The sequence below is a fragment of the Actinia tenebrosa genome, unplaced genomic scaffold (genome assembly GCF_029948245.1).
Source record: "Actinia tenebrosa isolate PJP-AT-01 unplaced genomic scaffold, QUT_ActTen_1.0 PGA_scaffold7__59_contigs__length_16204524, whole genome shotgun sequence".
In the NCBI taxonomy this organism is placed as follows: domain Eukaryota; kingdom Metazoa; phylum Cnidaria; class Anthozoa; order Actiniaria; family Actiniidae; genus Actinia; species Actinia tenebrosa.
In genome coordinates, this window is record NW_028292584.1 from 15,580,437 (window position 1) to 15,641,384 (window position 60,948).

General features: G+C 37.9%; 5 protein-coding genes and 1 pseudogene across 6 annotated transcripts; 2 read left to right on the top strand and 4 right to left on the bottom strand.

Moving 5' to 3' along the window:
- Window positions 1-5,956: 5,956 nt before the first annotated feature.
- LOC116307763 (neuralized-like protein 4) lies at window positions 5,957-18,366 on the bottom strand. The gene is made up of 15 exons (XM_031718069.2): window positions 18,171-18,366; window positions 15,983-16,250; window positions 15,382-15,664; window positions 14,748-14,881; window positions 14,263-14,497; window positions 13,762-14,032; window positions 12,950-13,103; window positions 12,379-12,821; window positions 11,531-11,743; window positions 10,594-10,981; window positions 10,115-10,198; window positions 9,574-9,712; window positions 9,080-9,195; window positions 8,317-8,464; window positions 5,957-7,335 (listed from the first exon to the last, which is right to left on the bottom strand). The coding sequence occupies exons 2-15, from the start codon at window positions 16,224-16,226 to the stop codon at window positions 7,128-7,130; spliced, it is 3,060 nt and encodes a 1,019-aa protein (XP_031573929.2). The 5' UTR covers window positions 16,227-16,250; window positions 18,171-18,366; the 3' UTR covers window positions 5,957-7,127.
- A 1,250-nt stretch (window positions 18,367-19,616) lies between these two features.
- Window positions 19,617-22,186, top strand: LOC116307766 (AN1-type zinc finger protein 2B-like; annotated as a pseudogene). Its single transcript, XR_016121677.1, has 5 exons — window positions 19,617-19,860; window positions 20,006-20,060; window positions 20,404-20,475; window positions 21,077-21,219; window positions 21,796-22,186. The product of XR_016121677.1 is annotated as an AN1-type zinc finger protein 2B-like (transcript).
- Window positions 22,187-24,975: 2,789 nt separating this feature from the next.
- On the top strand, window positions 24,976-35,187 carry LOC116307767 (isocitrate dehydrogenase [NADP] cytoplasmic). Its single transcript, XM_031718071.2, has 13 exons — window positions 24,976-25,080; window positions 25,302-25,341; window positions 26,308-26,414; window positions 26,777-26,863; window positions 27,302-27,415; window positions 27,777-27,823; window positions 28,340-28,486; window positions 28,943-29,010; window positions 29,321-29,389; window positions 30,106-30,257; window positions 30,752-30,892; window positions 31,669-31,719; window positions 32,245-35,187. The coding sequence occupies exons 1-13, from the start codon at window positions 25,065-25,067 to the stop codon at window positions 32,442-32,444; spliced, it is 1,239 nt and encodes a 412-aa protein (XP_031573931.1). The 5' UTR covers window positions 24,976-25,064; the 3' UTR covers window positions 32,445-35,187.
- On the bottom strand, window positions 35,178-37,925 carry LOC116307769 (uncharacterized). Its single transcript, XM_031718074.2, has 3 exons — window positions 37,606-37,925; window positions 37,129-37,415; window positions 35,178-36,489 (listed from the first exon to the last, which is right to left on the bottom strand). Exons 1-3 carry the CDS (start codon window positions 37,735-37,737, stop codon window positions 36,393-36,395), a joined length of 516 nt encoding a protein of 171 aa, XP_031573934.2. The 5' UTR covers window positions 37,738-37,925; the 3' UTR covers window positions 35,178-36,392.
- Window positions 37,926-39,460: 1,535 nt separating this feature from the next.
- Window positions 39,461-42,459, bottom strand: LOC116307761 (uncharacterized). Its single transcript, XM_031718067.2, has 3 exons — window positions 42,243-42,459; window positions 41,038-41,346; window positions 39,461-40,169 (listed from the first exon to the last, which is right to left on the bottom strand). Exons 2-3 carry the CDS (start codon window positions 41,336-41,338, stop codon window positions 39,748-39,750), a joined length of 723 nt encoding a protein of 240 aa, XP_031573927.1. The 5' UTR covers window positions 41,339-41,346; window positions 42,243-42,459; the 3' UTR covers window positions 39,461-39,747.
- A 366-nt stretch (window positions 42,460-42,825) lies between these two features.
- On the bottom strand, window positions 42,826-59,631 carry LOC116307765 (dihydropyrimidinase). The gene is made up of 18 exons (XM_031718070.2): window positions 59,492-59,631; window positions 56,910-57,004; window positions 56,372-56,445; window positions 55,396-55,506; window positions 54,195-54,272; window positions 53,339-53,425; window positions 52,509-52,570; window positions 51,823-51,903; window positions 50,924-51,200; window positions 49,625-49,694; window positions 48,878-48,978; window positions 47,490-47,530; window positions 47,325-47,408; window positions 46,456-46,542; window positions 45,456-45,548; window positions 44,954-45,040; window positions 44,330-44,504; window positions 42,826-43,463 (listed from the first exon to the last, which is right to left on the bottom strand). The coding sequence occupies exons 1-18, from the start codon at window positions 59,504-59,506 to the stop codon at window positions 43,375-43,377; spliced, it is 1,707 nt and encodes a 568-aa protein (XP_031573930.2). The 5' UTR covers window positions 59,507-59,631; the 3' UTR covers window positions 42,826-43,374.
- Window positions 59,632-60,948: the final 1,317 nt, after the last annotated feature.

The following is a 60,948-nucleotide window of genomic DNA, read 5'->3' on the forward strand; positions in this document are numbered from 1 at the left end:
CCCAAGCTGCTGCAAATGGATGCGGGGACAGAGTTCATGGGCGTGGTTACTAAGACCCTGAAAGGCCACGACACTAAGATTAGGAGAGCCGAAGCTGAGTACCACAGGGGTCAGAGCATCGTCGAAAGATTCAATAAGACCTTGGCCGAGCGTCTCTTTGGGTACCAGTATTGGAAAGAGCTGGAAGATCTCTCCAAACGCAACAGGGAATGGACTCAGAGGCTCCCCCAGGTCGTCGCGGCCTTGAACAACGAGGAGGCCAGGGCTACGGGAATGAAACCCAAGGATGCTATAAAAAAGAAACACGTGGAACACAAGTCCTACGTCAGAAGTTCGAGGGCGGTCGGACTGAAGGAAAAAAAGCTCCCCCTCGACATAGTGCTCAGATACCTCTATCAGCAGGGGGAACTCGAAGGTGGCAGTAAGAGAGCCACGGATCCTAACTGGTCTCTGGAAACGTATGAGATTTCGAAGTCCGTCACCAAGGAAGGGCAACCCGTGTTGTATTACCTAAATGGCCCAAGTCGTGGATTTGTCAAGGAAATAGAGAGAGTAGAGTAGTGCTGCTCCACGCGCACGATTACACTCTAGGCATGTCAGTCTTACATTGCTTCTACAATGCCCGCGTTTATTATATATGCGATCCACGGAGAACTGCTGATCGTCATTCGGGTCTAACCTCCATAGTAGCGGTATGTTACACTTGGCACACCGCGCCCCTTTCTTATAGACGTCGTCCACGCATAGGTCGAATTTGACCCCTCTTTCTTCGTCGTGCCGCTTGTAGCGAAGGAGTTTCTTAGCAATGTTCTCTTTGGCTACGTCTTCGGGGGTGCGATCATAACGCAGTTGCGGACCCCAGGCTCTTTTTAGTTGCTTGGCATATTCTACACGGCTTACGGCGGTGTAGATAAGGTTGCTCCAACACAGCCGCTGGTCTATGATCCATAAGGTTTCCTTTATGGTAAGTCCTTGCGCGCTGTGGACTGTCATGCAATAGCCCAAGCGCCAGTCTGGATGGGAGGTAATTCTTTCTACTTTTTCTATTGGCACCCAGGCTTTATCGTGTGTTACTGCGTTCTGCAGTTGGATGTCGGTACCGGGTACGTAGACGTCTCTCCTTTGCATGCGGGTGTCGTGGGGTTTATAACAAACGGGTACGGGATGTGTAGGGAAGCGCTCTTGGTGTATTTTGAGTAAGTCTTTTTGTATGCGAGACTGTGCTGCGCGCTTACTACTTAGCACCAGATCTTTAGGATGCCAGGCGTATAGAAAGTCCTCGTATTTCTTCGCTCGTATGCGTTTGCGCAGTGTCTTGCATTGCTCGGCGTCACTGAGGCCCCTTAATTCCGCTTTCAGGTTTCTTACTTGATCCTTGCTGCGGTAATCTGTGTTAATTTCCTCCGCATGGTCTACAAGATCTTTTAACCATTCGTGAGGCATTTCTCCGGCTATTGGAGGAGGCTGGCAGGGATCTCCGGCGAATATTACTTGACATTTCCCTCTTAGGAATTCTACGAACTCCTGCAGGATTTCTAAAGGAACGGTGCAAATCTCATCCCAAAGTATCACCGGAGGTATGTCGTGAATAGCTTCCGGTACCCACTTTTGACCATTCCAGCGAAAGAAGCTGTGGTAGGTTTGTGCGTCGTGGCCCATTTCGCAGAGTTCTCTTTCCAAACGATGCGTTGGCGTTAGCACCTTTATCTTAGGAAAGAGTTCTAACACACGCGTCGTCTTACCGCTGCCTCCCGTACCGTAAAGGTAAGAGAAGCGTTGGTAAGAGATTTGGTCCGCAACTGAAGGTAGGGGGGCCGCAGTGGGGGTTACGGAACCACGGGTGTGTTCTCCGTGATATTCTAAGCGTTCCCTCCAGGCTTTGATTTCTTCATCTTTGACGCGCCATTGTCCACTTTCCGCTAACTCGTCTTCTGTGTAGAATTCTTTCATCTTCTCTAAGACGTGCGGTTTCACGTACAAGGAATCCGTAGCTACGCGCGGAACGTCCTCTTTGTCAAACCGTAGGAGCATTGCTAACAGGTTGATATGCGCATATGCGAGCATACTGGCACGCAGATGGTAATACTGTGGTCGATGGTCCTGGTAGTAACACAAAGCATTCCACTTACGTTCTCTCTGCTCGGCTTCTATGAAATAATCCCATTTCTCCACGGACACCATCGTTCCTTGTTCATGGGCGCGCTTGATGAGGAAGCTTAGTTCGCCGTCGTCCGTTATTAGGCGTCCTTAGCACCTTGCGTGAACTTTCCTATGACGATTCTTGCGGTTGGGTTGTGCTCCGGCAACCACCTCGTGAAGCTACTGTGGCAAAGTATGGCTTCATGCGCGGTGTATTTTAGCAATTGGCGCTCTTCGAGGAACTTTAACAATGGTACGGGTATCCATTCCTTCTCCTGCAAATGCTTACCATACCAAGCGTAAATTATGGGGGGTAAGCCCTTTGCTAACTTCCAACTGGTCAGCCTTACGAATCCCGTAGCTGGCGCGTCGTAGTGGCCGTCTAACGAAACACGAAAGAACTGAGAGTCTGGGTGTCCGTAGCGGTCGTAATATTCCTTACAATCTCCCAGGCCTTTGAATGACGCAGGGTAACAATGTTTCATATCTAAAGATACGTATTCTTCCTCGTCGTATTCCATGTTCCATAAACCGCCGTGTCCATGTTCTACGCATGCTTTGGCTATGTCTTTGAACTCTTTGAACCTTCTTTTCGCGGCTAAGAAGTCCAAACTACGACTACTTAATACTTCATCTGAGAAATCTTCGCCTAAAGTCTCGCAGGCACTTTGAATGCGTTGATGTTCTATTTCTGGGCGATACAGAGTACCATCTTGGGTCATAAACTGACTTCCTTCCGGATCCATCAACCAAATGGAGTTCTCATGGATCAACTCCACCAATGGGGAGGCTTGGTAGTCTCTTTCTTTTTAGGAAATCTTAGTTCTTTCCAAGCATGCGCATTGTGTTGATAAATGACAATAGGAGCACCTCTACCTCCGTACTTATGCGTCCCAGGATAAATGTACCCATCCGTGATATCCTTTACGTGTATGCGCCTCTCTAAGGCAATTTCTAATTTCTTGATGTTGTCTATGGTAGCTCCAGCCCTGCGAGTAGCATCTTCCCATTTCGTGATGGCTTCTCTTCTCTTTGGGGTAAGCTTACCGCCCCGGGAGGAATCTTCAAAGAATTCCCTGACTAACTTTCCTACGCAGTTGCCAGGATGTCGCATTGGTTTGAGTTTCCTAACGTCTGGCTCCTTAATCTCATACGCACCGTAGATTACTACTGTAACAGGGTAAGCAACTTCGTATAACAACATGTCGATGCCTACCAGCGCTCCGGGCCTGGTATTCTTGTTTAGGACGAACAAGCTTTGCTTACCAGACGCCCGGATAGGGTTACGGCCTCTTTCTATTATCCATTCACCGTCGTAATACTTTATGAACGTTAACTGTAAACGGTAATTACCTTCAGGCATCAAGTTTATTATCTTTTCGGCTCTTTCTTCGTCCATGATTTCTTCTGTGTCTCCTTCTGTGAATGTCGTGAAGGCAAAGTCGGCGTCCAAACGATCCAATACCTGGGTTTGCAGCTTGCGTACAGTTTTGTTTTGAATGCTTTTGATGGCGTCCATCTATATCTAGGAAATATCTTAACCTTCGTTTGCGAGACAAATATTTTAACTCAGTAATGCGAACAGACACATAGGGACCTTACGGGTAATACCCACGGCGGACGCACGTACGTGAGCGCGGGTAATACCCATGTAATTCCGGGGGGTGGCCGCGGGTCCCCCTTACTGCTGCTAAAGATGGATCAAGAAGTGTTCTTCAAGAATTCAGGTGTGTTTTTTAGCAAACAATCGTATGTATATATTTTTTTGACAAGCATTTTTCTCGATGAATCGACAAATTAAAGACTTTCTCTCAAATCTTTTTATATGTCTATAGATAAGCTTAATTTATTTTAATGCTGGTGGAAATATAACACGGATAGCATATTACGCCAACAAATATTCGTCCTCATTTAGGTTTGTAAATCTTTAACAATAGACCAGTTTCGAATTCCAAATTACCACTGTGTGCCTTGATTACAGACTCATTTGCACAGGGTTAGCCTCGGTAATTTGGAATTCGAAAAGGTCTATTGTTGTTTTTATTCCTATTTTTTAAATCCTATTTGTATGTTTTTCGTTCAAGACTGAAAAATGCAGCTTTGTTCGCCTCCTATCGCGGGGGAACCCATCGGCAAAACAAAGAAATCTTTCATTCAATAATTTTAGTATCTTTCTACAGATAATTTATTTATTTATTGAATGAAATATAAATTTACACCATTTTGCATTGCCTTTTGCATTATTTTCTATTTTGTCTCAGTTGTTTTTGTCAAGTTTAACTGAATGTAAACTTCGTCTCGTTCTGTAAAAGACGTAAGCAAGTTTATTTTCTGCTCACCTTAACCAGAGTTTTCAAGTCTGTTTCTTGGTCTTGATTTCTCTCCAGATTTTCGATTTCAATGAAAGACAACCGAGGTATTGGATTATCTGTAGTTATCTTTCGTTTTTTTAAGTAAAAGAGATTCAAAGCCTAAAACTGTCGGCCTTGGAAAACTTTGTCGAACAATCTTCCAAGAACAAAACTACCTACTGGGGGTGGTGGTGAGTTGTGTACAAAATTGCTAAGTGGGAGAGTATACTCGCGCAAAAAAAACAACAAACAAACAAAAAAAAAAAAAACAACAACAACAACAACAACAATGTAGTGCATTTCGATTCGATTTCACTGCATGGTTTTTATTATGGGTGATATTATCTTCATCTCGATAAAAAAAATAATTGAAGATTTTTCCCCCGATCTTATTTTCACCTTTCAGTTTTATTCAAATTGTTCTCTCTGTGACCGTATCGGGAGCTCCACTTTTAGGCAGTGCCTAAAAATATTAGAATTTCAAAAATTTCAAAGAAATGTATGTTCACTGGGGAAGCTTGTCCCTAGTAAATGTTATTTTCTTTGTAATTAGCGGGTTACCTGTGGTAAACCGCTCATAAAATACCTTCTTTTTTTCTTTTAGCGGGTTACCTGTGATAAACCGCTCATACAATACCTTCATTTTTCCGGCCCGACAAAATGGAAAAATTGCTCAATAGTATACAGAGGTCTTCAGGGCCCTTACCCAAGAGACCTTTGTGGGCATCTGCTATAGTGTTTCCGTCTATAGTCCAATCAATAAGCAAGTACCACATGTCAATCACTTGTCACTATGTTGTCAAATGATTATGAAAGGGCGGAGCTAACAGATCACGCGACAGAAATCTATGTCTACGCATTCTCTATTTCGTTGACTGCTGTAATTCGAGACAGCCGAACTAGAAATACTAATTTACCATCGTAATTGTAAACAAGGATTTCAAAGCAAGATGTTAAGGAATTCTAAGCTAGGATTTTTGAGAATCTTCAAACTTCATAGGCAAAATGAAGAGCTGTTAAAATTGATCTTGGCCTTCCTCGAAATGAAATTTATGAATCTAAAGAAATATGATTTGATGCAAAATGAGACAATTTCCAAATACCTCAGCAAGGAACTGTGCGTAATATAAAATCATCCGGTCTCTGCTGAAGAGCCAGTTGGATCAAAGGTAATTTACGCAATACTTTCTAAGTATACGACAAGCAAAAACTATAGAAGTCGAAATTCAATACTAGGTATGAACAATAATCATGCAATTTGACTTTTAGTTTGGATCTATCGGTGTTTTTTTAGCCTGAGTAGAGGCTTTTGGGGAGGGGGTTGGGACGAGGAGGCGGGGCGCTCTAGCTATCTATCTTTGTGTTTGATATAATAAAACAGTCACTACATTATTACTTAGTATTATACTTATTCAAAATTTAGCTACCCATCTCAAACACGGAAGGTCCCAATTGCAATTGCTATGTAAGGCATAAAGCTGGTTTTGTATTTTATTTTACTAGCAAGCTATAGTCTTGATACTAAGGGCACATCTAGAAATTGGAGATGGGGACTCTTCCTCGAAACAACATTTTCTAGGGGCCATATTTCCCCATGATAATTCGAGATTTAAAATGTTACGCCCTTGGCCGGAATGGTATCATCTTATGCATTTTCGAGACATTCCTGGGAAGAAAGGGGTTGACAGGCATCCATTGAATCTTCACTAGATTCACCATTGGTACGGTCTTAGCGATTTACAATTCCCTATTTGTGACTGAACCAATCACAATGCCTTCAGGTTCTAACTAACGACGATTAGTAGTTTTCTCTGCTATTTCCCTGTAGAGGTTGTAACGCTAGCTACCATGTAATGTAGGATATATTATCATATGACCCGTACGGCCCTGCTCGCGCGCTCTAATAAAACCATTGGAAAAAGTCACGTGATGGGGGCCGGACGGGTTGACGTAAGCGGGCCGGAAAAACCCGTCCGGCCCTGCTCGAATCCGCGCGTTTTCTTTTTCTTATTTATTTTTATTTTCGTGAGGGTCATATGATAAAATGCTTATTGACTGAGTTAGGTCGGGCCGTACGGGAAAATATTTGGCTCTCGGTCATTTGTACGGACCTCGCTGCGCTCGGTCCGTACGACATGACCTCGAGCCAAATATTTTCCCGTACGGCCCTCCCACTCAGTCAATAAGTACATATTACGTTTCATTATAGTTATAGGTGTGCGTAACTATTTTATTGACGGATTCATTAATGTTCTACCTGGTGAAGTTGAATAATCTCTGCTATTTCCCTGTAGAGGTTGTAACGCTAGCTACCATGTAATGTAGAATATGCTACGTTTTATTATAGCTTTAGGTGTGCGTAAACTATTTTACTGACGGATTCATTAATGTTCTACCTGGTGAAGTTGAATAATCTCTGCTATTTCCCTGTAGAGGTTGTAACGCTAGCTACCATGTAATGTAGAAAATATTACGTTTCATTATAGTTATAGGTGTGCGTAAACTATTTTACTGACGGATTCATTAATGTTCTACCTGGTGAAATTGAAAAGTTTTTTTCCTCATGCAATAATCATCTGCAGAGAGATTAACGATACCAATCCCGCGTGATCTACAGTTGAAGACAAATGTTTCTATTTATTCTTCGAGGTGTACAAGAACCCCATAAAGATGAATGGCACTCCTTCGTGCTGTTGCCCATTCGATTTCCTGGTTGCTGAATTTCGGATCAATCTCGTTTTCGGCACCGACGGTCTGTTGACCAACCTTGTAGCTGTCAGGTTTGATCCACAACTGAAAAACAACCTTGGCTTTATAGGTCTTCTTCGTTTGTGGATCCTCGAACCTGGTAAAATAACAAAATTGTCCGCAAAAGCCTTTAGATTCATTTATGTAACACGTGAATCCTTTGTAAAACAATAGAAAGTAGGGATCATATGAAGTCAATATTCGTCCCCAAGAGTGCAGTCTATCTCATTATGAATTTTATTCACTGTTTGGTGATATATCGTTTCTCATAAGCAAAGGCTTTGTATTATTTTATTGATATAACTATATTGTATCGTGCATGTGCTGAAATCTTCTTATATCATTCTAACTTCTACTTATAACATCGAAGCTCGTTACTTAATATTTTAAGATAAATCATGCGGGTGAATTATTGACGATCTGCTTAGGTGCTTGATTGATGCTTTTATTTATACTATCATAATATATCTTAATAGCATATGGTTAATTGATGACCCCTTGCGCCGAATGTTATTTTTACTTTAATGCATTGATACATACTATATTGTGAAACGTATTAAGAAAGTGCCAGTGATACATGCACACTGATCATGATTCTCCCATGTGAGTGATCCTAGACTGCATCTATATAATAGTCAGGCGGATATGGACGCGGATATTGTGCAAAATCTTTCACGTCAAGACTGAAAATGGGTATTGGAAATTTAGGGATATTATTCTGTGAATTGACCAACATTAAATTTGGTATTGGTGAATCCATGCATCCCTCACGTAAAGTAATAAACAGTATTTTTATTGCAAGTCCATGACATTTGGCATCCTAATAAACCGAAAAGATTTTTCGGAATCCAAAAGTATGTCACTCACACGAGCAAAGTGTTCTCGATAATAAGAAAGAAAAAGTGGCGAACGACAGAGAAAGACAGTCTTGAAGAAAATGGAGGATGGGAAATGTATGATAGATAACAAAAAAATTATCCTTCCAAGTTCAATGCCTCCATAATCAAAGGTTTCCATTTAATAAAAAGAAAAAACAATTGATGACTGTATCTTCATGACCTACTTGTAAAGGACTTACCTCTTGGACTTAGCGTAGACTTCTAGCCCAGAGTATCGAATACTTGGTGATACGAAGATCTGCTTGGTGTTGAATCCTTCAGGCTTGTTGTCATCGGTAAAGTGTCCATCTACCTCACACAATCTTTTTCCTTCCAGAGTCTCGTCACCTGATAATGTTATTATTTAAAAGTTAATATTCCAGTTTCGAATTCCCTGTTGGTTAGGGTTAGCCTTGATTTTGTGTAGAATATTCACGTGTTCCAGTGAAAGTCCGGGGAATTTCAAAGTGTTACCTTTTGTATTTGTGAATATTCTGACGGTAAAATGACCCTTAGTTAACATTCTGTAATCAAGGAATACACCGCTATTGTACGAATTTGAAAATGGTATAGAAAATGGTTTAACTTCAGGTAATTAACTTTAAGATGATGGCCATGGTAACAGATAGAGAAAAAAAAAAAAAAAAAAAAAAAAAAAAAGGAAGAAAGAATGAACAAACAAATGAAAATAGATTAATTAATTAATTCATTAATTATACACTATTAGACAAAAGAGAGTAAGAAAATGCATACGGAATAATGTATACAGTGTACTGAATATAGTGGTTTTACGCCAGCCATGTGGTGAAATGAAATCTTTTGTAATGCACAAACATTGTACTGAGTATTCCCACTGTTCAACATTAATGGAGTATGGAGTATGGGTTAATGGAGCATGGATTTGTTATCGGAGCTTTCCCGAGTGGACGCGATGATTGCATAACTGAGATATAGTGATCCTACCTGGCATAAGAAGTTTTCCATCTTCGAGTATTGACTTCACACTGTCTGGAGAAGTACCATGGTAAGCGACGTGCCAATCTGTGTCACAATTGTGTATTACAGCCGTTCTTTCCATCCTGTATACGAGTTAACCAATAAACAAATAAATATTTAATGAATGTAATTTTTTTTCTTTCTCTCTTATACTTTGTCTTTGTCTTTGACTTTGTTTTTGTCTATTTTTTTTGTTTCTATTTGTGTATTCAATTGTTAAACGAGTGTAAGCTATGTATATCATTATTCTAGCATACGAATGTCAATAAAATACAACAAAATAAATAAATAAATGAATAATAGTAATAATAATAATAATAATAATAATATTTTCCTTTTAAATTTAAAAAAAGTTTAAAAGACCACATGAGTGCAGCGGCGTATAGAACGGGCCTAAAATTCATATTTCAGGTGTTACAGCAAAAAATAATAATATTCAACAGAAAGACAATTCTATTCACTTGAGTGCAAATCGAGCCCATCCAATAGGTATGGCATAGTCCTTGGCGGGTTTGCCTTGTGTGTAGTAGAGTTTCTCATTGCGTGATGCGTGACATTCTGTGCAGTAGCATTTGTCGTACTTGTGGTCAAATAAAACATCTGTAAAACAAATGATATCAAAAATGATGGCACAACAGTGTATAGATCGCATATTTTTCATCATTGACTATGACTGTCTCCTAACAATCTATGAAGATGGAAAGTCCAAGCGTTCTTTTTTCGTCGCACAACCAAATACCTCTTTGGCCTACTTTACCGTGGGTGTAATGTTATCCCATTTCAGAACACGTGTCATTCTCTTGAGAATACGTTTCTTTAAAAGCTTCATGGTACTGAGTTTATAAGCATGTTCAATTCCTTGAGCTTGGCGCTCTTAACCCTTACACCTAACACCACACCACACCACAACATAACCAAACCATCTTGTCCCCGGGATAATTAAAACAAAAGGCTGGCCATATCAACAAGGTCTCAACCTACCTTCATCTAATAGTGCCTTACCGTTAAGATCGAGTGCTGCAATGAATAATCTGCATGTTTCTTTGTAAGAACAATTCTTCCTTGGCATCCCTCTTAACGGTACTCCTTTGGGGGAAAAAACGATAAAACGAAACAGGCATTAACTTTTAGCAACTGTCTTTGTAGTTATACATTGTTGGAAGGATTTCAATGTGAAGAGCTTATAGTTGTCATATATTTCTAACTTTCTTGATAATCTTGCCATGTATGCAGAGCAATGACTTGGCTTATAGAGGAGTTTCACGCCAGCAATGTTGTAGGACAAGACAATTTTTTTAAGGTTTTTTTTTAGATTAAGGAAATAGATTTTAGGGCAAGACAAATTATTTCTCCTTTTAGGAAATAAAATTTATCTTCACGCAAAAGGATTGCGGCATTCCTCTTGTCGTATTAGATAACTGCTGCGAAAACTCTTTATACGTGAGCTACAGAAAGCTCGTACTAGGAGTCAATAGCCTTACCTTGTTGCATAGGTTGTTGCTTTATTCTCAATAGAACTCTTTCAGCCGCGGCTGCGATACTTTTGTTTGAGTTCTTACTCAATCCATTCAGCGTTGCCATGGCACCAGGATAATCACGTATCTTCTTTTTGCCCGGTTCAGAATTTGCTAGGACCCACAATGCATTAGCTGAGCATTCTTTGTCCATTGGTTCACCTTTCTTGATCACATCGAAAAGCGGAGGAATGACACCTGCTTCAATCAAGTTCGCGCGGTTCTTCTCGTTGACTGCGATGTTAGCAATCCCAGAGACGATCTCAAAGGCTGACCAAGAAGAGCTATCTACACTTCCTCTCAGACCCGGGCTATTTGCTGCGTTGACTAACATCCCCCGCAACTTGGCAATTGTCTGCAAGTATAATATTGATTCCATTTATGGCTGTTAAATTATTTGATTACGTTAGTCAAATCGAGCGAGTTCATCTAATATCAGAATGTTTTAAATTAATCAACTTATTGTATGTCTGAAACTTTGTTTTTGCTTGAGTTGTTCATTTCGTACACTCATTTCTTTGGGAATATACTCTGCAAATGTTACTTATTTATCTAGCATCCTGAATAAGACCAACAAAGTATGGTCGAAGCGTAGATTAAAAATTAACATTGGCAGAGTATATTCCCCAAGAAATGAGTAAACGAAATAATCTTAACTTGACATAAGGTGCAAATAATAATTTTGAGCATGCTAGATGTTGCAGGGTGCCAAACTACTATACTTTATACTATTTACGATACGATACACGCTCTATAAATAGGAAAACCAAAGGGCCAGGGGGGAAATGTCCGCTTGGGTCTATAATACAAAGAATGATAATCAATAAATTATTAAACTTTGAACACCACACTACCCTCTGTTTCAAAACTTGTAAAAGACTTTGGAGCCAGCATAACCAATTACCTTTGTGTCTGCATCAAGAAGATGTTTTTGGTTGTCTTCAATGATGTAAGACATTGCCAACAGCGCTGATATCACAGTGTCCGAGTCTTCGCATTTCAAGAATGGAGCAAGGATCTCTACGGCATTGATGTCACGAAAGACCTGACGATTCTCTGTTGCCTTAGCACAGTTGTGCAATATGTTGACGGCAGAATCAATAATGGTTTTTTGTTTCTGTTGAAAAGGAAAAAGCTGTAAATACTTTGGTATGCATTACCAAACAGTTTTACAAGGCTTTGCACCCCAGCTCAGGGACGAATTTGGGTGAGTGGCGCAGGGGGTGTGTTTACCCAGAATACCCCACGGTCTTAGCTTCGATAAATTTCAAAAAAGGTTCACGAAGCCAAAGGATATAGGCGATAGCTCATTCCAAGACGGAAAGAAATTATAGGCATAAACCTAAACACGAATAATCGAAGTGATTAAAATATTTCATAACATAGGCACGATATAACTCGCGAGTTGCGCGCGCGTTAAAACAAAATTTGAATTTTTTTCCTTTTTTCCTTTTTTTTTTTTTTTTGATAAACAAATATTTTTTTCGGTTTTGCTATGTCATAAAAGCAATGATCAATGCTTAGTTGTGCGTATATCCAGTTCTGGATGCACTTGGGAGGTTGCTTAAGCACTCAAGAAGCTAGAGTGCAACTCTTACGCTTTTTTCGTGCTTACCTCCGTGTTCTTGTCGAGAATAATAATAACAAACATTCCAGGATTTTTTGGATCCTTATATGCCCTATCTCAGTCCTATCGCTTATTGCCTATCGCCTTTGGCTCCCACAACTACCTTTTTTGAAATAGGCATATACCTTATCTCCAGAAGCTGATGGTCGAATGCGCTTAAGATCATTAACAAATCTTTCCAAAAGCCCACATTTTCCAATTTCTTTGGCAATCTTCAAACTAGCGTCTGAATAATTCCAGAGAATGCTGCGCACAATGGTCATCCCAATCCAACCTTCTTTGCTTTCGATGCCAAGATCCGGTCGATCAAGTCTTTCCAAAAACTTTTTCAGCTCCGGTACTGCTCCAATATCTGAGAGATGATCACCATATCTCTGTCGCACTGCTCGGTCCTGCGTATTTGTGTATGGCTCAGCGACACTGGTATATAGCATTTTAATTATCAAAAGAGGATTGAATGGCAGTTTCATCATTTCGATGGCCTTTTTCATCTGGACCATGACAATAATATGATCCTGCTCGCCTGACTTCTCATCATCATTGCTTGATTGGGTTTCTGCGGTTCCTCCTGTTTTTAGTTTTTTGTTTTTCAGTGGGACACAAGAAACAAAAACGAATGAGTGAATCCACTATTATGCCTCCCTTGATCCCATTTAAAGAAAGAAATTGTTCACAGAAGAAGAATCGATAGGATACCTGTGATGGTAACTTGTTCTGCCTGTCCATATATATCCACAACTCCGTACAGAACATCAGGGATTGTTTTGAAGCAGTTCCCAATGTCTTTGCCATTCAAGTAAAAGTGCAAACTGTTGTCTGATTTGCGCATTACACCAATTCGATCTCCTGTCTTTAATAGAAACCATTATTGTCAAAATTAGTTCAATTTAGAGTTAGTAGTGTACCTTGTGTAAATCCTCACTCTTGATAACCATCATTTGATACTGCAGTGAAAGATATTACGAACATTACAAACGGTAGAACCAAACATAACTACTAGCGGTGTCTCTGGAATACCACTGTGTGGGAGCGGAGAGCCCAATGGGTTTTAGGAAGTAAATGACAACATCTCGGAGCATAGGCACCTGAGCGAGTTGAAAAGTAGGGGTGTCTAATCACGACGTTCTTGTTTCCATAAATCCATATTCCCATGCATTCCCCTTTCTATAAATTAATTGCGGGGGTGTTACAGCATCCACTGCACCCGCGGCTCCGCCTCCTATTTCCTTACAATCACCAAGACGATTGATTAGATGTTTGGGCCATCCAGGGATTGAACCCACGAATCTGAGTAGACAAGCTCGTTATGGACCCCTTGCGGCATAATTCCTGAGCAGTTCGATTTGAAAGACAAAATAATTAATTTTTTCTCTCATTAGAATTGAAATTCTTTGCATTTCCCCCGGATTTTAGCTGCACTGGGATTATGCTGCAAGTCAGGGGTCGTCTATTTTCATCAAGATGCCTTTATGTTCATCAAGATGCCTCTTGGCTTTAAAAAAACTCACCGTCAATTTGCCTGTGTCTTCTTTAACAGTCGTCGTCAATTTTTTATTAAAAACAATTTGATCTCCTGCCCACATAAAGTTGCTTCCTTGAGTGTAGTCAACCATGATTTGTGGAAAAGTGCTGAAGGAGTTACTATCATTAGTTGTAGCACCAATAAAAAGGCTGCCAACCCATCTGTCTATCTTGCTGTCCAAGCGCACTTCAAACAGCTCGTTGTCTTTAAGTGGCTCAGAAGTAATAACAACACCATCACAGCAAGAACCAAACGGACTATAAGGAATCAATGCATTTTGAATTAGTTAAAGAAGCTGGATGGGTCAATGTTTTGAATTTCCGGGCTTGTTTAACAACAAATTTAATATTATATACAACTGGTCTGTCGGTACGTCCGTCCGCCCGTTCGAACTCACAACTAGTAAGGCCCAGTGTGAAAGATTCGTATTTAGGAAATTGGGTGGATCCTAGAATGCACCCATCTTAGCAAAGAAATTATCACTTACTCCACGCGTTTGGCCTTCTTCCCTGCATACATGACTGCAACATTTTCACCGTGTTTATGACGGGCAAACTGGTAACGTTTAGACGCTTCCACTACAGAGCTATCCGAGTCTTTTCCTGGTGTTCCCGTTGATTTTCGCCTAGAGTCCTCGCTCGCCTTTTTGGGAGCTTCAGATGGGGTCTCGGACGTTGCGCGATGAAAAGCTATAGGACGTCGGAGGTTTGAAATAATGGATTCTACAAATACAGAAAAAAATGGAATCGGCCTTACAAAACTCTGGGGCGGATCAAGGGGTGGCAAAAGGGGTGACTAGTCACCTCCTTTTTCCTCAAATTTCTCCGTATATCGGGAGTAGCACTCACCCCCTTTTCCTCAAATTCCCGGTAAAACCTTTGTAAAATAGTCACTCCCCCTTTCTATAACTCCTGGATCCGTCCCTGAAAATGTTAGTAAGTTCAAGATATTACATGCAGTAAGTTAACTTACCACCCTTCCCCATGTATCTCATACGGATGTCACAGTTGCCGAAGATGGCGTTCACAACAGGGCACATTGGACGATCCAACTGTTTTGGTAGATCAGTAAAGGCAACACCCAAATGTAAATCACTCGTTGAAAAACTTTAAGACAAATAGGAAAAAGTCATATGTTAAAGTTCAGACGGTTGAGCTTCAAATAGAGAAATCAAAATTTAGATGCTCTATATTTGCTGGCTTATTTTTTGTTACGCAATCGCTCTTTGTATACATGTACTCATCTGCTATAGTTCCCATACTAGTAATGTTTCTTTGATCTACACTATTCAGTTTTGAGAGCTATCTTAAAATTGAAATTATAGGCCAGCTCAGAAAGACCTTTGTGTAGGAGAAAGCTGCAACAGAAGAAAACTTGTCTTGTAACGTGAAACTTTTGTTTCTCTTTATTAGTAACGATGGTATTCGCTAGGGGCAATTAATTGTGCGATGCCTCGAAGTAGTTTTACCGACATTTTACCACTTAGATATCGTCGAGAACCTTATGTGTGTCATAATCTGCCTTCAGCGGACTGCGCTTTTCTCCCAATATGTTTAAAATAACATTTTATATATTACATATAGTATACTATAGCCAATAATGTTACCTCAGCGTCCTCTGGTCCATATCCAAGATTACAAAGAATGTATCAGGTACTTGGAATCCTGTCCTAACTGCTGGATAACTGCCCCTTTTTCCGCAATGCCAAAGTGTCTTGCTGACAATATCCCACCCCCAAGATTCGCTGTTGCTGCCAATAAGGGGCTTATAACCCAGAGACTGTAAAGGAGCTTTAGGTGTGGCCACTCCAACAATGGCGAATGTTCCTCTTTCTTCATTTTCCCATTTAATCTCCCAGACGTGTTGTCCACCTCGATACCCTTTTTTGCCTAAAAAATGAGGACACGGTAAAAATAATAAAAATCAAAAGTGTTTTTTGCCTGCTATAGGACCACGCATTCTGCACAGAGCAGGTGGTAAGAGCGTGTTATGCGTTAGTTCGTGGTTCGAGTCAAAGCCCTCAGCACTCAGGGTCTTCGCATGAAATAACTAATGAGAAGGTACTGCCTTTGAGATAATATTCGCAAGTGGTTAAACCTTCCCGTGGCTCGGATGACCATGTTAATGGCAGTCATTTTCCTAATAAACTAGAGACTTTAAAAGAGGAACACCGCTTTTTATGTACTACTATTATTGTTAAATATTACCTCGTATACAGTCTGTAGTGAGTATTGAAGGTCGCCTTCTTGCCGTCAGTCTGTCAGGCAGAACTACAAAGGGTGGTGAACAATCCCTTGGATCCCAAGCATGTTCTAACATCTCTGAAGAGCCATCCGACTCACTGGCAGCTTCTTGAAGGGCCTCCAGCAATGCACTAGTGAGAAGGGCATCAGCCAACTCTGGAGGGAGACCTTGTCTACGTCTCAGTTCTAAAGAATGCTCTGCTCCCATCTTGAATCACAGATGCCGGTACAACTGATAAGAAAAATTACAAATAAAGAAACAATAACAAACGACCAATCTATTGTTTCCATTCTATTCATGATTGTAAGAGTACTGTGCGACTCGGATTGTTGTGTGTTCCCCCCTCTCCCACCTCCTTGGGCCTTTTTTCCACCGCCCCCCCCCCCCCCCTTCAATGCACCCCTGGCGGTAAATCGATAAAATTTGAAAGCACCCCCCTCGCTTTCCCCCATAATCCAGGGCTGTCAACCCCCGAGATATTCAAATCTGGAGAATTGATAGGCAAGGGACATGTCGTCACAGCGCGCCAAAAAGCTCGCGAAAAGACGTCTTTCGCTTTGTAACATTTGATGTGATTGGTTTATTTCTGACCAATCAGATTATCGCTTATATTACAAAAGCCTGCTTACAAGAACAGTTTATGAGGAACGTTTTGATTTTGTTAGCGATGTAAAATAACACAAACAACATGAAATAATTGGAATTTTATGGTTGTGAAAGTCGAGTGTCACAAGAAATGGTCAGCTTCGGGGAATATCCGGGAGATTTGATACTCTAATCTGGAGACCGGGAGATACGGTCCAAAATCTGGAGACTCCCGGTTTATCCGGGAGAGTTGACAGCCCTGCTAATCTCATTCAATCGTTCATGTTTTCGTCTCATAGTAGCATAGTCTGCGTTCCATCCGTCCTTTTCTTTCGAATAAGTCCACGGTATTTACGAAGAAAATTCCGGTTGTGAGGCAGGCTAATAGTAGCATCACTTGGGAGATCAATATTTGCGTGATTTGTTACAGGCATCCTTACGGTAACCAAAGGAGTTAATGCCTCATTAATCGTCAGCAGCGTATATCGAAGCCTATATATAAACATTTCAGCTAGAACCTTTTACATAAACGATATCAGATATGTTTATCGAAGTATTGTGATCAACCGGGTGGATGTAATCCTGAGAAGGACTGTTTGATGGGACTGACGTTTCGACAACCTGAGCGGAAGTCATCTTCAGAGTCAAGTGAAGAATAAAGTCAGATTGACAATAACAAATACTATAATAATGATACTTCGACATACATTCATTCACCTGGGTTCAGACCGTTCTATACAACATTCAGATATGTCTAGGATTTCGCTAGAAGGATATATTATCAAAAATAAGTACGTGTAAAAAACGCAGACTGACTTAACTTCTAACAACCCTCTCACATCTAGAAATCCTTAAAGTGCATATGACACGAAAAAATTCTAATGTTAAAAATGTGTAGTTTATTGGCACTAATAAGAATATCACGGTTAAATTTGTTCCAAAAACGTACTTCTCTAGAAATTCAAGAAAATTTAGCACGCGTTGTGACGTCATTTTGTTTACAAGTCTCCAGATTTAGTTGCAAATACACGAAATATGTTTGAATGTAGAATCTTAATTTCAGGTAGTACACTTTTCAGTTCCCCAACATTTGAAGAGTACTATGTAAGCTATCAAATAAAGCTGAATAGAATATGCCTTTTGTTGTTATTTTATACGAATTACAATTTATATTTAGTGCATTACTACCGAATCTAGAGTACGTGTCAACAAAATGACGTCACAAATTGGGCTTAATTTTCTCACATATCTCAAGAAATAAGCTTTTGAAACAAATTTTATTACGACACATTTATTATTATTAACAAACTATACATTTTAAACGATGAAATGTTTTCGTGTCATATACACTTTAAAAATCAACTATTAATTCCAAAAAAATAAAAAGCAAATAATTACTTAGCAGAAACACTGCTACATAACTGTGAAACCGAAAATATGAAAAAATATATAACATTGGACATTAGATAAGTGATTTTTGAGCTATATGCATGTATGAAAGTAAAGTTGAAACGATGTGTTTATCATCTCGATTGCAAACCCGGAAATGTTCCAAAGTAGACTTACCTACTCCAATCGTTTCTCTTTCTGTTTTAGATACGATAGAGTTGTTCAAAAACGTCTCCTGAACTTCCCTAGTCTATTAACGAGAAAAGTTTCGCTGTTATTTTGGTAAGCACTTAGGTTTTATAGCTAGTCTGTGTAACTTTCGCTTTCGATGGCAGCTCATCAACAACCAAACACAGGGAGTCCAAACTGGTATTTAAAACATCAAGCGGATAATCGGAATAAATTCTGTGCCCCTAGACTAAACAATATTATGTCATTCACGTTATTGCACAGGCAGCCCAAGCTCTGTTCTAGACCTGTACTTCTGAAGAGAATGTAGACAAGTGGGGACCATTTGTTTTGATCATATGTTTTATAAAAACCTTTCAAGACAGATTTAAAAACAATTAATAAAAATAAAAATAAGTAAGCCGTTTTAATTGGCTTGGGTACATTGGTATTCTGTTACGCCCAGCCAATCCATCTCGGGTACATTCTTATTCTGAAACACCCATCCAATCGAGTTTCTTGTGCATGCGCATGTGCATGTGACACGACAATCCAATCACTATCTTTACATTCTTATCAGTTCTGATACGCCCATCCAACCATCTCGGTCATACACTTATTCAGATACGCCCATCCAAACCATCTAATATCGAGTTGTGAGCAAAAAATAATTGTTCTATATCCATTCAAGTAAAATCTAAATAGAAAAAGAAATAAAACTAGAAATATAATGTTAATAGTAGGTTTAATTTTCAGGTTACCCATCCAGGCTCACTGTCTCGGAAGCCGAGAAAAAAAATTACCAGATAGACTTGGTTATTTTTCTACTTCAAATCACTGTGCCTAGTGCGTTGCAGGTGATGCAGATATGGTCTGGGGGCTGGCTGGTCTCTCCTCCGATGCTTTTGCTAGAACATCAACCTGCGTAATCCGGACGCCCAAGGGCTGTAGATCTTTTAAAATTGCCGTCAGGTCCGAATTCTTACTGCCCACTTTTGTCTGAACTGGAAAAATTTAGAAGATTTTGCATAGATAGAAAATAGACGCAGGAAGGGTGGTCCTCCTTAGACTCTTCCACAGTCTCTCGCTCGTCCGTTCCGTCTCCACGCTTAGAGACTGTAACGGTTCAATGACCGAAAGGACTTATGGGTCCCGAAAACTTGGACCCAGCGTGCTTTGGGAACCAAAATACTCGTCCACAGTCTCTCTCGTTTTCGCCGCCATCTTGAAAATATTGAAACGAGAGAGACTGTGGACGAGTATTTTGGTTCCCAAAGCACGCTGGGTCCAAGTTTTCGGGACCCATAAGTCCTTTCGGTCATTGTACCGTTACAGTCTCTAAGCGTGGAGACGGAACGGACGAGCGAGAGACTGTTGAAGAGTCTAGGTCCTCCTGTGCTTTCGAGCAGTCGTGAGTACCATCAAATTGGGGCCTAGAAACGAGTTTCTATTTTTAGACTACAACTCAAATTCTGGTTGGTTCGTTTATGACTTAGCAAAAATAATAACGATAAATACCGTAGATTAATCAAGATGACTCAGTTGAATTCACGAGGTTCAGCGCACAGTGAAATCTTATAAACTACATAATGGCCGAGGAAGTGGATTTATTATCAATAGGCCGCCACTGTTCTGTATCTTGGTGTAAAAGGCTAGACTTTTTGCCCTTTAACTGTGGTCACTGTAAACGATTATTTTGGTAGGTTGACCATAATTCAGAACAGAAAATCTGAATATACGGATTTCTTTTTATACAAGCCTTCTACATAACTGGTTCACTTGTTATTAGTTTGTTAGTTGTAAATCTTAAAAACTTACAATGTGTTCTATTTCAAAATCTAAAGTTTAGACCATAGAATGCCAAATGAACACGAATGCCAAGAAGTGAAAGAAAATGACGTAAGCAAAAAATAGTATAATATCTTAGTGCTAAGTTTTACTTTTTAAACTATTAAATTCCCAAATCAAATGTTCTCTATTGCCGAAAAATGGATAACCCCTTTTTTGTTTGAATTTTTGAAAATCAAAAAAAAAAAAAAACAGAATATTTGGAGACCCTCCCCACCCCTTAGTATTTGTAGCCCCCTTCAAACGGGAATGCATAGATATTTACATGGGTTTGCACAGTCTACAATATTTCTATTGAAAAAAAAATTTTTTTTTGTAATTTTTAAATTACTGAAGGTTAGCTGTTATTTTTATTTTTATTCACTCTAGAATATTATTTGCATTATTCATGTAGATTCATGTTCCTGTTTGTCCATTATGTGGAGAATTAATTAAGAAAGCTAAACACGAGGAAATTAATACTCAGGTAAAACACAGTGATATAGTTGTCAGTCTACAGTTTGCATGTTTGACACAGAAATGACCAGAAATGAGGCAACAGACTACCATCAATCAAATAAATTATTCACATAATATAACCTCTTATAATGGTTTCCATTACCTTTACCTTCTATTCAGTACTCTTAAAAATTTCATTATTTCCAGAATTGTTTGGGTTTATAGTCTCAAATTCAGGAGTTGCTTGTTTTGTTATTCTAATTTCTGCTTTTGTTTTCTGATTTTCAAAAGTGACTGCCTGCACATCTACAAATCATTGTATTTAATATATAAAAGTATATAATAGTAGCGGATAATGATTTATTTGATTGATGGTAGTTTTTTTGCCACTGTTTTCTTGATCGGTGAGTAGCATTATGAAACAGTGGTAGAATGTTTTGACTACAACAACAAAAAAAGAAAGAAACAGCAACAACAATTATTATCATCATTATCTTTCATCAGCTATCATATCAATTTAAAGATGTGTTACCTTAAATTTTTAGAGATAAATTTGATAGTTATTAAAGAATGTAATGGCATGAGTTTCAATTTGCTACAATTAAGAGTTTTATTCATTTTTCCATTAGGTTGAAAAGCATATAATAAGTGGATGTAAGGACCTTGTATTAAGGAAAGCCAAGAAAACAAACAAGTGTTCTTATAAGAGTTGCTGACAGAATGAACTGATGCCGTTTTATTGTAATCAATGTGGCAAGAAATTCTGCATAAGGTAATGTGCTCCGTCAGTATCCATATCAAGGCACAACATGATTAGACTTAGATGCTGTGCCGTGCCATGCCTTTTTACACAGTAGATATTTTATAAATAGTTCGTCTGAAGGACAAATAAAGGAATTTCAGATTTTCAATTAAATTGTTAATGCCCTGAAGCAACCTATGGTTTGATGAAAGTCAAAACATGGCTAGTTCATGGATCAAATTGGGATTTAGCTAGCATGTCATCAAACCCAAAATGCCAGACGAGTGGTGATAACTAGTAGAACTAGCGTGGACTGCATCGGTGTTTCTGAATAAAGCATTAGGAACTTGTAGATAAATTGAATCACCATAAAAAGCTTTGTGAAACTGATGTTTCGGACATTAGTCCTTTGTCGTCGTCCTCCGACGAAGGACTAACGTCCGAAACATCAGTTTCACAAAGCTTTTTAAGGCGATCCATATGATCTACAAGTTCCTACTCCAAAATACCAGAGGTGAGAGGCAAGTGCGCAACCACAATGCCACGTTATTTCTGTGGAAAAGCAATTTATTAATTGATTCTACTTATTTTTGATATCATTTTCAGGCACAGACATGCTCAGGATCACATGTGTACAGTTCTTAGTGTACAAGCAGTTACATGCAGTTAATGAATTCACTTTTTTGAATTTTATATACAGCTGTATTTAATACATTTGTTCAAATTAACAATAGAAGACAAGCAGTTTTTAATATATCTTATCACAAGAAATAAAAGGGAAGAAAAGATTAATGATATTATTTATGGGATAAGAAATCTATGACTATTAACTCTATTTTTTAAATGTTCTATTTTAATATTTAATGTTACGAGCACATAGCTCTTGCTTATGCCTTTTTGGATGGAAAATTATGCATAGTATTGACAACAATATTTCTTTGTAAATAATAACATATTTGAAAGTTTTAAATAAAGAGCTTTTATCTAATTTGAAAAATGCAATTTGATATATTGTGGATTATTATGAAATTAATATATAAAATATTATTTTCTATTTAATAATATACAGTCACGCTGCAATCATACTTTATACATGACACTTGCACAGTTATATTGCAATACATACAGTTGTCAGTGCATTTTAAATATGCCCTGAAAAATGAATATTATAACGCATAGCTACATAGTCATAATTCAGATAGGTTTTTGAGACAAGATGACTACAGAGGTCAAAATAGAGGTTCATATAGATAACAGGTGTGCAAATGGTCCTATTGGATAAGAGACCTGATATTATCTATCAATCAGTTTTATCCATTTCAGTCACATAAAACCAGCTATTAAATTAGCTTTTTTAAGATAACATACCTGACACTTGAACAAACCTTTAGTCTTACCATAAAAGTTCCTTTAAAATCATGATTTACCATTTGTCCATATGAGAAAGTGATACATGCACCTGATTTTAAAGAAGATCTTGAATATTTTGGAAGCTGTTGATCCCCACATGTTTGTATCCAATTATGTCTTCCTCTTCTACACTTCCTGACTGCTGGACAGTGCACTATGAATAGTACAATAAAGTTCTTTTCAAGAAAATGAATAAACAACCAACCATTTTTTTATTGTAAGGTTGAGGAGGGGGTGGGGAGTAGCCCAATTGAAATCCGTACCCACTCTAGCTATCTAACAGTTGCATTCAAAAAATGGCACCTTGTTTTCCATCAGTAATATATATATATAGTATTAAGAGTGCTTTGCAGCTTGAATTCTTCATGTACTTACTTCAGACTTTTGAATGCCTGAATTTGGTATGCATATTGACACTTGAACATTCAGATTTGTCTTTGCCTTTTTTAGTCCAGCCTTATTTTCTAAAATAATGAGAGTAAGGACATTGATGCCAATAAATTTATCTGCAGTCATAATATTTTTTTAAAGCTACATCAATCTAAAAATTCTCAGTTCCTGTACCTTGATTTGATTCTTTTGATACATCAGTCAAGGTGTTCCTAGAAAGGCCTTGATTTCTAATCTTTTGAATGCTTTTTTGTGTTTTTCTTATTATTTCAAGAACTGATTTGTTGATACTTCTCTAAAATTAAGCAAAAAAGTAGAAGGCAGTTATATATTTTTTGTTTCCTTCCTTCATTTCTTTCTGTCCTTTCCTATTTTTTTATCTATTTTCGTCTCTTCCTTCTGTTTCTCATTTCTTTTATTTTCTCTCTTAATTCTATTACTTTTTTGACTGTAATTCCATTTCCTTTTCTTCTTCCATTAAGCTTATTTTTACCTGTTTTTCTTTTCTCCTCTTAGAAATTTTTGGCAAAGACTTTGGCTTTTTGAAACCATCTGTCTTACTCTTTGTATCATCTTGGCCCTCTGTCATCTTGCAGGGATTTTCTTGGCTTTTATTCCCACCAGGAAAGATGAACTGGTCTTCTTTGCATTCTTTATTCTGTTCATCAACAATTTCAAGAACATTTCGTATCTTTTCATCTTCTTTCTGAGGGAAGAGTTCTCTACGAATTAATTTTCTTGGAGGTTGACTTTTGACTTTAGGCTGTAATTTCTTTGGAGTTTGTACGACATTCTGTACTTCATTGTTTGGCTTTGGAGAGTTTGCAATTTCTGTTTTATTTTTAAAACATTGTTTTCCCTTTTGTACTCTTTTTTTCGGTATAAAAACTGGTTCCAGTCGTTTCAACATCCCATCGCTCATCGAAGAAGAAACTTTCTGAAAAACAAGAACAAAACCATGCAAAATAACGCTAGTGAATATTCACAAACTGAGGTAGTTCATTTAGTCTCTCTAATACTTAGCGACGTATTTTTCCTTTTTTTCTTTCCTTTTTCCTTTACAGCTGTAACAGAAGAAAATAGAACTTGATATTTACTCTTGTCTTTTGCTTTGTCGTCTGAACTCTTGTCAATGTTGGTCGTTTTGTTGGAGGAAGAAAGCAAAAACGAGCCATTTTAACTACTAGGCAGTAAAATATAGAAATAAACTACAAAATAAGTAAATCTTCTTAGTCTCCGTGAGGTACAAAGTTGAAAAAAAAGCGGACAAAAACTCATGATTGAAATATCTTTTCCTTTCTTTATGACCAAAAGTTTTTTCCCGCTATTTTCCAAAAAGACTTTTAAACTCAGACGCGCGCGCGCAAAAATAGCGGGAAAATTATACACAGAGAGCCCAAAAAGAATAAATGAGAGAACCGTAATGCAATGTAAATGCGACTGTAATTTTTTGTGTTATCTTATTAATAATGAAATAGTGTAACGTCATTGTTGTTATAGAAAATTACAGAATGTACCAGTACCGAGCTGTTGTGTCTCCTTAAAATGAGTTGTCTTGTGAAAGAACAATTTCAATAGAATGTGCACGAGCACGAAATCTCTAGCACAAAGCATGATGGGAAACCGAGTTTTATACACATAACAAGGAAATCAATAGAATTATCAGAAAAAAATTACTGTTATTGTCATCTGTTGAAACACTTACAGTTTTATAGGAAATGTCGAAGGGAAAATTGTCAGAGGAATTCCTATCATGATTTGTGCTTGAGATTCGTGCTCGCGCACATTGACTATTGAAATAAAATTACAAATTCGATGAAATAAAATTGAAAGTGGATAAGAAAATTCCTGACAAAAATTCAAGCGTAAATTCTTTTTCTAAAATTCATAAAATAAAGAGGAATTTTTTTTTAACTTGGTCGGATGATCCTATAGATGTTCAAAGGTCATACATCTGGTATTGCATTGTGGGATATCCACTGACAGCTCCGTAGGTATCAGTTGTTGTGTAGGCTCCAAACAAAACAGACATTCACTGCAATTCTCTTCAAAATTTCCCTAAATTTTACACAAAAATGGCTAAAATAAAAGGTAATGCACTTCATAGACTCATAATTCACCTTCTTGAACTCACCGTTGCTTCTAGATTGCCAATTTAGTTCGTTTACTTCTAGATTTTAGTGCATTGAGGCGTTACCAATACGTACACATCATTACGAAACAGCTGGTGTTTTTTTATGATTTTGTGCGAAAAAAAATTTCTGGATCTCTGTGTATTTACTGATATTTTTTTTCAATGCGTTCTCTTGAAGCTGGACCAGTTGTAGAGATACAAGGAGATGAAATGACCAGGTAGGATTTAATATTTTTTGTAATTTTATATCGTAAAGTTGTTCAAATACATTGCATTACAGGGAAAAACCCGTTGGAGTTACAGACTCAACACCGCCACGTTTAACTTCATTCAACCGTATATTCCAAATATTCTTTTTATATGTATTCATATGCCTGAGCTTAATCGTTACTTAATTTTGCTTCTGTAGCTGTATATGTAGTGAACTAAAACCACTAAATGATAAACGCGGTTAAGTTTGTTAATTTACTCTAAGAAAAGTACGAAAAACTGGACTGTTCTATTATTCCCCTCAATTTATTGTTTATTTACAATTTAAAGATTTAAAGTACAGATCTTTATCGTTTTATTTTATTTTGTTCGCGTTTTATATCTATTTACAAGCTTTGAAAAGTTCAGATAATTTATACATGTTCTTATCTATTGGGTCAAAATATTTGTATAGCCAAGCTACACTATGAACATTATAATCTTCTTGTTCAAATTAGGAGAGTTTGATATATCTTATATCAAAATTTCTAAACTGTTTTAATGTAAATATTTCCACTGTTTTTAGCCTTACTAGTGAGAAATTAAGATTTTTTTGAAACAAATTCCAATTTTTTGGAAAAAATTACTTTTATTTCGTACATATAATTAATTATGGATGTTTCGTGGAAGGATGCAAATACCGTATGCATGGAGCAGTACTAATACAACTAGTATTTTTTAGTACTGGCACTGATGAAACAATAGAAAACAATAGACATTGCACAAATTCTTCATTTGCACATTATGTCATCACTGCCTTATTTGTGGTATCTAACAAAAGACTTCTCATTACCTTCCATTGTTATACACATGCATTTGTATGAGTATAAAATGGTACATCTCCTCCCCTCCAGTGGCAGAGATCACGCTACGCCCTTGTTTGTGTAATACAAAACTAATATGTGTCATTTCTTATATGTTAAATGTCTCTTTAGGATAATTTGGGATTTGATTAAAGAAAAGCTGATTTTACCCTATGTTGATGTTGATCTCAAGTTGTTCGACCTGAGTATTCAGAACCGTGATGCCACTGATGACCAAAGTAAGGCTTCAAATAATTTTTCAATTCTTCAATTTTTAAATTGTGGGCAAGGGAAGCTGGAAGAAGTTATAGTTGTGTTGTGTTTTTTTTTGGGGGGGGGGGGGGGGGGAGGGTGGGGGAAGGTCAGTCTTACACACTCTACCCTAGGTTTTTCCACTACTTTAGTACAGTCGTGAAGAATGGTAGGCATAGTACAGAAAATGTATTCACCAAGGATATTTCTTGTGCTTTGAGGGTTGTCTCTATTGGTTAGTCCTTCAATCGCAATTGCTAAATCCTTATTTTGTGTTGGGTTTTGTTTGTGAGAAATATAATAGTACAAATTTATAAATTATGGACTGTGTATTAAATTATTCTTTCAGTTACTGTGCAAGCTGCTGAAGCCATCAAAAAGTATCATGTAGGAATCAAGTGTGCGACAATCACACCAGATGAAAAAAGATTGGAAGGTTAAATTATTTGATATCTTGGGAAAGAAAAAAAAATTATTATTTACTCTTGTATATTTTAGCCCTAAGATACATGACAGCCTCTGGGCTGATCAAAGTCAGGGCACAATTAAGTTACAAGTTGAACTCTGAAACAAGCTCTGGGCTGATCTAAGTCAGGGCACAACTAACTCACAGATTGAACCATGAAACAAGCTCTAGGCTGATCTAAGTCAGGGCATGGCTACCTCACAGATCAAACCCTGAAACATTATTTTGATCTAAGTTAATTTATGTTACCTACCTAATTAAAGACTAATTGATTCCCCAAAATTGGGCATTCTAAGATTTTTAAGCTTTGTCAATCTTTATCACCTCACTAGCTAAACAATGACCATAATACAATCCCCATATTCCATTATAATGAAAGACATACCTTAATACTGTCTTGATTTGCAGAGTTCAAACTGAAGAAGATGTGGAAGTCTCCCAACGGAACTATTAGGAACATTCTTGGTGGAACTGTATTTAGAGAAGCCATCATATGTAAGAATATTCCACGCCTTGTTACTCGTAAGTATGAGATAAGTGCCTAACAACATGCCTAAAATTTTTGATTGTTTATATTTCTAAGAAAATTGTTTGGGTTGTTGGTGCTTCTAGTGCATGGGTCTGACTCCCCCACAATGTTGCCTCATCCTAGGACTTTAGGAATCCCACCAAGAATAATTTACTGCCGGTCGACTACATTTTGTACTGGCTACTATTACGTACTGTACATAGAAGGGTAGGCCAAAAGATAACTGAAAAGATCAAAGATATTTTATAGTATCTGGAGTTTGAAAATAGATCATTTCGAAAAACACACAAGCTTATGTACTATCTGTATAAATGCGAAGGTCCATCTAATGTTAATGTAATACGTTATTTTCAGCCTGGACAAAACCTATTATTATCGGCCGTCATGCTCATGCCGATCAGGTATGTTATTAAATGCAAAAATACTTTTAATCCTGAATATAAAAATACTTTTCTTACCTTCAAATACGTATATCGTATCTCCTATATTTGGGGATGTTCTTAAGGTGCAGACACACGGTGCATTGTTGCATGTGACATTGCATATGCAAGGCTTAAAATAACAGCCATTATCACAAGCCAAATTAGTTGTAGCTTAGTCATACCTTTTTTCTGGCTAAATGGTACTGGTCAATGTGACTGGTAAGCCAAAGATTTGACCAGAAAAGTCCCAGTTCTTGCAGGATATTGTTTGATGTCCAGCCACTATTTTAAGCCCTGATGCAATGTTGCAAAAGTAGAAGTAATTAAATATTTTCTACTTTTTTAAGTTTAATGCAACGTTGCATGCATCATTACTCGACTGTGTGACACCCCAAAAAATAGCCTTTTTTATGCAACATTGCAGGCATTGTTGCATCACATTTCTTCATATTTCGGTTCATCACACATTCTTGTAACATTTTTCATACCTTTCAGTACAAAGCAACAGACTTTGTTGTTCCTGGTCCTGGTAAAGCAACCATGACGTACACACCAGAAGATGGTAGTAAACCTGTGGAATATGTCGTACATGATTTTAAAAATGGTGGAGGGGTGTTGATGGGCATGTTCAATACTGATGAGGTAATTCAAGTTGCTCAGGATCTATAGTCTTCATTATAACTACCTTGACTTATGTTATGGTAGTGATTATGATGGTGATGATAATGATGGTGATAATAATGATGATGGTGGGTGGTGATGCATTAATGGTGATGATAGTGGTGATGGTGACGAAGTTATCATGATGATGATGGTGGTGGTAATTATGATGATTGATGATGATACATGATGATGATGATGGTTGTAGTAATGATGATGATGGTGGTGATTATGATAATGATGATAGATGGTGAGCTACATGGTGATGATGATGGTGGTGGTAATGATTGTGATGGCAATGATATTGGTGATGGTGATGATGATAAATTTCTTGGTGATGGTGAATATGATGGTGATCAATTTATGATGATAATGGTGATGATAGTGATGATGATGTTGATAAGTACAAGTCATTAATCTCTTCTTTTTCTACTTCAGTCAATCCGTGCATTTGCACACAGCTCTTTTAATTATGCTTTAGACAAGAAGTATCCTCTATATATGAGGTATGTATGAAACAGTCAGGCGATTGTCAACCAATATATGTCAGCTTTAAGTCATAAAATACACCCAAATATTTTTAAAACCTCGAGTACCATAAGAGATCTACAACCTTTACCTGAAAAACAGGTCCGTCTGGTACCATAAAGATTTCCAACCTAGTTGCCTGGAAAAACAGGTCCGTCTGGTACCATACAGATTTTCAACCTTGGCGTGGAAAAATCTCTGGTACCATGGAAATTCCAACTTTTGCCTGATTAAAAAACTCTGGTACCAACAATTTTTTACAATCTTTCTTCATATCTTATTTTTTAGCACTAAAAATACTATCTTAAAGAAGTATGATGGACGATTTAAAGACATATTTGAAGAAATATATCAAGCGTAAGTTTTTGAATGTTAGCTATGATCTTTATGATATACCATAGGATGGCATTTGTTAGGTTGTCAAAAGATTATACTATAAACCAAGTGTGTGAGGTCACTGAGGATCAAACTATGGAACTCTTGCTTACACTCTAACCAACCAAGCCACACTTGCTCCTTAAAACAAGTGTGAGGTCACTGAGGATCAAACTATGGACCTCTTGCTTAGCAGGCAGCATACTAACCAACCAAGCCACACAGCTCCTTAAAACAAGTGCGTGAGGTCAATGAGGATCAAACTATGGACCTCTTGCTTAGCAGGCAGCACACTAACCAACCAAGCCACACTTGCTCCTTGAAACAAGTGCGTGAGGCCACTGAGGATCAAACTATGGACCTCTTGCTTAGCAGGCAGCATACCAACCAACCAAGCCACACTTGCTCCTTAAAACAAGTGTGTGAGGTCACTGAGGATCAAACTATGGACCTCTTGCTTAGCAGGCAGCACACTAACCAACCAAGCCACATTTGTTTCTTAAAATAAGTGTGTCAGGTCACGGAGGATCAAACTATGGACTACTTGCTTAGTAGGCAGCACACTAACCAAGCCACACTTGCTCCTTAAAACAAGTAGTGTATGAGGTTACTGAGGTTCAAACTATTAACCCCTTGCTTAACATGCTAAACACTAACCAACAAACATCATTTTTGCTTTAAATTTGTACATTTACCAGGGAATACAAGAAAATGTTTGAAGCAGCTAACATTTGGTATGAGCATCGTCTGATTGATGACATGGTAGCATTCGCCATGAAAAATGAAGGTGGATTTATTTGGGCTTGTAAGAATTATGATGGTGATGTGCAGTCTGACTCTGTCGCTCAAGGTAATGACTGCAGTGCTTGATTTATCAAGTGTCTCTTACTGTACCAGTTGTCTGTCTGTCTGTCTATGCTTGTATGGATGACAAATGTTGTATGTTTATAAACTTGTGTCTCCTGGTACTTTAGACTCTCTGTCTGTCCATCCAATCCTCCGCTTGTTTGTCTGTCCTTCTATGTTTGTATGGGATTTTTGTAAGATGACCAATGTCATACATTTATTAGTGTCTTTCTCCTGGTCTTTCTGTCTGTCTCTCTGTTCGTCTGTCTGTAAGTTTGTTTATCTGTGCAGTCGACACTGACACTAGTCCACTAGTGTGGAACTAATAAATCTTCACTCCGGGCTAGTGAAAATTTTAGGACTCACTAGTCCATACGCTAGTGAGGTTTTGTTGATTATTACTGAAGATCTGAGAGCCAAGTAGATTACTAGCCCATTTCCTAGTATATTAAAAAAACACTTCCGTCTGTGTGCCTGACTCAGTGTCTGTCTTTCTAGGCTTTGGATCTCTTGGTATGATGACCAGTGTACTAGTTTGTCCTGACGGCAAGACAGTTGAAGCAGAGGCAGCACATGGTACAGTTACTCGTCACTATAGGATGCACCAACAAGGCAAAGAGACATCAACCAACCCTGTTGGTAAGTACTTTTTTGCCAACCAAGTAGATTTCTTATGGTTGATTGTCAGTCATATTTTTTCGATTCCTTGATGTCTTTAATTTTTGTAAAAACTTGAAGAACCACTGAGGACGTAAAGAAACTCTGGAAGTGACCACCCTCAGTGCCTACACCTCATACTAACCATCTTCTGTAATTTTAAATTGCATAAATAGCAATCTGACATTCACAAACCCTCAATGTAAAAAAAAAATGACACATAATTTGGTATCATAACTAGAATTACCCAGAGTAATTTTCATCTAAGCCCTTTCTAGATCGAATTAGAATTTAGTATTTGATTTTTGAGGAGGGAGGAAAAACAGAGAACCAGGAGAAAAGCCCTCGAAGCACAGGAGAGAACCAACAAACAACTCTACTCACATACAACATCAAGATCGGCAGGACTCGAACTCGGGTTGCATTGGAGAAGCACAGGAGAGAACCAACAAACAACTCTAGTACTCACATATAAAAATCCAAAAATCAAACCCGGGTTGTATTGGTGAGAGACGAGCGCTCTCACTGCTATGCCACCCATGCTTCCCATACAGCACAAGTTTTGATTATATCTAAATAGAAAGAGTGCTATATAAATGATTATAATTAATAGCCTTATGTACAGGTCTCCAGGTGTGGAGAGCCATACTGTAACTGTTTGTATCGTTCTCCTTCACTCATTGCATTCAACATTCACATTTAGTTTTAGTCACTATTGGTTCAAGTTTTAAAATCAGTGCTATTTGTACGTTTTTCAGCTTCAATCTTTGCCTGGACCAGAGGATTGATGCATCGAGCCAAACTAGATGGTAAGAACTCTTTAGAATGTATCGCACCATTCACATTAGATATGTGTAGACACATCAAAAATATTGTTATGATGCAGAGATTCAGGCCCCGTCCACACGTATCCGCAAATTTTTGTATCCGCAAATTATTTTTTGTGGATACGAAAATGTTTGCGTCCACACACAGCGTATTCAAATCGTTTTCACAGTCCACACGCATCCATTTTCGTAAAATTTTCGGATATGGACACAAAAGTTTGCGGACACGTGTGGACGCAACCTGTATCCGAAAAAAAAAATTTGCGGATACAAAAATTTCCGGACAAGTGTGGACGGGGCCTCAGTCAAGCGGCAGGTCAAAAAGGATTTTTTGTTGTGACCTAGAAAGGCATCATGTAGACTAAATTCTTTTAAAAATTTTTTCTTTTTTTCTTAATTCTAATTATTTTCAAAATCCAAGGGGCTTGCCTAGCAACCCAGTCTACCCCCAGAATCCACCCATGCAACCTGTCTAAGCTAATTTACTTTAAAACATCTTTGTTGTAGAAAACCCAAAGCTCCTCAAATTCTGTCAAAACGTAGAAGAAGTTTGCATCAGTACAATAGAATCTGGCTCCATGACCAAGGATTTAGCAGGCTGTATCAAAGGACTGCCGAACATTGTCAGGTCTGACTACCTGAACACTTTTGAATTCCTGGACAAGATTGCAGAAAACCTTGCCGTAAAATGTAAAGAGACTTTGTGACTAGAGCCTTCTTGTAGCAAAAGTCACTTGTAGGTTGATAGACTATTGAAGTGTTGACATCACAAAATGTTTTCTTAAGAACTTTAGGATTTCGGTGACATTTTTAGCAATTTAATGCAAAAATATGATTTAGAGTAGAATTTGAGAGTAATAGAGTGAAAAAAGCTGAGATATAGGTAATTTAGTACAAAAATATAACCATATGTTTTCTCTTTTTTGGTGCTGGATCTCACATAATAGACCTCTTCGACTCTGACGTAATGTTTTCCCATTTCAGACCACGTGTCATTCCCTAGAGTATCATTTCTTTGTTTAAGGTTAAATTGTGCTCGGTTGCACATGAGAAGACACATGAATATGGATACAGCTCAAACAAAGAATATTATTCTCAAGGGAATGACACGTGGTCTGAAATGGGAAAACAAAACCCCAAGCCGAAGAGGTCTATAGGATCCATTACAAAACAAAAGAAAATCAATGGGGATTTTTGGAGCTTAAATGTCCAATTTCTCCATTTTTACAGCAGGCAACAGGCTTACAGTTGGCAGAAATGTAGGCAATGTTGTGTTCTCTTCAAATAGGAACAGTTCAAAACTGAATTCAAAAATTTGGAATTTGATGACGTCACACTTCGGTACTCTATTGTGTAGTTAGAATAAACATCCATACCCTCCCCCACCCTCCACAGGAGTAATTTTTGTCATACTCCCTTATACCTTAATCACTGCCTACCCCATCATAGAGCATGAAATATAGTGGCCTCCCTGCCTATTATGGCCAAAATGCAGGTTGAATTTTGCTAATAGAGCGTTTTCACTCACGTGAGAAGGCAGTCATAAACAATAGAAACTTTCTGCACAGTATTTGCATAAAGATAGAGTTCAATTCCCAGAGGATAGCAAAAGTATTGTTTTGGTACACCAACGTGGCCACTGTGACGTCATGTGAAAACGCTCTATAGAAGGATAAAAATTTTTAACTAGAAAATAGAATTCCAGGGGAACTTTTTTCCCAAAAAAAATATTTGTCCTGCCAAAAAATAAAAAAAACTATCTGGCCATTTTTGTTTCCTAATTTGAGTTGTGCAGTACTGACCTTTCTCAAAATAGTACGGATGTGTTTGAAACTACATTATTCTCTGATTCAAACTTGATGGAAACAAATTTATGATTTTTTAATCCAATATTTAATGTATTTGAAATTGTATGAAAAGGTTACCAAAAATGGAAAATTTTTAATAAGTTAGTACTAATAATTTGTGATGTGGGATACTATGGATGTACTGTGTTTCTATGCTAGAAAAACATGTCGCAGTCTCTCCTCTAAATACCAATGATTACACCCACAAACATCAAACATTTAATCTGCATTCTTTTCTTCATGTGTCAGCATATTCTTTGAAAATTATCGTGTTCAATAAAATTATCAAAAAGATGTCAACTAGTGAAGAAAAGGATGCAGACTTAAAAGGTGATGTCTGTGGGCAGAGTCCTTGAAGTTTGGAGGCATAATCGTGACATGTTTTTCTTGCATGAAACCTGGTTTGATGACATCTAGAGTATACATTAGGCTTAAGAATACAGTCAATTCAAAAAATGTTGCCGTCGACCAACTCAAGCCTACGCGACTGGACCGAAAGGAACTTTGGGTAGTAATCATTGAAGCCGAGTTGACTCCATAATTTTATCCGACTAGTTATACCTTGTTTACAGCACGAACCTTCGTAGGCGAGCGGGAAGTGTTGAAGGAGACGTTTTTTTAATGCCTTCATATTTTCGAAATTGTGAACTGAATCATAACTACTTTTTTTTCCTTTCCCTAAACCCAAAGACATGCATTTGATGGATGTTTCTCACCATTATTATCTTATTACTAGCGGGAACAATTTATTCAGAATGAATATTTAATCGCGTCAGTGATTTTTACCCATATTCTTTTCGGTCCAGTCGACGACAACGTTTTTTGAATTGACTGTATGGTTAGGTTATATGATGGAGGAATATTTTTGGTTTCAACAAAGGTGGTATTCGTAGTTATTTTTCATTATTATAATATATATTCCCATTCATAAAGGAATTGTTTATAAACCCTTTCTGCGTTTGACGCCAAATTTATTCTTTCGAAATTTATTTGTTTTAAATGAAATTGAAAAGAAAAAAATTGATGTCAAGCGAGGAAAATAAAGCATGGCGGGATTTATTAAAAGGGAGTTTATGGTTTAAACATTGATCTTATCTTACTACTATTAATATTTAGCACTTATTTACTGGGACCAAGAGAAACAGCATGATTTGTAGTCCCGAGACCGCTGGTAGAGGGACCACAAAACATATTGCTTTCCTGAGGTCCCAGTAAATAAGTGCTTCATTATCATATCAAGTGTCAAAGAGAACAAGAAAATCGGGAAGACTCCATGTTTAATCTGATGTTTCGTGAAAGAAAACATGTGAATGAATTTTGCAAACGCGCGCTCAAATGTGTTGCTTTCTGGTTTCCGGTTTTTGTATTTTTTCAATCACGTGACTTCCGGTTTTGTTATTCCCGATCCATAACATAACATTCCCCTCCCAGAATGGTTGCCAGGAAACAGTCGAATTTCTCACATTCATGTGACACACTCTCGACCAATAGAAATTGAGGAAAATTGAACTTTGACACTTGGTTTATAATAACAATCTTTGTTTACCGGTGACTGTAATTTAAAATTGTTTATTTTTTACATTAATAAAAGAATATAAAGATATGAAGTGTATTTAATTGATAGATTGTTGGGTAGTGTAGGTGGTGTAGCAGTATTGTTATTATCATTGACATCGTCATTATCACCACCATCTGTTAATTTTTCTTATAAAATAGCTGTTAGAAATCTCATGTTCTGATTGGTTAGGAGTGCATGCTTTATGAGAGCACACAGCATGAGTGCTCACTTTCAGTTACATCATTTTATCTAAATAACAGTTATTGTAATTTGCATTTTATAAAAGAAATTAAAAAATTGCTTGCTGTGCTGTGTGGAGTTATAAAGCACTTGGGGATTGGCAGAACACTCAAGAACTTTTCTGCCAACCCCTGCGTGCTTTATGACTGCACACAGAATGGACGTGCATTTTCTATTTTTTCATGAATCATCAAAGTGTCAGGATAGATATTGAAGTATTGTATGAATATATACTAACATAATTTTAAAAAGTAAAAAGTAAATTTGTTGTCAAGTCAAGTCAACAACATCATAAAATTTACAAGTTGTGAAAGATATGAACAATATTTTTTCGTCTTGACTTACAGATTTAAAATTTTCTGTCTTGACATGAATATAATATGGACAGTAAAAAGTGAAAAAATGAAGGTCAAAATAGTCTAATGTCACAGACACATTGACTTAATAGGTAGAGCAACGGCAATGTTCTTTAGAAAAAGACACCTCTTAAATGCTGAGATGGAGGAGACCTTTTACCTGCCTCTAATTATGACCCTGGTTTAAAACTTTGTACACACAGAATGGACGTGCATTTTCTATTTTTTCATGAATCATCAAAGTGTCAGGATAGATATTGAAGTATTGTATGAATATATATTAACATAATTTTAAAAAGTAAAAAGTAAATTTGTTGTCAAGTCAAGTCAACAACATCATAAAATTTACAAGTTGTGAAAGATATGAACAATATTTTTTCGTCTTGACTTACAGATTTAAAATTTTCTGTCTTGACATGAATATAATATGGACAGTAAAAAGTGAAAAAATGAAGGTCAAAATAGTCTAATGTCACAGACACATTGACTTAATAGGTAGAGCAACGGCAATTTCTTTAGAAAAAGACACCTCTTAAATGCTGAGATGGAGGAGACCTTTTACCTGCCTCTAATTATGACCCTGGTTTAAAACTTTGTATATGCCTTGTGATTTGTTGAGTCCTATCTCATGCAATAAATGAGTGAATGTCATGCTTACAGACCATGGTAATTGACCAACATGTTGTCTAGTAATCCACCTTGGAAACAGAATGAATGCACACTTGGTGTTGTGCAGTTCAAAGTCTTTGTTCTGTTGAAATACAAACAATTTATAAATCAATCCATCACTTAATTAATGATTAATCAAAAATACATGGATGAATTAATACAGTTGATAGATAGATAATTTGTAACACCGTATGGTATGTAAAAATGAAACTGACGTTTCGGACGTTAGTCCTTCATCGGAGTAAAACCAATGAATTAATAGATAATGAATGAATTCATATGTCAAAAAAATAAATATTAAAAATAGTGAAGGAATGGATACGACCAAATTTGACCCTTGAGAAAGAACCTAAATAGAACAAACAATTTCATTGGTTCACAATCCAAAATACATCCACATATGTGATTGGCTAAAAATCACATTATTCAAATCTAAATTCAATAGGTTCTCTAGTAGGTAAAAGAAAACCAGATTTGGGCTCGCTGTGTTTTAGAAACAGCCATAGCTCTCCCTTCCCCTCTTGTTTTCTTGTTGATAAAATCTTCACCCGATCCCTCCCTTCCCCTACTTTATCCTTTTATCGTTCCTAACAGCCCAATACTTCTTTTAAAATGATAATCTACATAGATAAATCAAAGAAAAAGCACTAGAAAGCACAAAAATTGAGTAAAATCACAATATTATAGCTTTAAGCAAATAGAGTTCAGCTTGAGTACAAACCTTGGCAAGTTGACATGATCAACACCAATGGTTGGTTTTGTGATCTCTGTTCTCATTTCGCTCGAAACTCCGTTACAAATTCCTTCTACATTCATATTTTGATCTGAGTTTTCCTCCATATTGTTAGAATAAGTCTTTTCTTCCATCATTTCATTATCTTCTTCCATGTTTTGATCATGCGATCGCGACGCGTTCAAGGCTTCGGCATCTGAATTCACGGAAAAATTATTTTGCCCCAGACTTTGTCCTTCAATCTCGCTGTAACTCCCATTAAAACGCTGCCTTTTCTTAAAAAAAAAAAGATTAAAATAAAAAACCTCAGCCAGCTGAAGTCCAAGTTAAGTATAATTTTTAACTCAACAAATCAATAAAAACAATGCTACATTTGATATTCGCGCCTTTGTCTGTTGGTTCGAAGTTTTTTTTAGAGCGGGAAAAGTTTTCGAAATCTTTAATAAAAAAAACATCCAATCTTACCTCAGATTTTGGAGTAAATACGCCATTTTCGTAGACTAAAGGCATGTAAGATTCTTCTGTGTCTAATTTTCTCTTGGTATAACAAGGAAAATCTTGCATTTGGTGTGTTTGTTGTTCGCTTGAAGTCGCCATGTGTTCGAGACTGACTTTCGATCAAAAGCCAAAGCAAAATTCCAAGATCTTCACTTCAAAATTTCGCTCCCAAGTCAAATCTAGATTCCAATGGACTGTACGACTACAATTCCAAGTCTTAGGCCCAAGGAAAAGGAAAGGAATTGAAAAATTCTAAGACAGACGGTTTTCGCGTGATTTTTGCTAAAAACGGCTTTCAAAACAATAATCATTGTTGCTCCTGGGGCATTAATTAATATTCATTTCCGGTTAAGTTTACTTCCGGTAAAGATAAGGTAGCTCGTCACCATCATTAATATCTCATTCTTACCATGCATCATATACTTACTGAGATTACATTCGTTTTAAAATCTAGTTAATATTGCTAACCTTTTTTGAGCGTATCAAAGTAAGTTTTCTTCTTACAACTAAATCCAAAATGGCGCACTGCCGCTTGAAAACGAGGCATCCATGGCCAAATTTACAGTATTTCCTTATAAATTGATAAAGTGATGCTTTAAAATTGTCGCGTTCCTGAATGTAAGAAGAAAAAGGAAGACAGAACAAGTGAACAAGTGTATACTTTGCATTGACACCATATTATTTCTTTGCATTTGGCCCTGGGTGTCTCGTTTTCATGTGACACATTCGGCCGTGCGCCATTTTGGACTTAGCTTTCATGACGCATCCCACATGGAAAGAAGTGAGTATGCATTCAAAGCCATTAACATCATAATTAAGAATATTGAGTTTGCTGGTCATAGCAAATGGTTAATCATCTACGGTTGGGCCGACTAACCTCTCCCTTAGGCTTCTGCGCATGCCGAGCTTCCTGGTCAGTCTGTAAATCTTCGGATAGCGGTGTCGGGGCCGAAATCTCCGGCGTAGCCGCAAATGCTTCGCGCTGCCATACGACGGTTCAGCACTCGATGTCTGGAAGTATGGTCCTTTTTTTAATGAACCAAAAAGCAAAAAATCCTAAAATCGTATTTGCATAGCATGTGTGATAGGTCATTCCCAGACGGAAATGGTTTTGTCAACTACGAATTACAAGAGAAAAAGCAGTTTTTAACTTTTCCTCTCCCTACTCCTCGACCACACGGCTCCAATATCCGCAAGTCTTTTTTCTTCATTCGGTGACCGCTGTGTTTTATGACTACAGACTCATTTGTACAGGCTAAGCCTCGCTTTAGAGCAAATCATTAAAATTTGCAAGAGACAATTGTGTAAAGAATGTGCAAAGAATGGACTCTCAATGGTATCTGTGAATAGCTGACTTATTGACGTCAGGCTAAGCCTGCACAAATGAGTCTGTGGTCGTCAAAAACAGCGGTATGCATCGGATGCGAAACTGGTGTATTAAAACACGTCTTCAGTGAGTCTGTCAAAAGGAAAAGTGGAACTGCTCGCAGTCTATTTGTTAGTGGTTCAATTTCCCATTTCCCGGCACTTGCTTAATTTCTGGTCCTAGCGATGAGATGTAATTTTATTTCCCAGGTCTCATGATATTTTACTTAAAAAGTGGTCCTAACGATTAACCTTGGAGAAACCCAATATTGGTGCATCGATTAATTCTCTTTATTGACAAATCTGTGTGTGTATTCAGAACCCTAATGGAAGACCATTACAAACTGATTTAGCAAAATTAATATTTTGTAGTCAAGCTTGGTTTATTTATGTTGTGTGTGTCCTATAAGCTGTTCTATTTGTTATATTGTTTTATGGTATATGGCAAAAAATAAGATAGTTATTCAATGCTTTTATTTGATACAATTCTGTGGATCTGGAATAACTCATTGTTATACGACTAGTTCTCATACACGAAGCACCTTAAGAGAAAAAATGCACCATGGAAAATCCCAGGCCGCAAGGTCTGTTTGTGGCAAGGATAACTCGAGTGTCTTGTGGCCTATTCAATAGCAGACATATTATGATTCTATCTTATAGCTAAGTATCTTACCATATATTAAAGTAAATATTCTAGAATGCTGTAAAAATGTCATGGTACATCTCAATTCATTCGTTCAGAAGTCATTTTTTCACTGATGCAAACGCCAAGTAACACAAAGCACTCAAAAAAATCGGCCCAAGACAAACAAAAATTCTCATCCATGTAGACACCTGAGGCTTGCCTTTTTTCTTTTTCTCTTCTAGATACTCATGAGTATTTTTCAGACCTTCTACTAGTGTTTCTACCGTGTTTAGCGTCTCTACACTGTCATCTTCACTATCTTCATTATCGTTTTTCTCCTCTAAATAATTCTGGGTACTTTGGTGTAGCATAACGAGCGCCGCCATTTTGTTATGGATGTCTGCTTCGTCTTCCGGTTGTTTCTTTTCTTCTTCTTTGATTCGTTCTTCAATAATTTTTTGTAATTCTTTTACTTTTAGAGCGAGGTCCTTGTCTGAGAAGACATCGCTTGGAATTGAGGAGGCATCCATGTTATCAGGGTCTGAAAGTATTTAAGGGTTTAAATATAGTTATTGTCATGCTTGCGCAAATGCTGTTACTAACCAATCACAGCACAGATAATTCGACGAGCCATTCGTAATAGACACACCTTCGAAACGAGTGAAAAACGTCTGCGCATGCTCTGAATCCGTATGCAAATTAGTCAAAACTTTTGAAAATTTGACTTTCAAACATGCGTGATAAATATGGACTTCACAAAATGCCAAAACTTAGTGTCCATGCTTGAAACTTAAGGCTAATTCTTTCACATTGTGTTTGTTAATACAGCACCGTTGTCTGACAAAAGTATACTCGCGTATTTTTTTGTATGCTCGGAGAAAACAAACATTTCTTTTCTCACTGAAACTCTTCTAAATTCTTAGAAAACGTGCTGAAATGCACGCATGCGCAAACGATTTTCTCTAGTGTCCACACCATCCAGTCTACTCCATTCCTTATGAAGACTAGCAGGTTGCAGTCGAATCGTCGCGGTCCTCACAAATGACCCTTAATCGTGAGACAGACGAATAAGTATCATTCATTAGACTAAGAGTCAAATCGCATGCAGAAGGGAAATCCATTACAATATAGTCCCGGGAATATAGTCAAATCTAACTAGTGGTTTCTTGTATCACTTTCAATGCTGCGTATTAATGGGTTGAACTATATCCTACTAGTAGCGAAAGGAGCCGCTTTGAAAACCAAAACTTTAAATTTTAAAACTTTAATTCAAAACTTGTTTACATCTATATATTTGACCGACTAGTTGGATTTGACTAAAACAATTAGTCCTCTCGCTCGTATGGGCTATGAGTCAATAGCTCATTCGTGCTCGAGGACTTATTGCTAAAAGACGTGGCGTGTTATACCTGTTTTCACTTCATCGTCGTCCTTATTTTCCAGCATCTTGACTTTCTTTGCCAGTAGCGCGTTTGTTGTCCGCTCGTGAAGCAGCTGGTTAGAAAGTTTTTCAACTTCTTTATGAAGTTTTTGGTTGAGTGCACGTTCTGCGTCGCGCTCTTTTCGCAGCTGGTTTGCTCTGCCTTCAATGTCGATGGACGCTGCCTCATATTCTGATAATCTTCTTGATAGCCTCTTTGCACAGTCTTCTGGGGTCTCGTTCGCTTCTAAAGGGATCGATTCATCGCCTTTTTGTTGGTTTGACGCCATGATGTTACCTGATCAAAAGTATTGAGATAATTGGTCTTATTAGAGCCCTCTCTGGTTTACAGATAATGCCTAAAAACACGCCCGCAAACGCGTAGAAACACTCCGCATCAATGAAATTCAATATGGCTGCTCTTCGTTCCAGCAACAACTTCGTTATGACGCCTTGATAAAAGTGGAACACGCCTGACGTTGAACTACAATTTGAGGTTTGCAGCAAGGAATAACGCCAAAGGTCTCTATTTTCAATTTGTCCGTGACAGAAACGAATGGGAAACTGGGTACTAATCGGCCGCTCAGAGACTGGGCAAAGCAATAATGGGTAGAGGTGCTGTCCATTATATCTTCAATTTTTTCCATCGGTTTGAAACCGCTATAAAATATTGGTTTAACTTTGTAGGAATGCATATCATAAGTACTTCTGAAGGAATGCATATAATAAGTACTTCTGAATTATTTCTTTTTACATACATTCAGAATTAACAGCTATCTCAATCTGAAAAATTTATTTTTGCTTTGAAATGATTCTTCTGAACCATCTGCATCCGTGTTTTTCTCTAGCGAAGGAAGCCGAAATGGTCATATTTCTATTTTTAAAACGGCTAAATTATAATCGCGGAAGTTATATTTTTTTCGCAAAATTTGAAGACAAAATTAAGTATGAGGATGTTCTTCGTGTTATGTAGTTGTTTATTATTCCCGCTCGTAACTGAAGAACATGCTATATGTGGATTGAGCGTTGTTATCGATAACCTGTGTTTACGTGGAGCGAGCCGCTTACGGGAAGTAATAGCGATATATACTATTTCAAAGACTAAACATGATAGATGATTTGAGAAGCTTTTTTTAACTGCCGAAAATGCCGAGAAAATATAATCATGTATAAGATACAGACCGGCGCACTTACCTTCTGTGTGACGGATAAGATCGAGAAAAACCTGACTAAGAGATAGAAGTCTTAAGGGATGACTAACGTTTTCAGGGAACCGAAGAAAATCGAATAGCTTGATAGATAGCCCTTCGGTAAAATTTACAGACACCACCGATGCATATATGTAAATCAAGGAAGCTGTTGTCTAAGAAGAGTGCTTACTGATGTACTTAAACTACTGGGTTATGCGCTACATACGTCACACCCTTGTTCTTGCAGGTGGTTTGTTGCAGAGTGAGTACCTGTTGATGAGAAACGCTACTGGTATTGGCGTTTAAAACATCTTAGCACTGACCATCTGCTGGAGAGAGAGAGAGAGAGACAGCGGATAAAGAGAAAAAGAAATTGAATAAATATAAGAGAAGAACAAAAGTAAAGATAAGTCTGAAAATGTAGCGGAATCATAAGTACATTTGCTTGTATTTGGAAACTTGAATACGTTTAAAATACAATGTTTGAGATATATTCGTCTTTTCCATTGAGCGACACATTTTGATCGATTTTGTTTGACTGAATTCCTCAACCCGCGTAAACAAGACAAATAACATAAAGAAAAGCATTTTCACACAACTCTTTTTATTGTCACGATTATATGCTCAATTCGGATCACCCTAAGAAGAATACCTAAATAACTTACTTCTCCTACGAAGATTAATAGCAGTATTTTTGACATTTTTTCACACACAGCATCAAAAATAGTAATTCAATACCTGCTGTTGTATCTTTGTCTACACACATTGGTTAAAACTAAAATAGCCTTATTTAAAATATATTCACTGGTTTACCAGAAAGAATACCTTTGACAAGAAGCTTGATCAAAATATCCCCAACGCCATCTTGCTTAGTAGCCTGGCCGCTTTATCAAAAACTAGCGGCCATTTTGTCGACAAATGCAAACTTTCAAACTTCTTTTACAAAAAACATTTTGGTTCTACAAATTTTTGCCTTTCTATGTTAAAGTTAAAGAAGGAGAAAAGGAAAACAGTTCCATATATGAAGGTTTATTTTCTCGTGAAAAACAACCTTTCCAGTACAAATACGACCCGGACGGGGACATATTATTTAGTTGTTTTGGCGTGTAAAAGGGTAGCTGGAGAGGAGTTGTCGTTCAACTGAACGAAAGAGACGACGTGCCACCAGGTGGGTTGTGAATGCGAGAAGATGGACGGTATGGAACTTGATCATCTACTTGTTCACCTAAGAAAATAAAAGTCATAAGTTTTGAGCAAATTTTGCTTCGTTTAAGCTGTCGGCAACATCCCCCCCCCCATGTTTCTGTTGCTTGCTTGCTTTCTTTCTTTCTTTCTTTCATTCATTCTTTCTTCCTTCCTTTCATTCATTCCTTCTCTCTCTTTTTCTTTCTTCCTTTCTTTCTTTCTTTCTTTCTTTCTTTCTTTCTTTCTTTCTTTCTTTCTTTCTTTCTTTCTATCTTCTTTCTTGCGTTGACAGCAGAACTCCATAGTTTGACAACGCAGTTTCAGTTTTTTTAGTTATGTTGAATTGCCAACGAAGAGAATATTGTAGCGTATCATGTCCCGTAACGACAACAGAGACACTGTCTCGCAAAAATGTTACAGAAAAGGAAAAAAATCAAAGGGGAAAAAAATGAGAAAATATAAACAAATCAAGCGTCTATTGGCTGTTCCGAGGTTAAAGAAAAAGACTGGGTCGAGTTGGCATTTCGATGCATTGTGCGACTGTTTTGAGGGGACATATTTCCAAAATGGCATCTAATTCGTCTCCTAAAACGATACCAAAATACTGCAAATTCAACTCCACCCATTCTTTTACCCAACTTCGGAATCGCTGATCGGCCGCATTATTTCTACTAATGGTAATCAAATTCTTGCTGGGTGCAACCACGTGACCGAAAAATCCCCGAAAACAGCCGCCATCTTGGTTGATGTAACAAGAGAAACTAAATGAGGAATGCTTTATATAGTCAACCAAAATGGCGCCTATGACGTAACGTCCACACCAAGAATAGGTCCTGGGGCCTAGATTGAGGTGAGCCCCAGTTACTAATGACATTCAAGACAGGAAAAACAGGTTTGACAACTAACCTGAGAGTTGAAATCCTGATTTGTGGAGATCTCTGTGAGCAGATTTCTTCTGTTCGTTTTGGTCCTGGTTTTTCCTTTGTGCAGGGGATCTGACAACGCGTGCTGTGGCTTCTTCACTAGGCGTTTCTACAGGACCTTTGTACGGCTCCCGCTCTACTTTCTGAGGGACCCATTTCTTGAAAAAATATAGAACAAAAAGTGTGACTAATAAATCTACGTTCGAGTTATTAAAATTTCAGCCAATATCGAGGCCGTTCGTAATGTTTAAAACTGCATTAACCTTTAAAAGGTCAAAGTCGGCAGATATACTGACTAGCATTTTGCTGACAAGCAAAATTTTCGTATTTTTGCCAAAAGGTAGGAAATTCGTATATGGTACATTACTTTACTCCTACCAAATAAATGTATCTGGTGATGCACGTGTTTGTACTACTTAAGCCTTGCAATCAAGTCTAGATTTTAAGATATTGAACGTGGCTTCGTAAATTTGTTTGCGTTGGGGTTCTTGTGTCATAACGGATGAGAAAGACTGGATTCGTGAGGAGTTTTTTTTTTTTTCAAGACAAACAATGTTTAATTCATGGGGGGAGGGGTTGTAATTTAGTAACTAATAAAACTACTTACCCTATCCCTAACATGTACACGGTTGTACACGTAGCTTGAGAAGGGAGGCGTCTTGATAAAACGGCCTGAACCACGTACCACATTCAGCTGAAACATCAAACAAAAGGTAAAAAGTGAAGTAACCATGGCAGCTACCGTTGCCTAGCACAAGGGCGGAGGCATTATAGTAAAGCAATAGAAGTTACCATGGTAATAGGCAGTTTGCATGATGGCGTCAATTTACTGCAACTACCAAAATGCTTTTTTTGCGAATTTTCTTTCTTATTCAAGTTTGTGTTTCCTCATGAGAATAGCAAGACAATTGGTGCTTATTAACTGAACAAAAGAAAGTGTGCAAGGGATTCTGGTAGTGGTAGTAAATGACACAATAATGGAAGTGAAGTGACCTATTCCGGTTGCCAAACACCCGTTATAATAAACGTTTACAGAACTCAAAGTTCTGCAAAACTATGTTAGTGGAAATGACGTCAAGTTTGTGACGTCTGACTTCCGGTGCCCATACCTCTCCATTTTCATAGACCACACGTCCTTGGCTGATGGTGACCAGGGGTACCCCATGACACTTCATGCCTTCAAAGATGTTGAAATCAACAGCCTGCAGCAAACAAGACACAGAAAAGTCATGAGATGCAAATAAGATGACGAGCATTGAACCGACCCAACAACCTCACTATGATTCTTAAAACAAAAGAATATCTCATTAACATATTTTGGCCACCACTCCCCATGAGGAGCTCTCGTTAGGTTCCCTCCATACGCACTACAACTACATTCTATATTTACAACATACACAACTCGATTCACTCAACTCACATGTTGCTTTTTTACGGAGGGAGGAAACCGGAGATCCCGGAGAAAAACCCTCGTGGCAAGGGAGAGAACAACACACCAAACAAACTCAACTCACATGTTGATTTTTATGGAGGGAGGAAAACCAGAGAACCTAGAGAAAAACCCTTGTGGCAAGGGAGAGAACAACACACCAAACAAACTCAACTCACATATGATCCAGTCTGAGCTAGGGCTCCAGGCCGCCGGACCACAGTGGTGAGAGGCGAGCTGTAAACCCCTACGCCACCTATGCCACCGCATCACTCCACGTACTCTTCAATGAGGTGCACTCCACACGCATTACCACTACATTCAATAATTACAAAACACAGAACTTAACTAAAACCAATATGAAGTAAACAACGAAGTCTCGATCTCGTCACATACAAACAACTTAGATGTTATCTTTACTGTGGGAATGAAACTATTTGATTGGCTGAGGTCAATTTCTGCTCTCTCCTCATTGGCTCAAGTTTTCACTCTACATTGTGATTGGGTAGCTAAATATGGCCTCAGGTTTTCCTGCTGAAACTCCATTTTTATTTCGGCGAGAGAGAAAAAAATAGTCTCCTTTTCCTTGTGAATGTCGATCCAGCGAAAGAAAAAGAGACGGAGACTTTGTCATCAGGAAGTCCCAGGTTTAATGTCCACAAAGAAAGAATTCACCTGACCTGGTGATGGGTTTTGGCGGAAATGACTCGTGTTGCGTCGGGATCCCAAACGACGATATCAGCATCTGAACCAACTGCGATCCGACCCTGGAGAAAAAGGAAAAAATAAAATGAACAAACGAGATTGAATGAGAAAAAAAGGGCCTGAGAAGGAATAAAAAGAGATGGGAAAGAAACGGCTATATCAAGGTGAGAGAAAGGGAGAAGAAAAATTGGAGGAATAGAAGGGAAGAAGTAAATAGAAGAGAAGAATGAAGGAAAGAGTGTGTAACGAAGAAAGAAGGACGATAGGAAGAAATGAAGGGAAGATGGAAATAAGGAAAGGAAGAAAGGTAGAGAGGGACGCTGCGATTGCTAGAAAGAGGGAAGGTAAGGGAAAGCAGGAGAAACGGGCTGGAGGGAGGATGGAAGAAGGGATGGATGGAAGGATGGAAGGAAGCATGGAAGGAAGGAAGGAAGGATGGAAGGATGGAAGGGACGATGGAAGGAGGGAGGGAAGGATGAAAAGATAGAAGGAAGGATGGAAGGAAGGATGGAAGGAAGGATGGATGGAAGGATGGATGGAAGGATGCACGGAAGGATGGAAGGAAGGATGGATAAAAGGAAGGATGGTAGGAAGGATGGAAGGATGGAAGGGACGATGGAAGGGAGGGACGATGAAAGGAGGGAGGGAAGGATGAAAGGATGGAAGGAAGGATGGAAGGAAGGATGGAAGGGAGGATGGAAGGAAGGAAGTTGAGCTGTGAAGAAAGAGGGAAAGAAAACAGAAATATGAGAGAAGGGATGGAAGGCTCACATCTAATACAACAGGAACTAACGTTTTTACTTAAAATGTCCTCAATGGCTCATTTTCTTCGGGTTTTACTTACCTTCTGTGGATAAATGTTGAAGATCTTGGCTGCAGTAGTGCTAGTTACAGCTACAAAGCGACATGGATCCATTTTACCAGATTCCTAGAACATTTAAAAACAATAAGAATTTGAATTTTTGCAACAAGAAATGAAGGGGAACTTTTAAAAACGTTTACTTCTTACCACTCCTTTCTCCCACAAGACAGACATTCTATCTTCCACACCTATGGATAGGAATAAGTAAAAGTTTTGTTAAATAGATTGAGAGGCATTAAAAAATGACAATTATAATAATAATTATAATAATTTTATTAACTTATATTGCGCGCTATCCATATAATTGATCTAACGCGCATTACAATATAATTACAAAAATATAACAAATAAAATATATACAGTAAACTATATAAAGCTAATAAATCATAAATAGCTCTAAAAATATCTAAGTATTTCAAATGCAATATATTTCAAATGCAATATATATATATATATATATATATGTATATGTATAAAGCTAATAAAATTTGAAATTCAATTTAAAATTCAATAACCATAAGCTTCTATAAAAAGATGTATATTATATATTAGTGATATCACGAAGCTCGCGCGGAAGCTTATTCCACAACTTAGGAGCTGCTACATGGAAAGACCTATCGCCAAGGGTAGCTTTAGCAGTCATAATGCGGATGACAATCATCAATTGCAACTCAAAATTGGCGAGCTTTTTGGAGAAGAGGGGAGTGCTTTTTAGAGGCTGGGGGCTTGATAGATTTTCCTGATTTTTGGAATTCATAATTACTTTTGTTCACAATCAGTCTACAGGCCTACAGAGGTAGAGGACCACACTGTTTCATAGGGGTAGGGGCTTATTCCTAGACCCCTTGCAGCATGTCGGAATGCAGCTCAATTTGCAGGACATCACAATAGGTTTCCAATTCTCAAGAGATTGAAACTCCTTTGTCCTCCAAATTGTGCAGCTTTGATGTCACATTCAAAAGGTCTATTAGAGGCTAGAGGCTAATTGATTTTTTGGTGAGTCAGGACTGGGGACTTGAAAGAGGAAATACAGTATCTTTATTGCTTCTAACTCCTCTCTCGTTCCTAGTTCTTCTCTGCCATAAAATATAACACAGTAAATCCAACAGAGAATATATGGGGTAGCCTGCGGAGATGGCTATGGTCATCAGAGAAATATTATAGAAATTAAGACTTAGGGAGACTGTGTGTGAGGAAGGGGTGGAGATAAGGAAAAGAGAGGCTGCATACAAGCAGGGGGGGGGGGGGGGGAGATCAAGATAAGGGAGGCTGTGTGTGAGCAGGGCGGAGATCAAGATAAGGGAGGCTGTGTGTGAGCAGGGGGGAGATCAAGATAAGGGAGGCTGTGTGTGAGCAGGAGGGAGATCAAGATAAGGGAGGCTGTGTGTGAGCAGGAGGGAGATCAAGATAAGGGAGGCTGCCTTATCATACCAAGCAGGGGGTTCCAGTGCAGGTGCAGGGGGAGAGAGATAAGGATAAAAGAGGCTAGGTGCAGGGGGGGAGGTACAGATATGTTGAAGGAATAACTTAATTACCATTGATTCCATTGGGAATCTTTCTGAAGTCATCTTTCCCGATAGCTTTCTGTTTACCACTGAAGGTACAGTTGTCAGTTCCCACGCACTGAAGATCATCACTAAATGCAAAAAAAGAATCAATTGAAAAACTAATCAAAGTTGGAGTAGTTGTGCAGTGCACTTGAGGTGAATTTTTCGCATGGCTGTGAAAAGCTCAGTGCCTTAATGAAGAAGTGCCTTGACTGTGATGTTTGCTAGAATTGGTTGGCTTTTTTCCTCATGCAATGTGACCTGTCTGCACCATGTTTATGCCGTGTTCGAGGTATTTTATTGGATGGAGAGTAAGTTCTCGTGCAATGTGATTGGTCTGGTATTCCTTGGGATGTCACGGCTGTGTTAGTGTTGTGAGCTTTTTAGTCATACGAAAACCAGGGTTCGTGCTGAGGTAACCAATTAAAATTAAAGGGCTATTCAAGGAGTATACAAGGAACCAAACAAATTTGCAAGGAGAATGTTCAGCTAACTATGCCAAGGTTTTACACAGTGGTTGCACATGGCCAACTTTCAGATTTTCCAATCTTTCTGACTAGATCTATTTCAGAGCCATGCAAGTAATGATCAAAGCAAAAATTCAAGGTGTTTCGCTAAAATTACTGCAAAACTCAAGAGCTTTTCGAGCGCCCTTGAAAACGTGAATTAAATTCAAGGAGTTTTCAAGGAGTTTAAGGAGTAGCACGAACCCTGGAAAGCTACTCTAGTACATACTCTGCCAGTAAGTTCATGAGATGGTCAGGTGTGGTTGGGTCAGGACGAAGAGGAGGTGCCATCACATGACCTGTAAAACAGATCAGACAAACCTGGGATTAGTAACCATGACAACACAACAAAAACAGTTAACTTAAATAAACAGTAATGATGAAAAGGTAAATTATACACTGTGAAAAAATGAAAAAACTGACGTTTCGGACGCTAGTCCTTCGTCGGAGTAAAAGAGAAAGAAGTGGTAGAAAGGAGTGTATATATGATAGAATAAGACAAAAGAAACCAATGAGAACAAGGTAGGCAAGGAAACAAAAACAAACAATCAAAAGACAAAAGAAAAGGTTAGTTGAAAGTAAAGCGTTCATTAATAATCATAATAAATGTTAAATGTCATCTTTTCACGGTGTATAATTTACTCTTGTATCTTTACTGTTTCATTAGAAACACCGACGCAGCTCACACTAGTTTTTAGCTAGTTATATCTTTTTAACTTAAATAAAATACGATTTTCAAGCAGGGAGGAAAACTAAAGAATCTGGGGGGAAAATGCTCAAATCACATATTATGTACCATGGTCATCATCATCATCATCATAATCACCACCATAGTCACTACCACTACCACCACAATGATGATCATCATCATCTTAAATCAATTTCATCATCACAACCACAATCCTCTTTAAAAAATCCTTTTTTTCACGAGGATAGCACTTAATAGCTAGTTGCTAACAAACCTGTGGCCCTCATTCTATGATCGAATCGGAATTTAGAAGTTGATTTTTGCGGAGGGAGGAAAAGCAGAGAACCCGGAAAACCCTCGAAGCACAGGAGAGAACCAACAAACAACTCTACTCATATACAACACTGAACCCGGCGGGACTTGAACTCGGGTTGCATTGATGAGAGGCAGGCGCTCACACTGCTACGCCACCCGTACTTCCCTTCTCATCCTCATCATGATAAATAATAATAATAATAATAATATATTATTATCATTATCATCTGATCATCATCATCACCACCACCATGTCTGGCTAGAATTGGAACTTGTCCTGTCAAATGTTTCCCTTGCCAGTCATTTTGACCAGTTATGTTGAGTCAGAAATGAATGATGGCCAAGTTGAAACTAATTTGGCTGTTCATTATGACTGGTGACTGGCAAGAGTTTGTATTTATTCCTGCACAGGATGTCATGACCATGAATATCACCGCTGCCAATGATGATCATCATCATGGTGTCGATGGTAGCAGCAGCAGCAACAACAAACACATTTAAACATGGTTATTATGTGTAATATACCTGCGGCATGTCTCCAACAAGTGTTCCAATAATTTGTGCCATTAGTACCGAGACCAGCAGCAATAGGCTCACCAAACACTACATTTCCTCTCTGTCGAGCTTCTGTAATGACTCTGGCAGCACTCTTGCTCATGACGTGAACAACATATAGAGGACAATTGACTCTATTTGCTATTGTGACTGCTCTTTGAGTTGCCTCAGCTTCCACTTCCTCTGGGCGGCACATTTCATGACCTTCAGGACCAGTAATGCCCAACTTTATCATCTCGTTTGCTCCCTGAATAATAAAAGAGTAAGACAAAAGACAGTTATCCCATAAAAATGAAATAAACTGACGGCTGGCTGGCCAGTTGCTGCATTTTGTTAAATCTTAGCTAGAAATTTTTAAACCTGGAGAAAAACCCTCATGGCAAGGGAAAGAACAACACATCAAACAAACTCAACTCACATGTTGATTTTATGGAGGGAGGAAAACCAGAGAACCTGGAGAAAAACCCTCGTGGCAAGGGAAAGAACAACACATCAAACAAACTCAACTCACATGTTGATTTTATGGAGGGAGGAAAACCAGAGAACCTGGAGAAAAACCCTCGTGGCAAGGGAGAGAACAACACACCAAACAAACTCAACTCACATGTTGATCTTAACACAGGGAGGAAAACCAGAGAACCTAGAGAAAAACCCTCGTGGCAAGGGAGAGAACATTGCATCAAACAAACTCAACTGACATATGTGGCTCATTGGGAATCAAAACTGTAACTCCAGTCTTCAACTACGCAGCAGTGAGAAACAGCACAATATGTGTAGCAGTGGACTCCACCCAATCTCTTCCGCTATCTCTAGTACACACCTCCCCTGCATCACACGCACACTTACACACACAGTGATGTATAATGTACCTCATCAATAAGGTGACCGTTCTCAGCATGCACCATAGCAAGAGCTCCTATCTCTTTACATCTCTTGTAGCAAGGAATCATCTGGCAAAAAGAAATATAGAATTCATTTACTACACGGCACACTTTCTGAAATATTATAAACATATTCTGCAATTTGCTTTAGGGAAGCGAATGAAAAGAATAATGAGAGAGAGGGAGGGAGAAATTTAAGGGAATGAAAGAAAGAAAATAAGATAAGATAAGGAGAAAAGGAAAGTGGGAAGAAATTTCCTCCAGTTTACCATCATTTTTGTTATCTAGCCTTTAAAATGTTGTGGACTCACAAGGCGTACATGTAGCCGAGGGAGTTCACAACATATTTTGACGGCTAGATGACGAAAAAAGTGGTAAATAAGAGAACATACCAAAGAATACTGGAGGAAATTGTTTTTTTTAACCAGAAATAAATTTAAACTCTACTACAAACACAAGGGTAAAATTTGAAATAAAAACTGTGTTTTAAGTGTGCACATGATTTGCTGACATAATTTATCGGTACGTCATCCTATTTCCCCTGGCTCTACAACCAATCAGAAAGCAAGAAAATTTACAATAGTGGTAAAAATAATGCTTCATCTTTTTTGACTGTAAGTTTAAAGCATCTCCTACACGTTCTATAACTCCAGAAAAGTTAATACATGACATACCTCGTGATCTTCCAACATCAAAACACCTTTGTAAGCCATGAAGGTTTTGAAGGAGTTTATACCTGAACACAACAAATCAAAACATTCATCATTAGCAAATAAGGAAAAATGTCTCAACTCTAGCCTGCGTAGCGGTCTAAATTGGGAGGCAGGAGAGGGGAAGGGGAGGGGGGCCTGTGGAGGAGTGAGGGAGGATCTCCCCCTCCCCCCTTTGGGCTGCTACGCAGGCTATCTCAAGTCCTAATAATACAGTACCAGAAAGAACATAGTCATGATGAAAATAATAAGCCTGGGGAAGCATCGGTGGTGTGTGCTACTAATGTGCCACCTCTCATCAATGCGGCCCACCTCTGGTTCAAGTCCTGCCAGGCATGGTGTTGTATGTGAGTAGAGTTGTTTGTTGGTTCTCTCCTGTGCTTCAAGGGTTTTCTCCAGGTTCTCCAGTTTTTCTGTTTCGGCCGAAACATGTTAAGTAGTAAAAACCTCAGTTTAAAAAGCATTATCTGTTATTTTCGTTTTTTTTTTTTACCTCCTTAGAAATCAACTTCCAACTGTCAAGGAATAACTCAAAGTTTAAGCTATATAAAATAAATCTCTTTATTTAAGTTTCTAGTTGTTATGTTCTTGAGCTTTTGCACTAATTGGGGACACTTTTCGCTCACATACACTACCACTACATTCAATGTACTATGCACACAACGCTCAACTCACAATGTTGATTTTCACGGAGGGAGGAAACGGGAGAACCTGGAGAAAACCCTTGTAGCATAAATAGAGAAAAGGTGGGAAGATTGGTCTTTGATTATCTAGAAATTTGATCAACACTTTACCTTTATCTCGGACAATGATCCCCATCTCATCAGCAATTTCATCTGACCACCAAGAGACTATCATGTGGAAGGCAAAATCACAACAGGCTGAAAGATGTAACGAGAATACAATATGTTATTTTGAGATTGTTAAAAACCCTTTGAGTTGAAGGTTTTCAATCAGCTGATAAAAGTATTCGAATCTTATAATCTTCTCCGAATGCTGGTCAAACATGGACCACCATGTGCTGTCAGCCAGAAAGAATCATACTAAAACCCTGGGGGGGGGGTACTCTTGCCCATTTAGAATAGGGGTGTGCCGCTGAGCCCTGACCCGGTTCCAGAGTAAAATTGCTGAAATTCATACCCTGTTCCAGAGCAAGATCGCTGAAAACCAAACCCTTTTCCGGTATTGCAAAAATAGATACCCTGTTTCAGAGAGGAGAGAGCGTGATTTAATCTACCCTGTCCCAGAGCGAGAGCGATTTTATATACCCTGTACCAGAGTAGAATCGCTGATGACCATACCCTGTTTGGCAGCACGTACCCCTATAGCGAATATAGGGCAGTACCCCCCCCCCCCCCCCCCAGACTAAAATGAAACTCAAGCACAAAGCATGATGGGAAACAGAGTACTTACGATTTTTCAGCTCCTCTAAAAATCCCTCTGACAATTTTTCCTTTGACATTTTGTATGGAAATGTGAGCATTTCAACAGAAGAAAATAACAGCATATTTGTTTCTGATAATTCTATTGATTTCCTTGTTATGTGTATAGTACTCGATTTCCCATCATGCTTTGTGCTAGAAATTCGTGCTCGTGCATATTCCCTATTGAATACTGGCGTAAAAAGGAACATGTTTTGGACAACTGTACCTTTTTCAGTTGCCCAGCCCATCCATCTGTCATAGGCTTCAAGCAAAGATTCACCCTTTGCAGGAGCAACAAAGTCAACTATAAAATAACAAAAAAAGGACATTATATCATTATACGAAACAAGATACTTAAGTTGCTGACACATGGTGCAACATTGCTTGCAACATTGCATGCAACGGGAATGTTGCACCGTGTGTCTACCCCAAACTTGTTGCACAAAACGTTGCATGCAACAAATCTGAAGTCAAACAGCGATCTACTCTTAGACATTTCGCGGAACGACTTTCATCATGTGTACATGGCTGCAACACTTTGAAATTTCCAGCCAGTCAGTTTGCACCAAATTTATAACTGCTGCAGGCTGACACAAGCGATGTTGCGTGATCATGTTACAATGTGTGCCACCCCAATTCAAATTTGTTGCTTGCAATGTTGCGTGCAATGTTGCATGCAATGTTGCACCGTGTGTCAGCACCTTGAGTAGACGGAGCAAGGGAATAAAGGTGGTCCGGGTAGTGTACTTGATTCTCAACTCTGGTGTCTTGGGTGTGATTTCTGGACTTGGCATCAAATGTGAGGGACGTTTTTTAGGTCTCCCTTGATTTGAGGGCTTTTCTATCATGGTAAATATACACATTTCCCCCCTTCACTAAACCCAACAAGTAAATCTTAATTTAATCAGTTCCCCTCTAATCTGATTTAGATCAGATTAGAGATTGTTTCAGGGTTTGATCTGTGAGTTAGCCATGAACTGACATAGATCAGCTCAGAGGTTGTTTCAGGGTTGATCTGTGAGTTAGCCATGCCCTGACTTAGATCAGCCCAGAAGTTGTTTCAGGGTTGATCTGTGAGTTAGCCGTGCCCTGACTTAGATCAACCTTGAGATAAACCTTCAGGTTGATCTGTTAGTTAGCCATGGCTTGACTTAGATCAACCTTGAGATTGTTTAAGGGTTGGAATTGTGAGTTAGCTGTGCCCTGACTTAGATCAGTCAAGAAATCGTTTCAGGATTTCATCTTGAATTAGCTAGGGTTCAATCTTTGAGTTACTAGTCATACCTTGACTGAGTTGGAGGTTGTTTCAGGGTTCTATCTGTGAGTGAGCTGTGCCCTGACTTAGATCATCCCAGAAGTTGTTTCATGGCATCAATTTAAAATTTAACACAAAAGAATGACATCCCTATTAGTTTTGAAAAACTTACTTATCATGGTTGTACCCCCAGCAACAGCAGCTCTGGTGCCGATATAAAAGTCATCAACAGAGACCATGCCCATAAAGGGAAGCTGAAAATGAGTGTGTGTATCAATACCACCTGTAATATTAAAATAAGATAGAAATTGGGAAGTTAATATTTGAATGCTCAAGGGGGATGGGGTGCGTATCAATACCACATGTAATATGAAAAATAAGATAGGAATTGAGAAGTTAATATTTAAATGCCCAATTAAGACAGGGGTAGGGTGCGCTGCTAATCTACCACAACAATAATAATAGATCTTTGTATTGATACGGCTGCCATCTTGAATTATGGGATGCTGAGATGCTATAATCCTAAATGAGCTAAGGAATGCTGTTTTTTTGAAAGTGATGTTTTGAAAGAAGACATAACTTGAAAAAAATTGTTTTAACTTCAACAGATGTGAGCATGCATAATCACAGGCACTTATACAATCAATTTCTTGTTCATAGATATCCAGCCAATCAGTGTGCATTATATCGTGGCTATAATATTGTAAACTTAATAGAGGTTTTGCACCACCACGTGACGGCAGCCATGTAGATAGCAGGAACAATATAATCGTTTTATATGAGAAAGAACTCAATTCCCAAGAGCACCGGGACTTTATTGTTCTGCCATCTAACCATAGGAAGCCCAAGATGTATTATGGGCGCCGACACGTGATGGTGTAAAGCCTCTATGATGAACATTGTCATTGAGAATATAGAGAGTTATCACTCACGTTACAAGGCAGTCATATTGGAGTACCAAACAATAGAAACTTTCTGCGCAGTATTTGCATAAAAATAGAGTTCAATTCCCGGAGGATAGAAAATGTATTGTTTTGGTACACCAACGTGGCCACTGTGACGTCACGTGAAAACGCTCTATATGAAAAACGACACAAAAGAAAAGAAACAAAAGAAAATGATTTGAGAGGAAAAGAATACTGTGTTACCTGGAATTACCAGTTTCTTGTTTGCATTGATTACCCTGGTGTCTCCTGGCGTAACAATGGACTTGCCAATCTCCCTGAAGAACCAAACATTCTTAATAACAATATATATACACTTATTTCATAAAAATGTTGTCAGACGCGGATCTGAAATCTGAGACCAAAGAGCACGCTGCAGATCAGCCCAGAGATTGTTTCAGGGTTTGATCTGTGAGTTAGCCGTGCCCTGACTTAGATAAGCCCAGAGGTTGTTTCAGAGTTTGATCTGTGAGTTAGCCATGCCCTGACTTAGATCAGCCCAGACGTTGTTTCAGGGTTTGATCTGTGATTTAGCCATGCCCTGACTTAGATCAGCCCAGACGTTGTTTCAAGACTTGAACTATGAGTTAGCCGTGCCCTGTCCCAGATCTGCCGAGGTTGTTTCAGGGTTCGACCAGTGAGTTAGCTGTGCCCAGTAGAGTTGATAAAAAAAGTATAAATGAAGTTTACAGGCATTTTAGTATCATCAAAAAGCATTCATTCAAGATAATTCAAAACTTACTTGATAATTCCATTTTCTACGTAAATATCAGCCTCGAACATCTGGTCATCATTGACAATTGTTCCTCCCTTGATGAGGAGGCGGTCTTTGTGTGCCTTCGTAAAACGATATGAATACATGTAGTTTGTACGGCTGACTTATATTATCATCATTTAGCATCACCATCATTGACTGTTGTATTTATCACCATCACCATTATCATCACCACCAACAACATGCGATCACTGTGTCATCACCATAATCACCATCAATATCTTATTATTGAACCATCATCACCACCATCGACACCACCATCATCTAATCTTTGCACCAGCACCATCGAATCATTCCATCAACATCATCCCCACTATTATCCAATCATCAGTCATTATCAGCATTTTCATCTAATCATTGTATCAATAACATGAACATCATATCTCATCATATCCATCCTATCCTTGCATCAACATCGTCATCACCATCACCATTATCATCATCCCTGACATCTAATCAATACATGAACATCATCATCATCACTACAACCACCATTCTATATTTGCATCATTAACATCAACATTTAGTCATTCTGTCAACATCATCACCATGCACCACCATCTAATCTTTGAATTATCATCATCATCACCACCCAATCTTTGCATCATCATCATCTAATCATTGCATCAACATATTCATCATCTCCACCACCACCACCACCATCCAATATTTGCACCATCAAAATCTAATCATTGCATCATTGAGTTGAGTGCCCTTCTGCTTTGTAATAACTATGATACACATTGTCACAATATAGAAAGTTTATATTCTCTAGTATTATTAGCGCAATACTCAGGTCTAACGTCTCGTTTCAGGGGCTCCCAATTGTTTTGTCTTATTATTAGTAGTTTCACTCAAGTTTGGTTTGTTTACAGTGTTCAATTGTCTGAACTTCAAACAATACATGTTACAACAAAGAGTGTTAGCTATATAAAAAAACTTTCAAAAATTTATCCCAAACATTTCAGAAATTTTAGCTTTCATTTTACAAATGCTTTAAACAATTTCAAAAACAGATTTCAAGACAATTTTAAAGATCATTTGTTTTTGATTTTTTAAAAATACATTATTGAAGAGAACAAACCTAACAAAGCTTCAAAACTCTAAAGGTGCAAAGAATTGAGTGGAAAACAAATCAAGTTAAATATTTTTTAATTTTTTAATTTTGAACAGTTTTCTAAGCACTACTTTGTATGTATGAATAAATTGAATAAACCTTTTTTGAAAAGAAAATGTTACTTACACATACTAGGAAAACCAAAAAGACCTCTTATTTTGTGAAAAAAAATATTTTTTCAAAATTGTATTTGAGAACAAAAATTAATAAAATATGAATAACGGTCTTTTAAAGATTTTTTCAAGTTGAATTTTGTCTAGAGCTAGAGATACGTACGTGCAAGACTAGTGCATAAAGGTCAAAAACCATTTGGTAATCAATTAGATGCTAAAATATACGGTTAAAAATACAAAAGACCAGCTGAGGATCCCAGACTACAGCATATCATATATCAAGTCTGTACCACTAAATATGATTTTTTACATTAAAAAAATTCCGTAGATCAAAATGACTTTGGCTATAATTTATTGAGCTCATGAAATTTTTTGCACAAAAGTTAAGGTCTTTCTTTAAATACACTGATCAATTGAAATTTTTATGCAAATATGAAATATTCCAGCTTTCTAAGCAAATCTATTATTGATAAAGCAATCATCAACTATCAAAGGCTTGGATCTTTACGCTTGATAAAAAAATAAGAAAAATAAAGACGAAAACTTTAATTTTTGGAGACTTCATCAGTAAAGCTCTATATGTAATAAGGACTTACAACCATTTGTTTTGTTTATATTTTTTGTATTTTAAACAGATGTTGGTTTTTATTATATTTTTGGCATGTCGGGTACTCTTCCGTGGTTTGGAAGCATTTGAATGAGTTAATTTGAGGTTATAGGATATGAAAAGAAAGCTTATAAATTAGCTTAAAAAAGCTTATGTTTAGATTGAAGAAAGCTGGTTGTATATCTTATAAAGTTATGCATGACTTCGCTGATCCACGCTGCATAAACCTTTACTATAAACCCGCCAAAAATCCCCCGATTCTTAAATTATGAAAACGTAGGATATATGCCAAGCTTAAATAATGTATTGAGAGTTCAGATTACTACATAGGAGACTTTTTTTGAAGAACAAAAAGTAATTACGGTATTATAAAGCCATGCATATGTTAATACTGTAGGTAAATAAAACGAATACCTGCTCTACGCTTGCAGACTTTCTGAAAATCATTTCTCCTTCAGACACCAAATTTATAAAATAAACTAGCTATTTCAAAAGACTTATGAATCAACTGCTTAATAAAAATAGAGAATTAGCTAAGAATCGAGGAATATTTTGAAGGATTCAGTGAGAAGTTTGGTCAAATCCAACGCCTTAAAAATCAAAATCCAACTCAGATCACGTTACTTTGAACTCAATCAAGATATTTTTTCTCGACTTTTTGAGAACGAGGACTTATCTTAGAGATTATTTATAGATTAAATAAACTACTCACCATCGCAGAAGTCATTTTGACAGGATTCTAGAGTCTTTTTTCTGAGTTAAGTGAAGATGAGTGTGAGCTCAACTGTGATCAAAAACCCGCCAAAGTCTCGTATACATTTGGGTTATCACGAGGTCGTGTAGACCACTGGGATGGATTGGAAAATCAGGAACGGAACAATAGACTCCGGACCTTAAAAAATCTAAAGATCGGCTGATTTCGCAAATGATTTAGTCCAGTTTATGGATTCAGTGTCAAAATCCTAAAATTAAGGATTCGGAGTAAAACAATTGTCCATTTGGTCGTGCAAATGCAGCAGATTGCGGTTTTATCCATTCATTGGTTCGGATTTCGGTTTTTGATCGCTATAGGCTTCGGATCGCAGGATCGAAAACCTCTTCAGAATATTTTCAATATTTGTTTTTGTTGAAAATTCTTAATGTTTGTTCTTGCTGGTCGAGATAAAAAGTACAAGGAAACTGTCAAGTTATTTGAGGATTGATATTCGTGCATTTTTTTCCGGATACGGACGGATTCAGGTAAAAATTTTAACGGATCGAAGGATTTGCATACACCTGTTCATCCCCTCTCCGTGTAATAATCGTCAAGCGTTTTAAATTATGTAAGGCTTAATATTTTTTAACAGAAAATTAAACAGAAAAGAGGGAAAAAATTGAACTTTTACAGTAAAAGATTTTAGTTTATGTCCAAGATAAATAATGGAATAGAAAGGACTCGGGAACGTGGAATTTTAGGATGTATTCTTTTTTAATCCTAAGTTTTGGTCATATTATTATTTTATTCCAAAAATAATTAGTCACAGCCATTTTTCTGGTTTAGAAAATTAAAAGGATAAAAGCTAGAAATTTTTTTCTATACATTTGAAATATCTGAAATGCTCAGGTGACTCGCTTTGATTTCAAAACAATCCTACAGCAGTAAAAACGTATTATAAAATTTATAGTAAACGAAATTAATTCTTCTTTGCAGAACCATGCTTAGTTATTTCAGTTCAAGTTACGATTTTCCACTGATAGTTTTCCGACAAAAAAAAAAAAAAAAACACTTTTGAAAATAATATTATTTTCAAATTCCATGTAATTATTGATTCTTTAGCACTAAAATTTTCTAAATGACACTTGCTATTCATACCATTTCGAGTTTTTTGTCACCGGTTTTCGGAAATATAAATGAATTTATTTTTATGGGCACTTGGTGTATTTGAACTCAATTATGCTTCATTTTTTAGAGTTAGAAACTTACCCAGGAAATAATAACCTAAATGAGAATAACCTAAAAAAAAACTTGAAGTGTTCTTGCCGGTTGAGTGCCTAGCACTGTAATTTGTTCTTGAAAGGACTAAAAATCATTCGAAATTCTCTATAAATTAAAGTAGCTTTATCAGAAATCCCTTCAACTTCAGCCGTTTAATGACCGGCCGGCCACGTGTAGCTACGTGTAAAGATGCT

What these genes read in the sequence shown, in the direction of transcription:
- LOC116307763 (XM_031718069.2), bottom strand. Translation starts at nt 16,226, where the DNA reads ATGGGAGCAGAGCATTCTTTAGAACTGAGACGTAGACAAGGTCTCCCT. An exon ending in GCAACAACCTATGCAACAAG is followed by an intron (nt 10,199 to 10,593) that starts GTAAGGCTATTG and finishes TTTCCCCCAAAG; the next exon opens with GAGTACCGTTAAGAGGGATG. An exon ending in TGGGCTCGATTTGCACTCAA is followed by an intron (nt 9,196 to 9,573) that starts GTGAATAGAATT and finishes ACTCGTATACAG; the next exon opens with GATGGAAAGAACGGCTGTAA.
- LOC116307767 (XM_031718071.2), top strand. An exon ending in CAAGGAGATGAAATGACCAG is followed by an intron (nt 25,342 to 26,307) that starts GTAGGATTTAAT and finishes ATGTCTCTTTAG; the next exon opens with GATAATTTGGGATTTGATTA. An exon ending in GCATCGAGCCAAACTAGATG is followed by an intron (nt 31,720 to 32,244) that starts GTAAGAACTCTT and finishes TCTTTGTTGTAG; the next exon opens with AAAACCCAAAGCTCCTCAAA.
- LOC116307769 (XM_031718074.2), bottom strand. Translation starts at nt 37,737, where the DNA reads ATGGCGACTTCAAGCGAACAACAAACACACCAAATGCAAGATTTTCCT. An exon ending in TATTTACTCCAAAATCTGAG is followed by an intron (nt 37,416 to 37,605) that starts GTAAGATTGGAT and finishes TTTTTTTTTAAG; the next exon opens with AAAAGGCAGCGTTTTAATGG. An exon ending in GATCATGTCAACTTGCCAAG is followed by an intron (nt 36,490 to 37,128) that starts GTTTGTACTCAA and finishes GTATTTCAACAG; the next exon opens with AACAAAGACTTTGAACTGCA.
- LOC116307761 (XM_031718067.2), bottom strand. Translation starts at nt 41,338, where the DNA reads ATGGCGTCAAACCAACAAAAAGGCGATGAATCGATCCCTTTAGAAGCG. An exon ending in CGACGATGAAGTGAAAACAG is followed by an intron (nt 40,170 to 41,037) that starts GTATAACACGCC and finishes AAATACTTTCAG; the next exon opens with ACCCTGATAACATGGATGCC.
- LOC116307765 (XM_031718070.2), bottom strand. An exon ending in TTGTTGGAGACATGCCGCAG is followed by an intron (nt 49,695 to 50,923) that starts GTATATTACACA and finishes TCTGTTTTACAG; the next exon opens with GTCATGTGATGGCACCTCCT. An exon ending in CTCATGAACTTACTGGCAGA is followed by an intron (nt 48,979 to 49,624) that starts GTATGTACTAGA and finishes TTTTGCATTTAG; the next exon opens with TGATGATCTTCAGTGCGTGG.